Source organism: Aegilops tauschii, chromosome 2 (assembly GCF_002575655.3).
Source record: "Aegilops tauschii subsp. strangulata cultivar AL8/78 chromosome 2, Aet v6.0, whole genome shotgun sequence".
NCBI lineage: Eukaryota > Viridiplantae > Streptophyta > Magnoliopsida > Poales > Poaceae > Aegilops > Aegilops tauschii.
Genome location: NC_053036.3, coordinates 193,833,281 through 193,905,369, shown reverse-complemented (window position 1 = coordinate 193,905,369; position 72,089 = coordinate 193,833,281). Strand labels below are relative to the sequence as shown.

Here is a 72,089-nt window from a genome sequence, read left to right as displayed (position 1 = left end):
ACCCGGAATATGAACCGAGGTCATAAAAGACCGGCTCTCAATCATATCTTCGAGATAACCATAATAGCATACCTGTAAGCCTTCAAGTACACTTCCGGTTCATGTAACCGAAATAATGAGGTTGAGAACTCAACTCCGGTTCACCAGCACCTATAATGCTTATTATGTGCTATCAACATTATTAATCAAAGTTAAGCCGGTGGAGTAAGAACCACCCGTGCACACTTTTGATATGATCAAAAGAACTTGTTGCAAACCAAAAGATCAAAAACTTAGGGGCTTCTGATTCGAATACGACCAGAGAACCGTCCCAAAGGGGTTAAGCTAAGATTCGAATGCGATCATATAGCCCCCAGTGGCTTTGGCGTTGCCGATCAAGAGGGTACCGACAGCTATGTTCTCTTTGGTTCGAATACGACCTATGTTTGAACAGGAAGCCCCCAAATGACCTTGAGAGTTGTTTAACGACGCTGATTCGAATACGATCCATGTCGGTTCCCAAAGGGGATTGTGCTATGATTCAAATATTATCAAGAAAAACTCCCCAATGAGCTCGGCAATTTGCCAATCAAGTGGGTATCGACAGCTATGTTCTCTTTGGTTCGAATACGACCTATGTTTGAACAGGAAGCCCCCAAGTGATCATATTGTTAACGGCTAGATTCGAATACGATCATAAGCCGGATCAACCTCCAAGTGACCATGTAATGTTGTAATGGAAATAACAATAACACGTTTACCTTTGGAGGGAAAAAGGACAAAGGTCCTGCTTTATTATTTATCATAATATATACATGGCTATAGAAATATGTACATTATGAGAGCCGGTGGCTCAAGTGTAATAAGGCCGAAGCTGAGCTATGTTCCACGGCCGACGGGTTTCTTCCTCCGACTTACATGAATCTTTGTGCTCCCGAACATCGATAAGGTAGTATGACCCGTTGTGCAAGTTCTTGCTGACCACAAAGGGCCCTTCCCAAGGCGGGGATAACTTGTGTGCATCTGTTTGATCTTGGATAAGCCGGAGCACCAGATCACCTTCCTGGAATACCCTGGACTTAACCCGGCGGCTGTGATAGCGGCACAGGTCTTGTTGGTAAATCGCCGAGCGAGCTGCTGCCACATCACGTTGTTCGTCCAACAAGTCAAGAGCATCTTGACGCGCCTGCTCAATCCGCCTCAACATAAGCCGCCACTCGGGGCAAGTCATGACGGATGTCGCTAGGGAGGACCGCCTCCGCTCCATAAACCATGAAGAAAGGCGTGTAACCCGTAGACCTGTTAGGAGTAGTATTGATGCTCCATAACACGGAGGGTAACTCCTCCACCCAACAACCTGGCGTCCGTTGCAAAGGGACCAAAAGCCGGGGCTTGACGCCCTTCAAGATTTCCTGATTGGCTCTCTCAGCTTGACCATTGGATTGCGGGTGAGCCACTGATGAAACATCAAGCCGAATATGCTCTCGTTGACAAAACTCCTCCATGGCGCCTTTAGACAGATTGGTACCATTGTCAGTTATAATGCTGTGTGGAAAACCAAAGCGAAATATCACCCTTTTCATGAACTGAACCGTTGTGGCTGCGTCACACTTACTAACGGGCTCTGCCTCAACCCACTTTGTAAACTTGTCAACCGCCACCAAGAGGTGGGTCTTATTATCTTTGGATCGTTTGAAAGGCCCAACCACATCAAGCTCCCAGACCGCAAACGGCCAAGTGATTGGAATCATCCTCAACTCTTGAGCCGGCACGTGAGCACGTCTTGAAAACTTCTGACAACCGTCACATTTACTGACCAAGTCCACTGCATCAGCATGAGCCGTCAGCCAATAAAACCCATGACGAAAGGCCTTGGCCACAAGGGATTTTGAGCCAGCATGATGGCCACAATCCCCCTCGTGAATCTCACGTAAAATTTCTTGACCTTCCTCCGAGGAAACACAACGCTGAAAAGCTCCAGTGACACTGCGATGATGCAACTCACCATTGATAATTACCATTGACTTAGACCGCCGGGTTATTTGTCTGGCCAAAGTTTCAACTTCAGGCAACTCTCCCCGGGTCATGTAAGCCAAGTATGGCACTGTCCAATCTGGGATAGCGTGGAGAGCCGCTACCAATTGTGCTTCCGGGTCAGGAACAGCCAAGTCTTCCTCTGTAGGCAACTTGATAGAAGGATTATGGAGAATATCCAAGAAAGTATTAGGCGGCACCGGCTTTCGCTGAGAGCCTAACCGGCTTAATGCATCAGCCGCCTCGTTCTTTCTGTAATCGATGTGCTCTACCTGGTAACCCTGAAAATGTCCAGCAATGGCATCAACTTCACGGCGATAAGCCGCCATGAGGGGGTCCTTGGAATCCCACTTGCCTGATACTTGTTGGGCCACCAAATCTGAGTCACCAAAGCATCTTACCCGGCTTAAGCTCATCTCCTTAGCCATCCGAAGACCATGGAGCAAAGCCTCGTACTCAGCCGCATTGTTAGTACAGGGAAACATCAACCGTAGTACATAACAAAACTTGTCACCTCGAGGGGAAGCTAACACAACTCCAGCCCCCGAGCCCTCCAATTGCCTGGACCCGTCAAAGTGAATAGACCAGTATGTATTATCCGGTTTCTCTTCAGGCACCTGCAGCTCTGTCCAATCGTTGATGAAATCCACCAATGCTTGAGATTTGATAGCAGTGCGTGGCACGTATTTTAGACCATGAGGCCCAAGTTCTATAGCCCACTTAGCAACCCTTCCTGTGGCTTCTCTGTTTTGGATGATATCTCCTAGGGGGGCAGAACTGACCACAGTGATAGGGTGGCCCTGGAAATAATGCTTAAGCTTCTGGCTTGCCATGAACACACCATAAACAAGCTTCTGCCAATGTGGATACCGCTGTTTGGACTCAATGAGTACTTCGCTGACGTAGTAAACCGGCCGCTGAACCGGATACTCCTTACCCGCTTCCTTACGCTCCACCACCACAGCCACACTGACAACTCGTGTGTTAGCGGCTACATACAGCAATAAGGGCTCCTCGTCAACGGGAGCAGCAAGGACTGGTGGCTCAGCTAGCTGTCTTTTCAAATCCTCAAAAGCAGTATTAGCAGCATCATTCCAGATAAAGTCATCTGTTTTCTTCATCATCTGGTACAGTGGCATGGCCTTTTCGCCCAACCGGCTTATAAACCGGCTCAAAGCAGCGATGCGACCCGCCAGACGCTGGACGTCGTTTATGCACGCCGGCTTAGCCAGAGAGGTGATTGCCTTGATCTTTTCTGGGTTAGCTTCAATACCTCTATGAGAAACCAGAAAACCCAAGAGCTTGCCTGCAGGAACACCAAAAACACACTTGGCCGGGTTAAGCATCATCTTGTAGACCCGGAGATTATCAAAGGTCTCTCTCAGATCATCTATCAAGGTCACCTTCTCCCTGGATTTAACCACGATATCATCCACATAGGCATGAACATTGCGCCCAATCTGGTTATGAAGACAATTCTGCACGCAACGCTGGTAAGTCGCCTGTGCACTCTTGAGCCCAAAAGGCATAGACACATAGCAGAAGGCTCCAAAGGGAGTGATAAACGCCGTCTTCTCCTGGTCCTTAACTGCCATTTTGATCTGATGGTATCCAGAGTAAGCATCCAAAAAGCTTAAACGCTGGCAACCCGCCGTAGCATCAATAATTTTATCAATACGGGGGAGAGCAAAAGGATCAGCCGGACAAGCTTTGTTTAAATCCGTATAGTCCACACACATCCGCCAGGTGCCGTTCTTCTTAAGCACAAGCACCCAGTTAGCTAACCATTCTGGATGAAAAACTTCAACAATAAACCCGGCTGCCAAGAGTCGGGCTACCTCCTCACCAATGGCTTTCCGCCTCTCCTCATTAAACCGTCGGAGGAATTGCCTGACCGGCTTAAATTTCGGATCAATATTGAGAGTGTGCTCAGCGCGTTCTCTAGGTACACCTGGCATGTCAGAAGGTTTCCATGCAAAGATGTCCCTGTTCTCACGGATGAACTCGATGAGCGCGCCTTCCTATTTCGGATCCAGATTGGCACTGATGCTGAACTGCTGAGATGAGTCACCTGGAACAAAGTCAACAAGTTTAGTCTCATCAGCTGACTTAAATTTCATTACCGGCTCATGCTCCGTGGTTGGCTTTTTCAAAGACGTCATATCTGCCGGGTCAACATTGTCCTTGTAAAACTTCAACTCCTCTGCTGCACAAACAGATTCAGCGTAAGCCGCGTCACCTTCCTCACACTCCAAGGCTATCCTTCGGCTGCCATGAACCGTAATGGTCCCATTGTGACCCGGCATCTTGAGCTGCAGATACACATAACACGGCCGTGCCATGAACTTGGCGTAAGCCGGCCGCCCAAATAAGGCATGGTACGGGCTTCTTATCTTAACCACCTCAAAGGTTAGTTTTTCCGCCATCTAGTTGTACTCATCTCCAAAGGCTACTTCCAGCTCGATCTTACCGACTGGATATGCCGACTTGTCGGGCACCACGCCATGGAAAACAGTATTGGACTGGCTGAGGTTTTTATCAGTTAAACCCATACGACGGAAGGTCTCATAATAGAGGATGTTGATACTGCTGCCTCCGTCCATGAGCACTATAGTGAATTTATACCCCCCAACCTGAGGAGCCACCACCAAGGCCAGGTGACCCGGATTATCAACCCGGGGAGAATGATCTTCCCTACTCCACACAATAGGCTACTCAGACCATCTTAAATAGCATGGAACCGCCGGCTCAATAGCATTCACAGCCCTTTTATGGAGCTTCTGCTCTCGCTTGCACAGACTGGTAGTAAACACATGATACTTCCCGCCATTGAGCTGCTTTGGATTGGTCTGGTATCCCCCTGCTGCTGATGATGATGACCCTGGCCGGACTGCTGATTAAAGCCCCCTTGAAAATTCTGAGAATTGGAATTTGAGCCGCCGCCCGGGCCATGAAAGCCGTCGGCGCCTGAGCAGCCGCCCGGGCCATTGTTGCCATTGAAAGCATTGGAATTTTTAAAGGCCTTCATGATTGCGCAGTCCTTCCATAGATGAGTGGCCGGCTTTTCCCTAGAGTCATGCCTTGGACAGGGCTCATTCAACAACTGCTCAAGCGTCGGGCCTGACCCGCCGGCTCGGGGAGGTGGTCTCCCCTTACGTCAGTGGTTGTTACCCTGTGAATTGGCGTTGGCTACAAACTCCATACTGCCATCAGCTTTACGCTTGTTACCTCCCTGGTTCGTCGGGTTATGCCGGGGGCCCTTGCCATTGCCATTCCGTTTTCCCTTCCCTGTCCTTTCATCATCCGACGCGGGATCCTTGGTACTATCAGAGTCGGCGTACTTGACCAGAGCCACCATCAGCGTACCCATATCATTGCAATCGCGCTTGAGCCGCCCGAGCTTCATCTTCAGGGGCGCAAAACGACAATTCTGCTCCAACATTAAGACTGCAGAGCCGGCATCCATCTTATCAGATGAATGTATTATCTCTTTGACCCGGCGAACCCAATGGGTTGTAGACTCACCCTCCTGCTGCTTGCAGTTAGTCAAATCCACAATTGACATAGATTGCCTACATGTATCTTTGAAGTTTTGGATGAACCGGGCTTTTAGCTCCGCCCACGACCCGATAGAATTAGGCGGCAGTCCTTTCAACCAAATGCGGGCAGTTCCATCCAACATCATGGTGAAGTATTTGGCCATTGCCGCTTCGCTGACCTCCAGCAACTCCATAGCCATCTCGTAGCTCTCGATCCAGGCCCCGGGCTGTAAATCAGCCGTGTAATTAGGTACCTTCCTAGGTCCTTTGAAATCCTTGGGAAGACGTTCATTACGGAGAGCTGGCACCAGACAGGGGACACCTCCGGTCCTCGTAGGTATACCCGCTTCGATAGAAGCCGTCGGATAAACCGGGAGGGGCTGGTAAGCCGTCAACTGAGGCGCCTGCTCTGCCTCTTGCCGTGCTCTGTCTTGGTCTACCGCGTTAAAAGCTCCATTATGAACCGGGCCATGGCCAGGAGGCAAGTCACGGCGTCGGACGTTGCTTGAGCCGGTCGCTGAGACCATGTGTCTGCTATAACTTGGGCTCCGGCCTGGACGAGGGGTTGAATAAATCCTGTCCCGGCTATATGAATATGCCTCCTGTTGTGCCAGAGCCGTCTAAAGGAGTTCTCTGACCCAGCGGGTTTCGACCGCCGTTGGAGAGTCGCCCTCGATTGGGAGAGCCGCCAGTCGCGCCGCCGCGGCGACCATGTTTTCCAACGGGTTGGCATAATGACCCGGTGGTATTGGCACGTACTGAGGCGGGGTAGTGTTCACCCGGGGAGGCCCCATCACTTGGGGCTGAATTGGCGTTCCAGCCCCGGGCGCCGTGATCTCTGGCGGGTTACTGGGCCCTGCACCAGGCGTGTTGAAGAGGTTTCGAGGATCGTAAACCGGAGGGAGTCGAGATTGAGCCTTTTGATGCCTCCTTCTCATGATCTCATTGGATGCGTTCTGATCCATCGTGAGCCGGAAAGACTGCGCCTGAATCAGCTGAGTCTGGGCGTCGAGAGCCGCCCTCTCTGCAGCCATCCTGATCCCTTCCACCGCCAGATCCTCCTTGGCTTTTGCTAGATCCAGCTTTAACTGTGCCACCTCCGCGTCATGCTGAGCTTGATCCGCTGGGGCGACCGTAGCGATTAACAGGGCCGTCATCTTGTCTATGAGATCCATCAGCACCTGAGCCGGCGAGTGCACAGGGCTTCCTACCCCGGCGGCGGGGTTTTGAACAGGTTGTGCGCCGGCCATAAAGATTCCAACCCGGCTCGGCGGCTCAAAGGGGTCCGGAATACTGTCGCCATCGGAACAACCCCTGAGCCTGCCATCTTGAAGTTGGTACAACGAGTTGGTCTCCTCTGTGGATGACTCGCCGTCAGAGCGAGCGGCCGTCTCATCGCCAGACCCAGATCCTTCAGAGAGTCCTCCATGGACGCATCCCACGAAAGCACGCTTCAAGGCAGGCAGAGTCCGGACGGGTCGTGCACGCTGAGCCGTCTCGATGAGATCGACGCAGAGGTCCGGCTCAGGGCCCGGCTCACCAATCTTGCCAATGAAGACATGGATTCCGCCGAAGGGGACCCGGTACCCGTACTCGATTGAGCCGGCGTCGGGGCCCCAGTTTGCATCGTCGATGTAGAGCTTGCCGCGACGACTCTTGGTCATCTGACCCACAGCGTATCCCTTGAGCCCTTCGAAGCTGCCCTTCAAGAACTCAAATCCACCGTGCGCTGGCCCCATGGTGGGCGCCAACTGTCGTGGAATTGTCACGGCAGATGTCCTCGTGCAAGGACTTAGTCATGGAGCCATCGCAGCTCGGAAGCCTAAAGGGGTTAAACGGGACAAGGGACACGAGGATTATACTGGTTCGGCCCCTTACGGTGAAGGTAAAAGCCTACGTCCAGTTGAGGTGGTATTACTTAGGGTTTCGATGACCAGGAGCTAAACCGCTCTGCTTGGCTATCGATCTGATCTTACTTGTCCTGAACCGCCGCCGGGTCGTCCCTTTATATAGAGAGGTTGACGCCCAGCGGCTCTCAGAGTCCCAGCCGGCTTATAACAGTGTCCGGCTCGGACTCTTAACTACTCTTGCCTTACACTACAAGTCTTGCCATAACGGCGGTTTATCACTACGGGCCTTAAGCCGCCTCCGGGTCTTAAGCCCATTACTGACCCGCCATCGTCAAGCTTGGTACTGGGCTTCACGTGATGATCATTATGACGTAACCCGGCCCCTCCTGGGCGGGTGACTCTAATGGTTATATCCTCAATAGCCGTGACTTGCTAGCTGACCATGGCCCGGCGCATAATGGAGCCTTTAACGCGGTAGACCAAGACAGAGCACGTCAAGAGGCGGAGCAGGCGGCTCAGCTGACAGCTTACCAACCCCTCCCGGTTTATCCGATGGCTTCTATCGAGGCAGGCATAGCTACAAGGACCGGAGGTGTCCCTTGTCTGGTGTCGGCTCTCCGTAACGAACGTCTGCCCAAGGATTTCAAAGGACCTAGGAAGGTACCTAATTACACGGCTGATTTACAGCCCGGAGCATGGATTGAAAGCTACGAGATGGCTATGGAGTTGCTGGAGGTCAGCGAAGCGGCAATGGCCAAATACTTCACCATGATGTTGGATGGGACTGCCCGCACTTGGTTGAAGGGACTGCCACCTAATTCCATCGGATCATGGGCAGAGCTGAAAGCCCGGTTCATCCAAAACTTCAAAGATACATGTAGGAAATCTATGTCAATTGTGGATTTGACTAACTGCAAGCAGCAAGAGGGCGAGTCTACAACCCATTGGGTACATCGGGTCAAAGAAATAATACATTCGTCTGATAAGATGGATGCCGGCTCTGCGGTCTTGATGTTGGAGCAAAATTGTCGTTTTGCGCCCCTGAAGATGAAGCTTGGGCGGCTCAAGCGCGATTGCAATGATATGGGTACGCTAATGGCGGCTCTGGTCAAGTACGCCGACTCTGATAGTACCAAGGATCCCGCGTCTGATGAGGAAAAGACAGGGAAGGGAAAGAATAATGGCAACGGCAAGGGCCCTCAGCATAACCCGGCGAGTCAGGGAGGTAATAAGCGTAAGGCCGATGATGGTATGGAGTTTGTGGCCAACACCAACACGCAGGGTAACAATCACCGACGTAAGGGGAGACAGCCTCCCCGGTCCGGCGGGTCAGGCCCGACGCTTGAGCAATTGTTAAATGAGCCCTGCCCAAGGCATGGCTCTAGGGAGAAGCCGGCCACTCATCTATGGAAAGACTGCGCGATCATGAAAGCTTTCAAGAATTCGAACATGTTCATGGTAACAATGGGCAGGGCGGCGGCTCAGGTGGCGGCGGCTTTCATGGCCTGGGCGGCAGTTCAAATTCCAATTTTCAGAATTCTCAAGGTAATCACGGTGGTTTTAACCAGCAATCTGGCCAGGGTAATCAGCAGCAGCAGCAGGGGGCTTACCAGACCCATCCAAAGCAGCTCAATAGTGGACAGTATCATGTGTTTACTACCAGTTTGTGCAAGCGAGACCAGAAGCTTCATAAGAGGGCTGTGAACGCTGTTGAGCCGGCAGTTCCACGTTACTTGCGATGGTCTGAGCAGCCGATTGTATGGAGTAGGGAAAATCACCCTCCCTGGGTTGATAATCCAGGTCACCTGGCCTTGGTGGTGGCTCCTCAAGTTGGTGGGTATAAATTCACTAAGGTACTCATGGACGGAGGCAGTAGCATCAACATCCTCTATTATGAGACCTTCCGTCGTATGGGATTAACTGATAAAAACCTCAGCCAGTCCAATACTGTTTTCCATGGCGTGGTGCCCGACAAGTCGGCATATCCAGTCGGTAAGATCGAGCTGGAAGTAGCCTTTGGAGATGAGTACAACTAGATGGCGGAAAAACTAACCTTTGAGGTGGTTAAGATAAGAAGCCCGTACCATGCCTTATTTGGGCGGCCGGCTTACGCCAAGTTCATGGCACGGCCGTGTTACGTATATTTGCAGCTCAAGATGCCGGGTCACAATGGGACCATTACGGTTCATGGCAGCCGAAAGATAGCCTTGGAGTGCGAGGAAGGTGACGCTGCTTACGCTGAATCTGTTTGTGCGACAGAGGAATTAAAGTTTTAGATAATGTTGACCCGGCAGATATGACGTCTTTGAAAAAGCCGACCACAGAGCATGAGCCGGTAATGAAATTTAAGTCGGCCGTTGAGACTAAGCTTATTGACTTTGTGCCAGGCGACTCATCTAAGCAGTTCGGCATCAGTGCAATCTGGATCCTAAATAGGAAAGCGCGCTCATCGAGTTCATCCGTGAGAACCGGGACATCTTTGCATGGAAACCTTCCGACATGCCGGGTGTACCGAGAGAACTCGCTGAGCACACTCTTAATATTGATCCGAAATTTAAGCCAATCAAGCAATTTCTCCGGCGGTTTAATGAGGAGAGGCGGAAAGCCATTGGTGAGGAAGTAGCCCGGCTCTTGGCGGCCGGGTTCATCGTTGAAGTCTTTCATCCAGAATGGCTAGCTAACTGTCAGGACCCCGATTCTAAGTCACACCGATCTAGCCTGTAACACCTCATATCACATTGCGGCCTCACGCACGGTACTCCCACGGGTGTCGCCTTACCATGGCCCGGGACCGTTTGCGCCTTTTGGCTCACGTATATGACAATGTCGCTAGCATCCATATGACAGAGAACCCGGGCCGACATGGCTAGTCGTGAACCCAAGGCGGCACTAACGTATGGGGACAGGCATACATGAATCAACATCGAACGTGTCGGTCAGCAGCGTGTGAAGCCGGGCTGTAGCACTGGGCTAACAGGACTCCGGGAACCCGGGCTGTAGCAGGCTAGGCAGGACTCCGGATGTCACCGCGTGACATTTCCCCGAAGGGACAGACACAGGAACGATATGAATCACATGCCGGCCAGTCAAGTGTCCAGAGCAGTAGTGCTGGGCTAGCAGGACTCCGGTGAACCGGGCTGTAGCGGACTACTATGGCTCCAGGAGGCACTAGACTACATTTCCCCATAAGAGAGGCTGCCAAGGATAAACAACTAGATTGTCGGATCCCACACATACCAAGCATTTCAATCATACACACAATATGCTCGATATGTGCAAATACAACATGGCATCACAACAAAACTCTACAACTCAAAGTACTTTATTTAAAGGGCTCCAGAGAGCCTTACATAACTTGTTCATACAGATAGGGGTCACATGACCCGACACTCAAGTCATACAATCATACAAGCACATGCGGAAGCAACTTGTCTGGGTACAGACACTAGAAAGAAAGAAGGCTTGACGAAGCCTGTCTATCTACGTAGGCCCTTCACAAGCCTAGATCACCACCTGGGTGGCAAGTCACTCGTCGTCGTCGAGTTCTACATAGAACCCATCGGAAGGGGCGGTGCTGTCGTCTGAAAACAGTAATTGAAGCAACATGAGTACAAAGGTACTCAGCAAGTCTTACAACAGATCCTACTATACATGTTCATTCTCAAGAAGGTAGTGGAGTTATTGCAGCAAGCCAGCTTTGACTCTTGGCTAAGCTATCCTACGAGACACCACTTGTGAAATAGTTTTCGCACACGAGTCCACTAATCACCATTTCAATACTCCACCGTGGATCCTCCCTCGTCATCCCACGAGAGGGCCATCCGCGGTACTCACACTTATCTTGAGGCTTTTAATAGTATCCATTTACTTGTCTATGAACTGCATAAGAAGACCAAGTAGTCCTTTACCGCGGACGCGGCTATTCGAATAGTTTTATACCCTGCAGGGGTGTACTTCGTCACACACGCTCTCACCACTTACCACCGTTTACACAGTGTGTACTCGGCAACCTTCAAGCGGAAGCCCAGCGAGGGTGTCGGCCACAGCCTACCTAAACACTCGAGTCTCTAGTCCAGGTTTATCGCCTATTCAGGTTCCATCCATAGGGAGTCCGGCCGAGGTTTCCACATACGGCCCCGAACGATGTGTGCAGGGTTCCCGAGACACCAAACGGGCGACTCGATACACCGGGCCACGAGCCTACCGCATCATAGCCCACCCCTTGGTCAGCGCTGTCCACGGCCTCCAGCTTACTACAAACACCAGAAACTACGTGCAACTCCTGGACAGAGGACAAGGGTGATTAAGAAGCCGAGGGGGTCCATTGGTTTCGGGCCCAATGCGTGGTAGTAGCTGAATCTTAAATCACGCATACAGATCTCAGTTCTTAGGGACGGTCTCAATGAAACAACCCACCATGTACTCCTACATGGCCTCCCATCGATACCTTTACCAAATCGTATTCAACACCTCACTCTCATTACCAACACACGCTTTCACTCTAGTTCATCACCCTGATGAGCCAGACCTGACACGACTCTAAGCGTAGCAAGCATAGCATTGTAGGAACACAACATGGCTCAATCAACTCCTACACATGCTAGTGGGTTTCATCTAGTTACTGTGGCAATGACAGGTCATGCAAAGGAAAGTGGGTTCAACTACCGCAACACACAGCAGTTTGAATCGCGTTGTCTTAATGTAGTAAATGAGAGCAGAAGCGAGAAGATGGGTTTGTATCGAAATGATCAATGGGTTGCTTGCCTGACGGAGTGGTGGTGGGATACTGCCCTTCAGTTGGATACTCGTGAATATCCTCGGAGGCAGAACCTACCACAATGAACACATCGAAGCACAATCAACACCAAGCAAGTGCAACAATATGATGCATGCATGAGACATGGCAAAATGGATGTATTGGGCTAATGCAACTAAGACCGGATGGGTTTGGACTATTTTGAATCAAAGATTCAAATTCCAAGTTCATAAATGGCCCATGATAGTGCTTTATCTTGTTTTGCATTAAACAGTAGGTTAACTTGCTTAAACATGCATGAAACCAGTACAGATGGATAGAATGGATTTTTCTGATCATTTTTCATATATAAATCTTTTCATTCTGAGCTATAGATTATTTTCTATGATTTTTTGAAGTTTGTGATAATTTCTGGAATTTCCTGTATAAGAATAATTCCAGTAATTAAGTTACTTATTACGTCAGCAGTGTGTCATGATGACGTCAGCGGTCAACGGGGTCGTCCAGGTCAAACCTGACGTGTGGGTCCCCTGTGTCAATGTCACTGTTAGGTAATTAACTAATTAGGATTAACTTAAATCTAACCCAGGTTAATTAGCAGGCGGGCCCCACTTGTCAGTGACTCTGGGGGGTCAACCCATGGTCAAACCACGCTGACTCGCCGGCACGTCCAGACGCGGCGGTGGGGTGCGGGATCCGTGCTCCGGCGACCAAATGGGCGGCGGAGAGCACCTACGCGTAGCTGGGAGCAAGCCGCATCGACTGGTGGTGGTGGTGGAGCTCGGGGTCGCCGGAATCGACGCCGGCGACGAGCCGTGCGGCTGCCGGGGTACGGGTGTAGTCGAACCCGTCGCTAGAGAGCACGGCGAGGGGCGTGCGATGGTGCTACGGGCTCCTGGCGATGCAGTGGAGCTAACGGCCATGGTGATGCGACCGTTGGATGGCCGGAGCCTCGTCGGCGACGAGCTCGGCGGCGACGCGTGCAGGTGAGCTACGTGCAGTTGCTATGGAGCTCGAGAGGGAGAAAGGAGAGGATAGGAAGGTGGCCAGGCTCACGGTGGTTGCGACGGAGCGGACGGCGAGGCCGGGGGCGAACTGCTGTGGTGGTGACGGCGTAGGAGATCTTCGGCGATGGGCGGCGAAGGCGAGGTCGGAGCAGTGGCTTCGGGGCGAGCGAGCGCTCGGGGCTCGACCTGCTCGAAGGAGAAGGCGACGGCGGAGCTGCTGGACACGGTGGGGCGGCGCGAGGACGACGGTGGCTACGGCTACTCCGGCGAGGTGGCAGCGGCTGCGTCGGCCATGGTGGAGGAAGGCGAGGGAGAGGCGATGGGGGAGAAAGGGGGTGTCCAGGGGCTCGGGGGCGTGTCGTGGAGGTCGTCCAGCTCGTCCACGGGCGAGGCAGCAAGCAGGTGGCGTCGTGGCGAGCTCGCGCACGCCGGCGTCACCTCTCTTCCTGCTCTGGCGAGAGCAAGCAGCTGACTGGCCACGGGCCAGCACAGTGCTGGGCCGCCAGGTGGGCTGCCAGGTAAGTCCTTCTCTGCTTTCTGTTTTCTCTTTTTATTTATTTCTGTTCTGTGTTTTGAAATAGTAGAAATACTATTTCATTTAGGAAAATCCTGGAAATATTCAGAGGCACCTTTGAAATTATTCTCAACAGCCTAAAAATACCTTCAAGATTATTTGGGCATTTAAAAAATATTTATAGGATTTAAATTGCCCAAATGCAAATACTTATGGCTTGGTGAAAAATCCAGAATAGCCTCCAAAAATATGAAACCATTTTTGGCACGGGTTTTAGCCAGGACCAAAGATGGTGAACATTTATGGAGGGCATTTCAGGTTCATTGAAAAGGATTTTAGTAAACCCTAGTTGTGTTCAGGGGGTGCTGGGGGTTTCTGGCATCCCCATTTCAAGTTTCTGTGAAAAGTAGACATGATGCAACACTCTAATGCATGAACTAGCTAGGATGTGACACTAACCCGGTGCTTGTGCTCAAGAAGAACGGCACCTGGCGTATGTGTGTGGATTATACGGATTTAAACAATGCTTGTCCGGCTGATCCTTTTGCTCTCCCTCGTATTGATCAAATTATTGATGCTACGGTGGGTTGTGAGCGTTTAAGTTTTTTGGATGCTTACTCTGGATACCATCAGATCAAAATGGCAGTTAAGGACCAAGAGAAGACGGCGTTCATTACCCCTTTTGGAGCCTTCTGTTATGTGTCTATGCCGTTTGGGCTCAAGAGCGCCCAGGAGACTTACCAGCGGTGTGTACAGAATTGTCTTCATAATCAGATTGGGCGCAACGTTCATGCCTATGTGGATGATATTGTGGTAAAATCCAGAGAGAAGGAGACCTTGATAGACGATCTGAGGGAGACCTTTGGTAATCTCCGGGTCTACAAGATGATGCTTAATCCGGCCAAGTGTGTGTTTGGTGTTCCTGCAGGCAAGCTCTTGGGTTTTCTGGTTTCTCACAGAGGCATTGAAGCTAACCCGGAGAAGATCAAGGCAATCACCTCTCTGGCTAAGCCGGCGTGCATAAATGACGTCCAGCGTCTGGCGGGTCGCATCGCTGCTTTGAGTCGGTTTATAAGCCGGTTGGGCGAAAAGGCCATACCACTATATCAGATGATGAAGAAAACAGATGACTTTGTCTGGAGTGATGCTGCTAATGCTGCTTTTGAGGATTTGAAAAGACAGTTAGCTGAGCCGCCAGTTCTTGCTGCTCCTGTCGATAAGGAGCCCTTATTGTTGTATGTAGCCGCTAACACACGAGTCGTCAGTGTGGCCGTCGTGGTGGAGCGCAAGGAGGCGGGTAAGGAACATCCAGTTCAGCGGCCGGTTTACTACGTCAGCGAAGTACTCATTGAGTCCAAGCAACGGTATCCACATTGGCAGAAGCTTGTTTATGGGGTGTTCATGGCAAGCCGGAAGCTTAAGCAATATTTCCAGGGCCACCCTATCACTGTTGTTAGTTCTGCTCCTTTAGGAGATATCATCCAAAACAGAGAAGCCACAGGAAGAGTCGCTAAGTGGGCCATTGAACTTGGGCCTCATGGTCTAAAGTATGTGCCACGCACGGCTATCAAATCACAAGCATTGGTAGATTTCATCAACGATTGGACAGAGCTGTAGATGCCTGAAGAGAAACCGGATAATACATACTGGACTATTCACTTCGACGGGTCCAGGCAATTGGAGGGCTCGGGGGCTGGAGTTGTGTTAGCTTCCCCTCGAGGTGACAAATTTTGTTATGTACTACGGTTGATGTTTCCCTGTACTAACAATGCAGCTGAGTACGAGGCCTTGCTCCATGGTCTTCGGATGGCTAAGGAGATGAGCTTAAGCCGGGTAAGGTGCTTTGGCGACTCAGATTTGGTGGCCCAACAAGTATCAGGCAAGTGGGATTCCAAGGACCCCCTCATGGCGGCTTATCGCCGTGAAGTTGATGACATTGCCGGACATTTTCAGGGTTACCAAGTAGAGCACATTGACCGCAGAAAGAACGAGGCGGCTGATGCCTTAAGCCGGCTGGGCTCTCAGCGAAAGCCGGTGCCGCCTAATACTTTCTTGGATATTCTGCATAACCCTTCTGTCAAGTTACCTACAGAGGAAGACTTGGCTGTTCTAGACCCTGAAGCACAGTTGGTGGCGGCTCTTCATGTTATCCCAGATTGGACAGTGCCATACTTGGCTTACATGACCCGGGGAGAATTGCCTGAGGATGAAATTTTGGCCAGACAAATAACTCGGTGGTCTAAGTCAATGATAATTGCCAATGGCGAGTTGCATCATCGCAGTGTCACTGGGGCTTTTCAGCGTTGTGTTTCCCCTGAGGAAGGGCAAGAAATTTTACGAGAGATTCACGAGGGGGATTGTGGCCATCATGCCGGCTCAAAATCCCTTGTGGCCAAAGCTTTTCGTCACGGTTTTTATTGGCTGACGGCTCATGCTGATGCAGAGGATTTAGTCAATAAATGTGACGGTTGTCAGAAGTTCTCAAGACGTGCTCACGTGCCGGCTCAAGAGTTGAGGATGATTCCAATCACTAGGCCGTTTGCAGTCTGGGGGCTTGATATGGTTGGACCTTTCAAAAGGTCCAAAGATAAGAAGACCCACCTCTTGGTGGCGGTTGACAAGTTCACAAAGTGGGTTGAGGCAGAGCCAGTTAGTAAGTGTGATGCAGCCACGGCAGTTCAGTTCATGAAAAAGGTGATATTTCGCTTTGGTTTTCCACACAGCATTATAACTGACAATGGTACCAATCTGTCTAAAGGCGCCATGGAAGAATTTTGTCAACGAGAGCATATTCGACTTGATGTTTCATCAGTGGCTCACCCCCAATCCAATGGTCAAGTTGAGAGAGCCAATCAGGAAATCTTGAAAGGCATCAAGCCCCGGCTTTTGGTCCCCTTGCAGCGGACGCCGGGTTTTTGGGTGGAGGAGTTACCCTCCGTGATATGGAGCATCAATACTACTCCTAATAGGTCTACGGGTTATACGCCTTTCTTCATGGTTTATGGAGCCGAGGCGGTTCTCCCTAGCGACATCCGTCATGATTCGCCTCGTGTGGCGGCTTATGTTGAGACGGACAATGAACAAGCGCGTCAGGATGCTCTTGACTTGCTGGATGAACAACGTGATATAGCAGCAGCTCGCTCGGTGATTTACCAACAAGACCTGCGCCGCTATCACAGCCGCCGGGTTAAGTCCAGAACCCTTCAGGAAGGTGACTTGGTGCTCCGGCTCATCCAGGATCAAACAGATGCACACAAGTTATCCCCACCTTGGGAAGGGCCCTTTATGGTCAGCAAGAACTTGCACAACGGGTCATACTACCTCATCGATATTCGAGAGCACAAAGATTCACGTAAGTCGGAGGAGGAGACCCGCCGGCCATGGAATATAGCTCAGCTTCGGCCTTATTACACTTGAGCCACCGGCTCTCATAATGTACATACTTCCGTGACAATGTATATATTATGATAAATAATAAAGCAGGACCTCTGTCCTTTTTTCCCCTCAAAGGTAAATGTGTCATTGCTATTTCTATTATGATCTCACATGGTCACTTGGGGGCTGATCCGGCTTACGATCGTATTCGAATCTAGCCGCTAAAAATTATGATCACTAGGGGGCTTCCTGTTCAAACATAGGTCGTATTCGAACCAAAGAGAACATAGCTGTCGATACCCTTTTGATTGGCACACTGCCGAGCTCACTGGGGAGTTTCTTGATCATATTTGAATCATAGCTCAACCCCCTTTGGGAACCGACGTGGATCGTATTCGAATCAGCGTCGCTAAACAACTCTCAAGGTCATTTGGGGGCTTCCTGTTCAAACATAGGTCGTATTCGAACCAAAGAGAACATAGCTGTCGGTACCCTCTTGATCGGCAATGCCAAACCCACTGGGGGCTATATGATCGTATTTGAATCTTAGCTTAACCCCTTTGGGACGGTTCTCTGGTCGTATTTGAATCAGAAGCCTCCAAATTTTTGAAGTCTCTTTTTTGCAAGCAAGTTCTTTTGATCATATTTAAGGTATTTACGGGTGGTTTCTGTTCCACCGGCTTAACTTTGATCAATAAAGTTGATCGCACATAATAAGCATCATATTACAGAGTTGGGTTTTCACCCTCATTATTCGGGTTATATAAACCGGAAGTGTACTTGAAGAATCATAGATATGCTGTTATGGTTGTCTCAAAGATATAATTGAAGAACTGATTTATTATATTTTTTTATGCATACTCTGGGTTATATGTAAAATATATGACCCTCCATGCGGTAAGCCGCCAAGGGACTTGTGATTTGTTTTCTATGCAGGACAATTAAGGACAGCTCTTTAAACATAAGGAAAGCAGAGGATCAAGCATAACCCGGCAGAATATAAGAGGGCAGCTTAAACAGTGTTGAGCGCCACACACGTGCGCGATGGCACGACAAAATCAAGTGTTTTCCTATTCTAGTACATAACTCCCCGAGTCCGAATAATGAAGCATTGTTTCATCAAGACGTAAGCATGAGCCGCTTGAAGGGTTAAAGGTGTGTTGGGCCTGAGGCTTCCGGGTCATCCCTCTCCGCTCCTCCGGCTGTTTCCATGTCCTGGAAGGTTGATGATTTCCAGTCAATGCCACTCAAGGCTTCAAATTGAGCTTCATCATCAATTAACCCGGCCGGGTCAACTTCAGGGGCGAAGGTATGCTTACGAGTTGGAGGAATCAGGCTGATTGCTTCATAACGTGGTGTTGGGATCCTCTGATTCTCCACATCATAGTCCGGTTGATATTTGGTAAGATCTGTGTCATTACCAATCAGAGTGGCCACAGGGCGTATGCTCTTCACGCAAGCGGCGAAGTCCTTCTGGTCAAATGGGGTGCTGTCCTCCTTCAAACTGGGATACCCAAGGGTGATGTTGGCCGGGTCTAGCTCCGGTAGAAACGCCTTGGCACGGCTCAGAGCGGCTATGGCTCCGGCTCTTGCAGAAGCTCGTCTCAATTCTTGGAAGCGTTGAGGTAGCACGGCAAGCCGCCTTAACACATCCGCCAGATGAGTGGGAACTTCATTTGACAGAGCCACGACGGCTAAAGCACGTTGTGACCCGGTGTACAGTTGTTCCACCAGGGTATAAACAGCCTTCAGCTTTGTCAGCATGTTTTGATTGAGATTGGAACTCCGGGAGCCTGCATTACAAAGTCAGGTAAGTTTACTAGAAAAGATGTAAACTAGCTAACACTTACAGAGTAACTTACCAAAAATTGCGGAGACCATCTGAGATACATGGCATTTTAAGCCGGATAGCTCGGCGGTTGTTTCAGCAAGAGTGGCCTCAGCTTGTTCGGCCCGGCTGAGCAAAGCAGTCTTTTCATCCGCTAGGCTTTTCTCTCTGCTTAAAACTTCTTCTTCAGTTTCTCTTGTGCAGATACACTGAATTCAAACTTGGAGTTGGCCTTTTGGGTTTCATTTTCTTGAGTTCTCAGGCAGTTCTTTAAATCAGAGATTTCCGATTCAAATTGCTTAATGGCGGCCTGCATAAATTCCGGTTTACCGTTAGGGTTATCATAATGCAACATTAAGTCCCAAGCACTTTGCAAGCAAAGATACTTGGCACTTGGGGGCTAATGTATGTTAAAGAGCTCTATTTACAGTGGTGGTTCATGGAAATAAGTCCCAAGCACTTTGCAGGCAAAGATACTTGGCACTTGGGGGCTAATGCATAGCTGCTCAAATACTTGGTTAACACACGGTAAAGACCGGTTCAAATATGCTGTCTAAGCCGGTTTTTGGGCGTTACTGGATAAGCCGTTTTTTCTTACAGTGATTACTAAACTGGCGCTAAGTCTAGAACATATTTCATCATAAGTAATAGACTTGGGGGCTGACATGATAAGGATAACTATGGAGTAAGCAAGAGAGTCATACCTCAGATTTTTGTTGTATTTGTTTCACCATATCAATTTCCAGATCCCGGCTGTTGTGCACTTGATTCACATAGCCAGAGACAATGTCTCCAATGCTCAGATGAGCATAATCAGTGATGTCCAGCTTGGCCCTGTGGTGTTCCAGAAATTCTTCCTTGGCAGAGCACTTAGCCAGCACGGTAGGTCTTCCCGGTTCGACAAACTCAGTCCGGGTGATTTCAACGTCCGGATCATCTGGATGAGCCGGGCTGGGGATCTCTGGGTCCTCAGAACCTTCCATAACTTGTTCAATAGATGGAGCAGTGGCGGCATCAGGAGCTGGTGCAGCCGGCGGCTCATAAGCAGAAGCATCGGGAGCTGGTACAGCTGGCGGCTCACGAGCAGAAGCATCAGGAGCAGCCGTTCTGAGTTCTGGCTCAGCCAAGCTCGGCTCTTCGACCGGCTTACTTCTCTTTGTCCTCTTGCTGGGCTTTACTTGTACACTGAAAGTCAAAGGGTTAGTACAAAAACGAGTAAGATAAGCACAAAATAAACTGATCATCATTACCCGGGAGCGGTTTTGAAAGCCGGCATGCTGGACTGCATTGAGTCGCCGGAGGAAGGTGAAGTTTCCTGGTAGTTTGAGTTAGAAGAATTGAGTGGTTGACGAGTGAAGCCCGCCAAAGGGTGCAAGGAATATAAGTCGAAGATAACCTCAATCCGACGCTTCCTTGATGCATCGGGTAAGCCGGAGGAGAGGTCTGCATCTTTGCTGGTCCGGGTCTGCCTCCGACTCTCATGAATCTGTCGCTTCAAAAGAAATTAAGGATCTTGATAAGCTAAAGGATGTGAAAATCTTACTTTCTGGGTTACCCTTCGGATTTTCTGTCTCGGCAAAGGCTCGGAGTCGGAGGAAATTATAGTTACCTCTTCAATCACTTCATGACTCGCTCCGGTGTCCTCCTGCTGATAATTCGTGTCAATAAGATGGTTAAAAAGGAGCCTAAAGAGTCAAGAGCTACCTCTGACTCGGAGGTATCATCCAGATGAAGCAGGTCCGAGGCGCTAGGTTTATTCCCCTTCTTATGGGCAGCGGCTTTCCTGGCGGCTTTCTTGGCCTTTCTGGTTTTCTTTGCAGCAGCATGGTCATATTTGACTTTCCAAAATTTATCATTAGCCTGTAAAATACAACAAAGGTTTTTGAATTAAGACGAAATCGTTAGAATGGAAGGTGAGGTGTTCAGGTCAATGGTTTACCGCTGGAGCCGGGTTAGCCTTGCAGAAAGGACTTAAGCCTATTCTCCCGCAATCTGTTAGGCTCTCGTTCAGAAGAGACTTGGTCATGTCATCAATGATGTCCTCAGGTAAGTCGTCAGGACTGTGCCGAAGAGGATCATCCTTCTGGCCCGTGTAATCGCACATCAAGCCGGGGCGGCGGCTTAAAGGAATCACCCGCCAGGCAATCCAAATCCGGACCAAATTAATGCCGTTTAGGCCGTTCCCCAGAAGAGCTTTGATCTTGTTTATGGTGGGGGTAAGTGTTTGACGTTCAGCCGCAGATAATTTATCTGGTAAGGGGTGATTTGACTCCAGACGTAGGGCGCGGAAGCCGGGCAGAGGGTTCTCGTTAGCCGGAGAAGTGTCTTGGCAGTAGAACCATGTCTGGTTCCAATCTTTCGGGTGACTTGGCGGCTCAGCAGAAGGGAAGAGACAGTCTCTACGTCGCTGGATTGAGATTCCGCCAAGCTCCAAGCTGGGCCCATGGGCACATTCGTTTTGGCGGTTCAGATAGAATAACTCTCTAAAGAGTAGCAAGCTGGGTTCTTCTCCGAGGTACACCTCACAGAACACTTGGAAGTTGCAGATGTTTGACACGGAATTGGGTCCGATGTCTTGAGGTCGCAGGTCAAAAAAGTGCAGGACATCTCTGAAGAATTTTGAGTCGGGAGGAGCAAAGCCCCGGTTCATGTGATCAGTAAATATGACAACTTCCCCATCCTTGGGTTGAGGCCTCTCTTCTGACGGGCCAGGAGCACGATAGGACATGACCTCTTTCTTTGGCAGGTAACCCGTTTTCACGAAATTAGCTAAGATGCTATCAGTGACGTTGGATCTAACCCAGTTGCATGTGACGGGTGCTTTGGGAGCCTTGGGCGGCATTGTAAAGGATGGAAGCCTATGACAATATAAAATTTCCGGTTCAACTTTAAGCCGGCGAAAATATTTCAATTCATATTCAAGGTGGCGGCTTACGAAAGGGCCTAATGATATATGGCTAATTGTGTCAGATTGTTTAAACCGCCATGGGCATCATAAACAATTAAATTATTCAAATCTACTATGAGTAACCTGGACTATTCATTGAGCATTGCCTTTATAAGCCGGCGATGAGAGCCGTCATGGCTAACAGATGCAGTTTTTGCCTAAGTGTTGCACAAGCAAGTTTCACATACTGGAGTTATTATTTTGGATCAAACGGTCGTGCAGAAAAGAAAATTTTCTAGAACTAAATACTGGTACAGATGAGTTCATAAGCTCCAATGAGGTCTTTTTGCAAGCGAAAGGGATCTGCTAGTATTGAAAAAGAACGCGAAACAACTACCGTAGGAGTTCTGTACTGCTTTTCGGATCAAAAGAAACCGCGGTGGAAGAACTATGAAGAAACCAAGATGAACTACGAAGAATACGTAAGAAACGCGGAACCCTAATGCGGATCTGACGTTCGAGAAGAGGAAGACTTACAGTTACAGATTCACTGCGGAGAGTCGCCGCCGTTCTCTGGACTAGCTCAGGTTGATGCAGCGGCCGAGGCCGAAGAAGACGAGATGCGCGGCGGCGGCGGCGGCGGCGGCGGAGCTCGGGTTCTGAGGCGTCGAGAGGAGGAAGACGATGGAAAGGGAAGAATGAGAAAGGACCCGGTCGGGCCTATTTATAAGGGAAGGCTGATAAGTGGGCGCGAGAAACGAGGAGGCTGAAAGCATGATTATCCAGCTACAGAGGCGCCTCGGTTTTCGGGACGGTTATTAAGATAAGGATCCGTTGAGATACATTGGGCAGAACGTGCATTAATTGCGGATGACGTCACGGCGGGTTACCAACAATCCAGGAGATGACGTCATGGCGGGTTATAACCTTTGCGCAAACAGAAGCCAGAAGATTTTTTCTTAAGGTATTGAAGATTGACATGAACCGGTTCCAATCAATCTGGGGCCTAATGTTGGGGATATAGCTACTGGTGTAACCCGCCCAGGATGGGCCGGGTTACGTTGCGACAACTCATCATTCAGAAGCCCAAGGACAGGTTGAAGACGGCGGTTCAGTAAGGGCCTAAGGCCCATAGGTGACTTGAGGCCCGTAGTGATAAACCGCCATTATGGCATGACTTGTATTATAAGGCAAGAATAGTTAAGAGTCCGAGCCGGACACTGTTTATGAGCCGGCCGGGACTCTGAGAGCCGCTGGGCGTTAACCTCTCTATATAAAGGGACGACCCAGCGGCGGTTCAGGACAAGTAACATCAAATCGGTAGTCAGGCATAGCGGATTCTCTCCCTGGTCATCGAAACCCTAGTAATTCCACCTCAACTGGAGTAGGCTTTTACCTTCACCGTAAGGGGCCGAACCAGTATAACCCTCGTGTCCTTTGTCCCGCTTTAACCCCTTTAAGCTTCCTAGTTGCGATGGCTCCACGACTAAGTCCTTTCACAAGGGCATCTGCCGTGACTATTCCACGACACCCTTCCTTACCCATTAAGCTTTGCTAGTCTTGATACCCATGGTAATGGGATTGCTGAGTCCTCGTGGCTCACAGATTACTACAACACCAGTTGCAGGTCAGGTTTTGCGATGATCATGACGCGAGAGCGATGTTACTTGTTTTGGAGTTCTTCTTCTGCTTCTTCTTTGATCAGGGGATAGGTTCCAGGTCGGCAGCCTGGGCTAGCAGGGTGGATGTCGTTTGAGTTTCTGTTTGTGTTTCATCCGTAGTCGGATGTTGATCTTATGTATGATGTATTGATGTATTTTTGGGGCGTTTGTGCCTTTTGTATGTTTCCCCATCTTTTATGTAATGATATCCACCTTGCAAAAGCGTCTTCAAGATGCGCTTCTATCCTTGGTGGGACCTTCGAGTTCCTTTAGGATAGGGTCGCATCTTGAGCGTGACAGTAGGGTTCAATGAACAAGTTACAGAAGTGCCATCGCCACCGATCCTAGCCCGCGGCCTCTAGGCAGCCGCAACACTGGCAAACTGACTTCAAGCCACGCTTGGAGACCCAGTAAAACACATAATTCTCACTGCACAATCGTATGAGTTGTCATAAGAGCGCCCCTCAGCACACAAGTTTTGGACATGCTTGCAAAGCGGGGATGTTCAAATTATGGTCTTTGCCCTTTTTGCAAAAAGGAGCAACAGAGTGGACCACATCTTTTCTTCAAGTGCCGCTACACCATTCGGCTTTGGACGATGGTCATTGAGAAATTCCGACTACACCTCCTTGTGGTATGTGGATGTTCCCATCAAGAATTGACGGGCAAGTAGAACTAGCACAGGAGTCCCCAAAAGAAAGGTGGTGGCCTCGCTGACCATGCTCGTGACATGGACCATCTGGAACGAAAGAAATGCTCGGGTCTTCCAGCATAAGAGCACCCCACCGCCAATTTTGCTCACTACTATTGCTAACGAGGCAAATCTTTGGGTCACTACCGGAGCAAAGAAACTAGGTCTATTATTTTGTGTGAGTAATCTTTTATGCCGTGTAAGAGTGACTATATTGTAACAAACTCTTCTCTCTGCTTAATTAATATATGTGGCAAAATAGATATTAGGAAATGTGTGTGATGCTCCTCGTGATCGTAACCAATTAGTTTATTTCAACACATACAAGCGTGTGCGAAAATTTGAGCTATGCAATCGTGTGCATTATCACGACTTATCGCACACGCGTCAGTCGATGAACCGCGTGTAATAACACATAGTTCAGCCATTGCACATTTTATTTTCTGGCACGTACATACAGTTGGACGATAGGGTGTGCTATAGGTGTGCACTAGCGCCAATATGTCGTGTGCACATAGTCCACGTGCATAGACTTGGATGGTGGTCAGAGACGCTCCAATACCAGTTAGGCCATATACAATGGGAGATGCTTAGAGGGGTGCTTAGAAAAATAAACCGAGATTTTCTGAAGCACCGGTGCCTATTTTTACAGGAGAGACGCTTAGTTAAGCGTCTACCCTGTACAAATAAGCACCGGTGCTTAAGGAAAGTCTGGTTTATTTCTCTAAACACCTCTCTTAAGCACCTCCCATTGCACAAGGCCTTACCCATTTCAACGGCTTCATCCACAGATTTAAAGCCTACTTGGCTTGCTGCGAATCATGTCCAAAGGCACCTTTTGGGTCAAAGGTGGCATCGAATTCGCATTAGATGGAGACATTTTGGAGGAATTCATCTTCCATGTGAACTTTGTCAGTGGAAAATCCCGCAGCCGTATTCGAGTGCCGCATGCACGGGGTGAAGAAATCTTAAAAAGGCAGCGACAAAATCATCAACATAAGATCCGCAAAAAATAAAAACAAAAATCATCAATATAAGATGGAGAAAAGATAGGCGACTGCTGACACCCGAGTGGAAAAAATTTCCGTCCCAGAGACTAATGACGTAGGCAGCGGAGATGACGTGTCCGGCAGGGTAATGCAGGGTGGACCTCCATTGTGAGTCATGAGTAAGATCGCTATCGCAACAGAAGTTGCGGTTCAGTAGGCGGCCGATCAACTTTGACTCGAAAAGGAGGTACTCCATCACTCAATCCTTAGATCAGGGGCGTCACGTCTGGTTTGACGCACCCCATGATCCGTTTTGTATCCCACACCATGTGGACTTTGAGTAATAAATTTGGTTTAACCCCTAAAAAAAGGTACTCCATCCACTTGCGTGCATTGCATGCACCCGTGGATGGATAGTGGTAGTGAGTGGCAGTTGCGCGTCGTGGTCTCGCAGGTCAGGCTCAGCAGCAACTCCATCGGCCATCTTTGTCGTCGATCGAGGACTGTGTCGTGCCATGCCGAGGAAACCACGATTCCTCCGCGCTCCCCAACCCCCGCCGCCACAGCGATGCTTCTGGCCGTCATCGCCGTCGTCCTGCTCCTGCTACCGCCGGCCATGCCGTTCGAGGACTTGTTGTGCGATGGCAGCACCTACGCGCCCTACAGCACTTTCCAGGCGAGCCTCGACCTCGTCGCCGCGGCGCTCCCCGGCAACGCCTCCTCCATGCCGTCCGGCTTCGCCACCGCCGAGGCCGGCACGCCGCCCAACCGGGCCTACGCCATGGCGCTCTGCCGCGGCGACGTGAACGCCTCCACCTGCGCCGCCTGCGTGGCCGCCGCATTCCGTGCCGCCGGCGCGCAGGACAACTGCCCCAACAACACGGGCGCCACCATGTACGAGGACGTCTGCGTCCTTCGGTTCTCCACCGTGCAGTTCCTCGACTTCCTCAGGGCCGACCAGTGGCAGCCCGGAGAGCTTACGTACGGCCGGACTCTTTCATCATCACTTGTCCGTCTGACGCTCCTCTTGAATAATTCTCTCTTCTGTGTAAACTAATGTGGTTTCTATGGATCTGTAAACTGGTTCAAGTTTTCAAATTACCCCGGCGTCTCGGAATGTCAAGTCGGCACAGGGAGCATGGTTCAGCGCCGCCGCCACGTCCATCCTCACCGCGGTGGTCGACCACGCATTGGCCGTGGCGGGCAACTCGACGACCGCCAAGAAGTACTTCGCCACGGGGGTGCTGGACTTCGAGCCCAGGATTTACGGGCTCGCGCAGTGCCTCCCGGAGATGACGCCGTCGCAGTGCCGGAGCTGCCTTGGGACCCTCCTCGTGCAAACAACGCCCATGCTCAGCACCAAGCCCCGATGGATCATGGCTTTTGTGGCCTGGTGCAACCTGAGGTACAGCGTGCGGCCGTTCTACGAGGGTCGGTCGATGCTGCAGCTCCCGGCGCCACCACCGCCAGCAGTCGTGCCGCCATCTGTAACTCCAGAGTCTGGAGGAACAGGTAGCACCTACTACACACTTTCAATTCTTATTTTTATCTGCAGAACTGTTGCTATCATTGTTTGCTTAGCTCATACTACTTCATATTGTTACTTACTACTCCCTCCGTTCCTAAATATAAGTCTTTGTAGAGTTTTCACTATAAACCACATACGGATGTATATAGATACATTTTAAGTGTAGATTCATTCATTTTGCACCGTATGTAGTCCATCTAGTGAAATCTCTACAAAGACTTACATTTAGGAACGGAGGGAGTACAAGTTTAAGATCCTCGTTTGGTGTATGGTGTTGCAGGGAAGAAAAAGAGTGCAGAAGGAATCTCTGCGGGCATTGGTTGTTCTGTGGTCTTCCTATTTCTTCTTTCGGTTTTCGCTTTCGTTCGATTCAAGAGAAGGACTACTAAGCAATCAGAGGACGACCACCGTGAGTAGCATAACATCTAGCATGCTATATCAGTTTAAGGGCTGGAATTTGCAGTTCCTTGATGACATTCTTGTCATGCGACACCAGCATTCAAGAAAATTGTGGGAGCACAATGCATGATCTTTGATTTATCGGCGCTGCAAGAGGCAACTGAAAACTTCTCGGAAAAGAATAAGCTTGGAGAAGGTGGTTTTGGCATTGTGTACAAGGTGAGTAAATAAGCAAGACATAACCAGGTGGGTGATATCAGTATAACACCTTCTCTGAGGAAGACTCTGTTGCAGGGGATACTAGCAGATGGGCAGGAAATAGCAGTGAAGAAGCTTTTGGGAGGAACAGGGAGTGGTTTGCATCAACTGCACAATGAGGTGCAGCTATTGGCAGAGCTGCAGCATAAGAACCTTGTTAGATTACAGGGGTTTTGCTCGCATCGGGATGATACGCTGCTCGTTTATGAATATATCAAGAATGGGACCCTCGACAACTTTCTATTTGGTATTTTTCCTCTTCACTCACCTCTCTTGCTCTCGAGCTACAAATCATTGCACGGGTTTTATTTAGTTTATTTTTGCTTCTGAACACCATGTAATTTTTATGTGCGATGGATGAGAACATTTCACCATGCAGCAAAGCATAGCTATACACCCGAGTTTCACTGTTTAGAAACTCAGTACAAACTAGTACTTAATATGTCCTGTAGCATTTCCGGCACAATAAGTTACCACATCCAAGGTTGTTTATACGGTAAGCGAGTTAGTATTCGATGGAGAGGCCGGGGGTTCAACCCTTTTTGAGTTAGTATGATTGTTGTGCATTTACCTTGCACCACCTAATATTATGAATTTAACATTGTGCGCAATAGAAACTAACGAGGAAAATACACTGAGCTGGGAGCAACAGTACAACATCGTTCTTGGGATTGCCAAGGGAATATTGTACCTTCACGAGGATTCAAGCATGAGGATCATCCACCGGGACCTGAAACCTAACAACATTCTCGTTGACGACGGCATGGATCCGAAAATCGCAGACTTTGGACTTGCAAGGCTGCTAGGAGATGGTCATACTCATACTAAGACAGCTAGAGCTGTCGGAACACTGTAAGGCCATACCTATATACATTCACAGATCCACAAAACGGCAGATATCGAGCGTGTGCTTGCAAAGCCTAACTGCTCATCCTTTGCAGAGGTTACATGGCACCGGAGTACGCAATACACGGACGCGTGTCGCCCAAGATCGATATTTTCAGCTTCGGTGTCTTGGTCCTTGAAATTGTAACCAGGAGACGGAACAGCAGTTCTGACGATCGCGATGAAGTGAATCTTATTAGTGATGTAAGTGCTTATTTACTTCATTTTTGGTGCATCTGTACACTGCATACACTCGTGTAAATCATACTCCCTCCGTTCCAAATTACTTGTCGTGGTTTTAGTTCAAAATTTGAACTAAAACCACGACGAGTAATTTGGAACGGAGGGAGTATATGTCATGGCAACTGAAAGTACTGTCGGCACTAACAATCTAACAGGTGTGGAACTGCTGGACGAAAGGGACGGTATCGCAGATGATAGACCGATCGCTGGATGAACACGCTCGAAGCCAGGCATTACGATGTATCCACATCGGGTTGATGTGTGTCCAGTCGGACCCTGACGACAGGCCTTACATATCATCCGTCATTTTCATGTTAACCAGGGATAACACGGAGATTCAAGCACCTGCGCAACCTGCATTCTTCTTTGGGAGAGAAGCCGCTTTAACTTCTCCGGCATATGACCGATCTGATTTCATCCTGGGACAGGATGTCTCTGTGAATGCGGTTACAATTACTGAGCCGTATCCTAGGTAAGTAATAATGAACCGGTGTGATGTTGAGGCCAAAGAGGTGACTTGGCTATGGTTTCAGCGAGGGTTTTCAGAGATCTGGCCCTGGTTGTAGAATCCCTTTTGTTTAGGGTTGCTTCGATGTTTACTGGTTCAGTTACCCCATTATCTTGTTATATTTGATTTTATTTTGATCAAATATAAAAAATATTGAGTATAATCGCCTGGATCACTTTCTCTATCTGCCATTTGGTCAAGAAATAGTGCAATTTTGTTTTGATAAAGGGCACTTTTATTAACTCAAATGTAGCATCATGCATATACAAAACATAATAAGCAACACCCGGCCACTAAATAGTTAAGATGCACACAACGACACACCATCAATCCGACAGTAAAATAAAAGTGACATTATGCCTATGCCAAAGATGCAGGAGACGGTGGACCGATCAAGAGGTTATGCCTCCACCCATATTGAGCAAAAACCTGTGTGGCCACCCTCTACAACTGCATACACACCGTCATGAATAGAGGTTGGTACTCCGTAAGATATAGAGTAGACCACATATGAAGTCAGCGCGTACATGAAAAAATAATCTGAAAAGAGAAGAGTTTTTGTTATTAAAAGCAAATCATTTATGCGTAGCCAAATCGACCATAATAAGGAGTACTCTTCCATCCTTATTAGCGTTTTAAACACATTTGGAATTCCATCCAGCCAGTGGCCATAAATGTTGATGACACTTGTGGGAGGATACGAATTGGACGCTATTTGGATACCATATGAATTGGACGCTATTTGGATGACTGACCATGTAGAATGTGCATAGTAAAAAAAAGATGTGCTTGATTGTCTTCTTGTCTTGAGCACAAAAACTACACTACTTACTTCCTTGCCAATTGCGGCGAGCAAGGTTGTAGTTGGTTAGCACAACTCCCCTTCAAAGATTCCCCATGGAAAAAAAATCACTTGTAGTACATTCTTCGCTCTCCAATTCTTTTTTCTATTATCCATCGAAATCTCAAAGTGCATGAGTGCACAATACATAGAGTCAAATGCAAATGATCCAGATGTGGTGTGATTCCAACAGAAGATTTTGCCATGAAAAAAGGCGAGGGTCAACCAGATCCCGTATGAAGGAAATATTTAGTGGGGACGAGCTGAGCACCTGCGTAAAGAATATCGTTCTTGTCGCGAACAATGTGGTACAAAGTTGGATATTATTCCCGAAGACTTGCATTACCTAGCCACTTGTGCTACGAGAAACGAATCTCAGAGCGGTCCCTTATTGTGAACGATCCAAAGCAGAAGAAATAGATGGTATTTGCTGCCATTGGACCTGCCCAAAAGTGTGAATCTCCATGTTTCCAAAATGCCTAAGACACGAACTTTGGTCTAGGTACTTATTTCGCAGCAAGGTTTGCCAAACGTCATCCTCAATAAGTAGTTTGAAAAAAGTAAGACATCATTCTTCACTTGAAGGTCATGAATGCCTAGGCCACGTTGGTCTTTTGATCTTCAAACCACACTCCATTTTCCTACCCGGAACTTTTTATTTTCACTATCTCCATGCCAAAATAATTTGAAAATGAAGTAATGTAGTCTTTGAAGGATACCTTTTGGGAATTGGAAGAAGCATAATATTGAGAGAACCGTGTTTGTGAGGACAAAATTGATCAAGACCAATCGTTCTCTAGCTCGGAGCAACTTGCCTTTCCAACTACTCAACGGTATCTCTAAGTGCTCCTCTAATTGTTTCCACTCCGCATTAGTGTGGCGTCGATAATCTCCGGGATTTCCAAATATTTAATTGGGAATTATCTTTGTGCACAACTAAATAGATCAAGATATGTCGCAGCTACCTCACCAGCTTCTCCAAAGCAGAATAATTCACTTATATGGAAGTTAATTTTAAGGCCCAACATTTGCTCAAAAGCTGAAAGCAAGAACTTCAGGTTTCTAGCCTTGTCCAGGTCATGTTCCATAAAACGAATTGTATCATCGACATATTGCAAAATTGAGAGACCCCCGTCCAGAAAGTGTGGCATTACTCCAGCAATCCGACCGTCCTACTTAGCGCGATCAATCAGAATAGCCAACATGTCGGCCCCGATGCTGAACAATACTGGAGACGTGGTGTAACCCTACTGTAGACCTTTTTTCTCGAAGTAATGGCCAATGTCATCATTGAATTTGACAGCCATACTACCTACGTAACAAAATTTTGGATCCACTATCGCCATTTCATGGAGAAACCTTTCATTCCAAGGGCTTGTTGAAGGAACGATCATTTGACTTTACCATAAGCCTTTTCAAAGTCAATCTTGAATAGTACTGCACTCGTGTTGTTCGGATGCGTCTCATGAACGGTCTCATGTAGGATTACTACTCCATCGAGTATATTTCTTCCTTGCATGAAAGTCGTTCGAGATGGTCTAACAACATGGCCAGCGATAGAATTGAGCTTATTAGTAGCCACCTTAGTGAATATCTTGAAGCTGACATTAAGGAGGCATATGGGCCTATATTGATGGATCTGCTCAGCCTCCTTAATCTTGGGCAACAAAACAATCTCGCCAAATTTGAGACTTGATAGGTCAAGTTCCCTAGCATGAAGAGAATTGAACAACTTCAAAAGGTCAGACTTGATAACATCCTAGAAGTTCTGCTGGAATTCTGAGGGGGAGCCATCAGGGCTTGGATCTTTGTTATGTTCCATTCGGAACACAACATCTCTCACCTCCGCTTCAGAGAAAGATGTCGTGAGGATATCATCTCTTCTGCTGTGATTAGTGGGATATCATTTGTTCATGTCTCGTCTAGGGTGAAATTCCCTTTATCCGGCGCCCCGAACAAAGATTTGTAGTACGTCGTAATATAGAGTTTGAGCTTCGCCAATCCTTCAATCCGGCCCTCAGCATATTGAAGACTAAAAATACACTTCTTTTTATGCCGTCCATTGGTGATCAATTGAAAGTATCTAATTGTTGTCTCCCTCCAAGATGAAGTCGGATTTGGATCTTTGGTGCCATTTGATTCCATCTTCTCTGAAAAGTCATGCAATCTTCTCATTGAACTGGGTTTTTCAAATCAATATCCTGTTGAGACAAGATGCGAGTTTCTGTGATTTTCTCGATGTCGTCAATAATGGTAGAGGCGTTGTTTTTCTTTTTTATAGATACGCTGGTATGTTTTGCCCATCCAGATAGGAATTGCCTTATGTCCCTTATTTTAAAGTTCCATCGATCTGGTTTGGTGTACAACCAACTACATGTCTCTCCCATACCTTCTTGATTAATTTGGAGAAACCACATTGGATATTTTGAATATGTCTCTTAACAATATTTCATGTCAAAAAATATATGTGATGTGACAAATTTTGGTCATTAATATGGTTGCTAATCACTTTAACTATATGTAAGTTACCTGATTTTTTAATCTGAGTAATTTGATTTTCTAACCGTTGATTATTTTATTAAGATTCGTGTTGTCTCTTTTACTTGTGTTGTTTTTATGCTTCTTCGGTTGAATTTTTGACTTGCCCCTATTTGGGGTCAGTCAATTTTTATATTGGGCTTGAAGCCCGTTACACATTGCCTTTTTTCTGCTGTTTTCATATGTTTTTGCATTTTTTGTTTTGTTTTTAGTGGGTATTCTTTTTCTTTTTGGGTATTCTCGGGTTGTTGGGAGAGTGTAAATGTATATGCAAGTACGCTACAACATCGTGTATAAATAATAATAGAGTGCAAAACTGGCACTATTATATGCTTATCCTTTTCATATTATAAAAGTGCCATTTTACTGCAAATTTATGTGCAAGTTTTTAAAGATTTTTTTCGTACTTCTTAGAGCAACTCTAGCAAACCCCGCATTCGCCCCCGGCCCACAAAATAACCGCCAAAATGCGGGTACGGGCCGGAAAACCTGCCCAACCAGACCCCGCATCCCGCCCCGGCCCGCAAAAAAATTTGAGGGGCGCGGCAAAATCCCGACCCCAACCCGGGAAAACACGGGTTTCCCCCTCGCGGTTGCGGTGCCCTGCATCAGAGAGAAGCAGTTGGCGGGAGGGACATTTCAGCCCCGCGCGCTTTCCCCCTTCCTTCCGCCGCCGCCCGCCCTTGCTTCCGCCCGCCCGCCGCCGGTGATTCCGGCCATATCTGCGGGCGGAATCGCGCCGCGGGGCCGCCCCACACCCTCCCGTGCAGAGCCGCTGCACCGACCCCCCCGGATCCGGCGAGAAGAGCCGCCCCTCGTTGCCGCCGCCACCAAGGATCGACCACCGTCGAGCGCGCCCCCTCGTCGCCGCCCGGGATCACCCGCCACCGGTTCGTCCCTTTTTTGTGATTTTTGCAAGCTGTGTAGTTGATTGACGCGCCGGTATGCGTGTAGATGGAGTTGAGCCCGTGCGAGAAGTTCTTGCTCTCCGATTCGTCCGATTCAGACGACTCGGATGTTGAGACCATGCTTGCGACCTTTCGGCAGCAAATTAGTCATGGCGCTTGCCGTGTAGGAGCATGAAGACGAGCACCGGAAGAGGAGGCGGGGATCGACTGTCGGGCGTCTGTGCATTCCTCGGAATCGCCATCTTGGGAAAGAGATGTTGATGCAAGACTATTTCGCGGAGAATCCTACATATCCTCCGCACCTCTTCCGGAGAAGGTACCGAATGCGCCGATCCCTCTTTGTGAAACTTGTTCAAGCTTGCGAGGTAAATTGCCGGTATTTTACTCAAAGAAGGAATGCCGCAGGCTTAAAGGGATTTAGTGCATATCAAAAAATCTCCGCAGCTATGCGGGTGATTGCATATGGCGTTCCGGCTGACTATGCCGATGAGTATCTTCGCATTGGTGAAGATAGCACAATTGAGTCTGTGCGTAGATTTGCAAAAGTGATCGTCCGTGTCTTTGGTCCTGAGTATCTTCGGGCACCCAATGAAGATGACACAAAGAAATTGATGGCATCTAATGAGAGGAGAGGTTGGCCTGGCATGCTAGGTAGCATTGATTATATGCATTGGAATTGGAAAAAGTGCCCCAAGGCTTCGCAAGGAATGTATTGTGGCAAGTCTCGTGATGCAACAATTGTGCTAGAGGCCGTAGCATCCGAGGATTTATGGATTTGGCATTGCTTTTTTTGGTATGCCGGGCACTCTCAATGATATCAATGTGTTGCAACAGTCTCATTTGTTTGCTAGGCTTGCTAGTGGTGATGCTCCTGCTTGCAACTACACTATCAATGGACATGAATACACAAAGGGATACTATCTTGCAGATGGTATATACCCTCCTTGATGCACATATGTCAAGAGCATCAAAGAACCAAAAACAAAAACAAAAACAATGTGAATTTGCAAGGGTGCAAGAGGCAGCCTGAAAAAACATTGAAAAAGCATTCGGTGTTTTGCAATCTAGGTTTGCCATTGTCCGTGGTCCTGCTCGTTTTTGGGATAAGAAAACCTTGAAAAACATCATGACATGCTGTGTTATCCTGCACAATATGATTCTTGAAGATGAGAGAGAAATGAACTTAGAATTCTTTTACGACAATGTGGGTAGCCGTGTCAAACCAGTTAGAGACCCAAACCGCATTAGAGCTTTTCTTCAGACATACAAGGAGATTGAAAACGCAGACACACACTTTCAACTTCAGGAGGATCTCATTGAGCGCCATTGGCAAAGGGCTGGACAGTGACTAATTTTTGTATTCATTTGTATTTGTATTCATGACAAGTTTTGTATTGCATTATTTAAGTTTGCTACGGTGATTTGAATAATTATTTGTAATGCGGATGATTATTGTATTATGTTTGATTTGAATAATTCAGTTTGTTTTCGATTGTTGAATTATGTTGGATTTGATATTTGCGGGCCGATGATATGCAGGATGCAGCGGCGCAAAGAGCAGACCCCGCAAAGCCGACCCGTAAAAAGGTATATTCCGCGAATATACTTTTTTACGGATCCGTTTGGGGGGTGTGCATCTGTGCCAGCCCGAGCCAGCCCGCAAAAGCGGTTTTGCGCGAACTGCAAACGCGTTTTGCGGGCTGGCGGGATGCAGGGTCTGCTAGAGTTGCTCTTACAGGGTAAAACAAGTGTTGCTTATTCATTCTTCCTTAGAATACTTTATTTTTGCTTTTTTAGTTTTATTCGATTTTCTTCATTCTTCAATGGTAATACCAATGTCACTGGTTCATTACTTTTTTAGAAACATTTTCTGTTGCAAAAATTCCACCATTATATGCTTTTTCTTGCATATTATAGGAAAACCAATTTATATTTCAGTTGTTTGCAAATTTGTCATTGTTAGTGTTATGTTTTTTTTCATTTTGCTTTATTTTTAAAGGATATACCAGTGCCACTAATTCATTCTTCCTTATGAATGATCATTTTCTATTCTTTTGTGCATAAGTATACACGTAAATACTATATAATATGTGTGTAAATTATACTAGATTGCAAAAAAAAAATTCAGTGCCTGTCCAAGTTTTTTTCATTTTCATTTTTCTTAAAGGGTAATACCAATACTATTAATTCATTCTTTGTTAGAAAAATTAATTCTTTTATTTTGTTATAGTTTTTATTTCATTTTCTTTCTTTTTAAGGTTAATACCAATGCCACTAATTCATTCTTAAAGGGTAATATCAATGCCACTAATTCATTCTCTTTAGGAACCTTCATTATTTTAACTTTTTTGTTTATTCCATTTTCTTTCCCTTTTAAGGATAATACAAGTGCCTTGCATATTGTAAAAAGAGCAATTTGCGTGTAAATTGTGTGCATTTTTATTTCTTTTTTACTATTCATGTTTTTTGTTTTTTAATTCTTATTTTAGTATTGGTATAGGGGGGGGGGGGGGGGTATAAGAAAGCTAGAGAAAGTAGAAAGCGGCCGAGCCTTTGGATCTTGATAGGGTGGTGGAGAGTGATTTGACTTAATGCCCCAAAAATTCAGGCGCCTGTTTAAATAGTCGTATTTGTTTATTTTTCCTACTGTACGATCACGTGGCACTATTTAATCTTGTGAGATGCATTTCATTTTTGTTTTGTCGAGAGATAATTAACCTTTGATGTAAACACTAGGTATAATATAGACACACACACCCTCAAGTTTTATGCTATATATGCGTGTAAGTTGTATTGTCTTCTGAAATCACACTAATATACACTTGTGTTTTTATATGGAGAAACATTGCAATTTCTATGCAAATTGTGTCCAATTCTTCTTCACAATTTTTTCTTCCTTCTTTTAGGGTAATACCAACTCCCTTAATTCATTATTCGTTAGACACACTTTTGTGTTTGTCTTTTTTGTTTTGTATTTGCTTTAGTTTTTGTTTTTTCTTCATGAATGTTAGTTATAGTATGCAACTTATATCACTTATTGATGTGATTACAATTTATAGAATATTAGAATAAGGGACAGAGGGGAAGCTGTATTTAGATGAAGATGTGGGGCTACATGGTGGAGTAAAGGAAAGTGACGTGCCCTGAATTAAAATTCAGTAGCTTGAGCCATAGCTAGTGCCTTAACTTATCGTGTTTATTCAATGTTTGGTTAGATTAAGCGTTGTTTAAATTGCCCCTATAAATTTGAAGCAAATGAAAAAAAAAAGAGTGAATGTTGTGGAGGCTGCCATTTGGCATTTCCATGTTTGCGCACAAGCCTGGCAGCCTCCAAAACATTTTGAAGTGTGCTTGATATGGTGGATGGCGGCTCAAGTTTTGGTGACTCTGCAAGAGTTGCTCTAATATCAGCAGCAAAGATACCATAATGGCGTTATATAAGACGTAGACCGACGGATCACAAAGTACATGGGTTTATTCGCCTAGTTTTACAGCAGAAAACTGGCTATATACTTCTTTGATACGAAGTAGTTTTTTTTCTTTGAGACACACTGATACGAAGTAGTAGAGCGTTGAGTTCATTATTCCAAGCTAATAGCCTAGCCTTTGGTCTTTGCTACCAGTTGTCGGTTCATGTCTTCAGGCCCTTGACCGCAGCACGCAGTTTCCGATCTCTGCAAACAAATGAATAAACACTAATTAAATAAGAGAACAAATTGCATTGTTCAGTCCAAATACGAGAATGAATTAAATAACAGCCCATGCGAAGAGGAAATGAACTCATATTTGCAGAAACGTCATGTTAGTAGTATAAGTTTTGAGCGTCATGAACTCACTTGGTGCCTGATGAACAACGGAGCCGGCTCCGCCAAAATGGCATGAGCTGCCAGACCGCCCGTTGCGCTGGTAGTAGTCGTTGAATGCGTAAGACGCGTGCGCAACCTTTGTGTCAGGATCAAAGCACCGCGCGCCGGGCTGGATGGCGCTGCAGTCCGCCCCATGGCCACACGCCCAGTCCAGCGCCGCCTGGAGCCGAGCGTCCCCGACCGCCGCGTTCGCCACGCACCAGCTCGCTGCCTTGGGGTCGCAGGTGCCTATCACCGCATGCATGCAAACAAACGAGTGCCCAGTGCAGTGAGATCATCAGGTATTGGACGGACAACAACTTAATTGACTGCTAGGAGAAGGAGCGGAGGCGGAAGCTCACCTGCTGGTTGCCGGTAGACAATGGAAGCGGCGCCGGAGAAGTCGCACGTCCCGCTGGCCCGGCCCTTGCGCTGGTAGTAGTCGTTGAAGGCGTAGGTGGCGTGCGCCACCTTGGTGTCGGGCTCGTAGCATGGCTTCCCGGGCTGGATGGCGCTGCAGTCTGCCCCGTGGCCGCACGCCCAGTCCAGCGCCGCCTGGAGGCGTGCGTCCCCGACCGCTGCGTTCGCCTCGCACCAGCTGCTGGACTTGTCGCCGGCCCCGAAGTCGACCTGATACACCGGCTGGCCGTTCGGGTAGAACAGGCCGTAGTTTTGCTCCTCCACAGTCGGCTTCTCGTTCTCGTTGAAAAGTTCGAAGATGTATACGGAGATGTCGAATTCAGGGCGGTGCGGGGTGCCGGCGCCGGAGAGCGCAAGTTTGATGAGGTTATTGGTGTAGGCCTGGGCGTCCGCCTTTGTGAAGCCCAGGCTCTGTGGGCAGTAGGCGCACCCTCCCGGGCTCGACTCCCCGCCTATTGCGGGCACCTTGGGCTTCGGGCCACGCCTTCCCCTGAGCATTCTCATCTTCTTAGTGTGGTTCCTGGAGCTGGAGGAGCCCAGCCTCTCCATCGCATAATACACAGCGTCGAGCTGGGCTTCATATAGGCTATAGTAGGTGAGGCCGGCCCGACTGTCGACCACGCCGCCGTTGGGGCGGAAGGTCACGTAGTTAATGTCCATGGCGCCATTGGACGACGAATACGCGTAGTACGGGTAGATGTTGACCATGAGGTACGAGCCTGTCTGCGCCAAGAAGTCAATCATGGGACTCATCACCGACTGCGCGATGTCGTCCTTGAACTCACCTTCGGATGGCGGGAACGACACCTTCAGCGCATCCAACGCAATCGGGGTCGTCACCTTCACGGCGTCGGCCAGGCCCAGGCCAGCCAGCGCCGCCTGGACATTCCTCATGGCCGGGACGAGGTGCGACGTATGCTCGTTTGCCTGCTTGAAGACCTCGTTCCCTACCGTGACGCCACGGATATCCGTGGCAGGGTAGTAGGGCAACAGGTTGTTGTTGGCCCACTGGATGGCCCAGTCTGGGTCCCCGGCCGCGGACGGGAGCATCTCGTTGGGTACCGCCACCACCATCTTTATGCCGCTGTTCTTCATCGCGTCCAGCACGCCCTGGTCGGTGTCGTACACCCTCACCGACGTGATGCCATTCTTCTTCAGCAGCTGCACCACCGACGCTGGGTCCATCAGGTTGTTCCCGTTCCTGCCGTAGCACACGCCCACCTCGCCTGCCTCTGCAAAGAAACGTCGCCGCTGTTACAAAACTGCACCTACCTACAGTATTCCTCAAGACACCAACCTCAAGTCTATTTGATTAATTACCTGAACGCGAGAAGAGGAGCAGTGGCAATCCGGCGCAGAGTAGGACGAGTCTCAGGCGAGTGAGTTCCATGCTGTTCTATTGCGTATCAGAGTGCCTGGACGAGCACAAGGGGTACATGTATTTATAGCCGGCGGCAACAGGGTCAGGATGGAGGATCGTCAGTGGAGGGTGGCACACCCTCACATTGCCTCCAGTGGAGAGGCTTAAATGGCCGCCAGCAGGGGATAATGTGAATTAGTTCGCTTTAGCTATACCCAAGCCGTCTGAATTTTAAATTTGGGTCAGTCGAGATGCTGCTTTGAGATTCATGTCCATTCTTTTGGTTCGGTTGTTTTCTCTGTTAGGCTTTGTCTAATCGACTAACCCCAATTTTGGGTCAGTCGAATTGCTTGTTGGGCTCGCTCGCGTCGCCTGTTAGCCTCCCAATGCCCTTTAGTCGGCAGAGCCCAGCCCGCGTTGCGGAAGTGGACCGTCTACTCCTCTCTCGCGAGTTATATATTCTCTCCTCTCCTTTTTTTCAGGAATACGCAAAAGCCTTGTGTATCATTGCATTGATAGGTAGGGTGAAGTTTAGTACAAGTTGTTACAATAGCTTACGGCGTGTTGAGCATGTGCACATGGATGGCAATGTGTCGGCAGCCGCGGCGCACAGGTAGGTGTGGGTGCACCAGCCACATAGGCCCTAGTCTACGTCTCTTGCAGTATGAGTGCTAGTCCTGTGGCACCCACGCGTGCCCAAAGTATTGCCTCCTCCCGGATGCCGTTTACGGCTCGGCTCACAGAAGGGTGGTCCCCGTCGAAGGTGCAACCGTTACGGTGCTTCAAAAGCCACCATGGCAATGGAGGCGAGCCTGCGTCGAAGGCAGCACGGTGCGGTAAGATGGCCGAGGACAACCAGGTAATGAACTCGTCGTCCTGGCTAGGGATCATGGCAGTGGAGCGGCACCAAGACATCACCTCGTGCCATACCTGGCGGGAGAAGGAGCAGCCCGCGAGGAGGTGTTGCATCATCTCGGGTTCTTCATCCTAGAGAAGACAGGTAGGCTCGTGAGGTAGGTCATGTTGCGCAAGGCGGTCAGCCGTCCAGCATCGTCGGAGCAGGGCCAGCCAGATGAAGAATTTGATGCGCATGGGTGCCCAAGATCGCCAAGTGATGCGCCAATGGGGATCCTCCGTGGATCCAATGAATATGGATTGGCAGCATGAGCTCGAGGTGCAGGAGCAAGAGCTAGTCCATCGCCAGGATATCTAGTCTGGCTCGGCGGAGAGTGTCACATGTCGCAATCGCTGCCATAGGGACACATATTGGATGGCCATCTCTGTGCCCAAAGCACCCTGGATGTCCGCTATCCAAGCGCGGTCATGCAGGCGCGTCTTGCGCCGCCGCTTGGCAACCCTGGCATAAACTAGTGACGCGATCACGATGATGTATTGTCCATCTAGCAGTGGTCCTCCCAGAATTTGCAGGTGCGCCCGTTGCCGATTGACCAGGAGGTGGAGGACCGAAAGATGGCCTGGACTTTGAGGCAACGGGGGATGTGCAAGTGTTGCCATGGCCGTGAGGCGTCTGTCCTCTATAGCCACAACCAACGAGTGCGGAGGAAGACACCCACACGCTGGAGGTCGGGGATGCCAATGCCCCCAAGGCGATAGGCCGGCAGACGCAGCGCCAACTGACGAGGCAGTGGCCGCTACTCGCGTCTTTACGCCCGTACCAGAGGAAGCTGCGGAGGAGGCAGTTGATTTGCTTGAGGATGGGGGTTTGATGGCCATCGCAATAAGCTTGTGCGTGGGCATCAAGGATAGCACATGCTGGCAGAACGCCAGCCGGTCTCCGAGCAACATCATGGATGCCCACCATGGTGAGAGCCTGCACTCTAGCTTGTCAAGGATTGTCTCCAAGGCAGCGGCACTGATCTTGGGGACTGAGAGCGGCAGGCCGAGGTATGTCGTTGGGAAATCCTTGAGCCGACACGCAAAGTTGGAGGTGATCGCGTCACGGTCATCGGGTGTGCATTGCATGGGGTAGGCCACATACTTGACGAAGTTGCACTACTACAGGATGTTACTAACGCGACACATGAATCAGAGACCCTTCGACGAAACCATGTACGATGCATGAATCGCAAATGGTATCATAATAAAACCGTCACCAATAAGACATGACATGGAGGACTTCGCTTGTGTGGATATTGGATCCTGCCTGGCCATTGAGTGAGCCAATTGTGTTGTTTTCGCGAGATGCTGGTCATATCCTCTATTCTCGCTGGTCTGCACTTTCCTAGGTAATCCTTCGACGGTAGCCACAAGATGGGTGGTGGGTGGGAGCAAAATTTTGCCTCTGAATCTGATCTGACATTGGTACCAAGGGTAGTTTCTCTGGGACTTGATATGATATCCATCCGGGGTTCTTATGTGGGGCCAGATATGCTATTTGGTTCCCAGATTGAGTCATCGGGCTCAAGCTCCAAGCCTAATCCGACGAGTGTAGCTTTCGTTCCAAGCTCGACCTGACATCGGTGTTTGAACGTATGCGACTCGTTGCTCCTTGATCTGATCTAACATCTTTAGCGAGGGAGCGGCAGGGTATTCCAATTCGTTGGGTCTGACATCCCGATGGTGGGTTGGAGTCTCGATCCATCCTAGTTGGCTGATTGAATTGGCGAGGGGTCGTTCCGGTGCCAGGTCGTGCCAGCATTACTCTGATCGCCGGTCACGAACCGACTACTCAGAGGGACCTGTATGCACAACTAATGATGGAGTCAAATCCAGCAGATCTCGTGTAGGGGTTCCAAATTCATAGCCTTAGTACGATGGTAACAGAGACACAGAGTTTTACACAGATTCTTACTCTATTAGCATTACTCAACATGACATCTCTCTGACGGGCGAAGATATATAAGCACCTTTCATGCATGCAAAAAGGAAATTAATGATAGGGTATTAGCATGGGTGTGCGAAAATACAAAGGTGAACATGGTTGCACGCGCACCCACATGAATAGCAAATTCAAAAAAAATACTAGGAAATTTGAAAAAAGTCTAAAATATTGGACGTCGATAACTGCCACACGTGTGGCATCTAGGGGGTATCTGCCGCACGCCCCGTGTGGCATCGACACAGGCCCGCCCGCCCGAGCACGTCCGGGCGCACCCCGCCACAAACCGCACGTTCGGTGTGCGGCGCGATCGCCCGCATGAGCACGTCCGGGCGAGCGACCACGCGGCCCGCACGACCCGTCTCGGCCGTCGCCCCTCCCCGCCCGCGAGCCACACGCCCCGCGTGGCAGTAACCACACGTCCCGCCGCGATTGCTATGGTCCGGCCCTCTTCCATGTACGTGTAACTGCAGTTGCCATGTCGCTGAACTGCAGTTGCCATGTCGCTGAATTATAGTTGCCATGCCGGACAACTACAGTTGCCATGGTTGCTCAACTGCAGTTGCCATCTCAGGTCAAGTGCCGGATGCCATTTTTGGGCAACTGCAGCTGTTGCCATGTATGGTCTGGTCTACTACAGTTGCCATGATTTGAAAACTTTAGGAGTTGCCACCTACTAACACTAGACAGTTGCCATGTAGCACTACGAAACATGGCAAAAAAACATGTTCGGGTAAAGAGAGAGTTGCCATCTGCTTACAAGCACACTAGGGCAATTGCCATGTACCCTGCAAAAACACATGGCAACTGATAGCTTTTGGTGTGTGGGAGAGGAGACGGGCATGTGGACTACGGTGGTATCTTTAGGAGTTGCCACATACTAACACTAGACAGTTGCCATGTAGCGCTACAAAAATAGACGTGGCAACAATAACATGTTCGGGATAAAAAAGAGTTGCCATCTGCTTACAATCACGAATAGGGCAGCTGCCTTGTAACCTGCAAAAAACATGGCAAATGGGCAGTCGTGGGAGATGGGGACAGAAGTCGTGCGGGCGCGACGGCAGTTCCACCGCACGCCCCGAGTCGCAACCGCTGACCTCGGAAGGAAAACAGCGTGCAGGCGAACTCCCTCACACGCCACACACGCGAATTGTCCTACGTGGCACACAAAATCAGCTCTCGCGTGCCAAGATTCGTGCAAAAGGCACTGGGTGGCGATCGAGGCGTGTGGGCGAGTTGGCTAACGCCCACACGTGTGGGCGTTAGTGTTTTCGAAAATATTTTGGTAACAAACTTGATCGACCATTCTACTCATGTGTGAAGTTTCATGAAGTATCCGTGCTATTCTTGCAAAAAAAATACAATTGGGACTTTACTATTCATTAAACAACGTTTTTTAATATAGCTTTGGTCTTGTCATTTTTGGCTAGAACAACAAGGACGTAATTTGTTTGTGAACATTCATTCATGGGTATATCGGTTGACCAAGTATGTTACAAAACAAAATTCAGATTTTTTTGTTTTTTTTGTAGTAATTTTTTAATTTACTATTCATACTCATACAGGGTGCGCGTGGAACCATGACCAAATCGGCGTCCCATGGTGTGGAATTATATTCTACTAGTTGTTACTTGACCTGTCTAGCTCGGTTCATTCGACACGAGCTGATACAACTATTCGAAAAGTAGCATTAAGCAAGGGTGTGGCACTGCATTTTGTATGTATTATCCACATGATCATGCCGTTGTCGTTGGTTCTGTGCCAACCGAGCATTGGATGCAAGTGGGCATGTATGTGTTTGGCCGGGCTGCGAGATGCGGGCACGAGTGTGAGCCATTGTGCGCAGCGCACAGGACAACGAAAGGACAAGTCGTTTTCCTGCCCAAGTCCGACTCGGCAATACCGCAACGGCAGTCGTTTTCTTCTTCTTCTTTTTTGCAGTCGTTTTCTTCTTGCATGCACTGCCAAACGAAACCTAATGTAGACCAAAAGATTAAGGTGGTTCGGGGGGCGTCACAGGGCCCTACACTGAAATCAGTGGGGAGAGTGCCATGTTTTTTTGAGGGGTGGGAGAGTGCCATGTGGGCGTCGCTTACTCCGCTGGTTGCACCTAGCCATCTTGAACGCTGGCCCACAAATTTGCTCCGGCATTCGTCCGCAGATAGGGACCAGTCCGCGGACATTAATGCGGGAGCCGGCCATCCAACGCTGTTCATATACATTTCAACCACTCTTTGAACTAACCTGACACAATTCATGCAAACGCGGTGTATTTTCATAGAAATCAAACGAAATTCATTACATTTTGGACATTTTTCATATAAATCGGACGAAATTCATTATATTTCTCGTATAAACCGGACTAACCCTACTCTAAACCTAATCTAAATGATCGCCAACACCCGTTCCCCATGTTCGGCCATGAGCCCCGAGAACTGAAGCTCCGGCTATTGCCTTCGCCTTCTCCAGTTTCGCGTCAGCGCTCTCCAACTCCGCCTCCGGAGCCCCGGGAAGTGAAGTTGTCTGCCTCCACGTGGCCGTCAAGCGGCTAATCGGCATTCGATGTTCAGCCCACTAAGCATGGCTTCAACGGGAGGGGGAGCGGTGGCCTTCTTGGGATCCAAGCAGTGGTGACCTACCGTGCACTAATCTTCCTCGCTACTGACGGCGCCCGCGGACGTGTCGGCTTCGTGGTCGTGGCGACGAGGTGTGGCCTTGGCGGAGCCGACGATGTCCTCCTCACTGTCGCTCTTGCCCAACACTTGGTCCGCCGCCTCGTCCATCTCCTCGTAGACGACCTCCTATTTTGCCTGATACTGGGGGTACCGCCAGCGGTTGAGGCGGATCTCATGGGCGGAGCAGCATGACTCGAGCAACGCCACCTGCTCCGCCACGTCAGCGTCCAGCGCGACCACCGTGCCATCGGTGAGCTGCTTCTCCGCCTGCTGGTGCTCCTCAATGAGCTGGAGATTTTAGGCCGCGTCGGTCTGTGTCTCCCGGAACTGCTCCTTCTACACCATATCCATGTAGTGGGCACGAGCCACACCAATGGTCATGCTGCAATGCACCGCGCGAGGGTGGAGCTGGTGACGAGGGTGGTGTCGGCTCGTCCGCTCTAGCCGGGAATCAATGCGGCATTGAAGCTGTGGAGCGGCACTGACCGTTTCAGGGAGGAAGCATGCGCGGGCGAGGGAGGGGGTTTGGGTGGGCCAGGGTGGTCAGACGCAGGCGTGCCAGCGGTCCGGATGCCCGCAAAGCCCCCTCCCCCTGATGGGGTTACCTACTAATGGTAGGCTCACGGGCCTGACATCTAAAGGCCCACATAGGGGCCCACATTATCATTGGAAGGTCCCTGGATCACAAGAGCATTCAGATGCGCACGGAGATCCACTCGGATACACCGACGACACTCGAACATCTACCCTCCAGTCATTCTCGACAGCGCCACTCGGACAGAGGAGGCGTAGGGGCGACGTGGGAACCCCAATGGTCGAGGACCTTTACATCGAACATCAAGTGTAGTTATAGCCGCAATTACCTGTAACTATCGTAGGTATGCTCATTCATCTCCCTTGTAACGTGGCTCTTGGTGGGACCGAATTGTTGGGATTTTGGCAGTGGTTAAGTCCAGAAGAACTCGGTGGCTCCGGATGAGCAGTTTCGGTGGGGCCGAGTTAGAAATTTAAGTTTGGACATATTTGGATAAAGAAAGTGGTTGAGGGTTTTGGAGCAATATCAATAAGCACTTTGAGCAAATAGATCATTAAGCAACACCTCATTCCCTTTTAATAGTATTGGCTTTCCTATGGACTCAATGTGATCTTGGATCACTTAAAAAAATGTAGAGTCTGCAGCTTTTGCCAATAATTTTTCTTAGCATTTGAGGGGTCCACATCTCTAGTTCATGCCATGTCAATCATTGAACATCCTGAAATATTTATCTTGAATGGACATTAGTTCAATGAGATATATGTTGTTATGAATGACCAAACTACCCGAGGATTAGTTGCACTTTCAATCTCCCCGTTTTTAATAATTGATGACAACATATATATTAAAGCTTTGACAAATAATTAAATGAATGAAATACATCGTCGCTTTGAGAAGTATGTGATAAGCAAGAGCTCCCCTTAAATTTATGCATTATTAAAAATTTACGTTCGAATGCAAATGCACGCATGGGTCACTCTTCCATGTCACATACAACTTGGTGGAGCGCACAAAATGATATGAGTGAAATAGTAAGCACGCATCACCAAAAGCATAAGTATATGATCATACATCAATATATATCTATACCTACTAATAAAGCAAGGTGCATTTCGCCAATTTTTTCATCTGTTCACCGTAGAAAAGAATTTTTTTCTATCCGAGGTGGTACTAAATCTTTATGCATTTATCTACTAGAAAAAGGATTTTCGTATATGTCTAAAAATAGAATGGCATTTAAAAAATGCTCCAAATTCAATAAATATTCTTTAAAAATAATGTTTTGTATAAAAGATACACTTTTTTAAAAAATCTTATGAATTTTCAACATATGTACCCATTTAAAAAAAATGTTCACAAAGTCAAATAGTGTTAATGTTTTTATAAAAAAAGTTGGTGTTTTCAGAAAATGTTTGTGAATTTTAAAAGATGTTTCCTTTCATATTTTGTTCGTGTTTTTACAAAAGTGTACATAATTTTCAAACAACTGTTCCAGATTTAAAAAATTGTTCATGTTTCCTAGAATATTCAGAAACTTCATACATTAAAATCCCCTCAATTGAAAGGATTGAAAGGAAAAGTAGATTGAATAACTCATGAGCCTTCTCTGGCGTACGATGACGTAACAAAACTCTTAAATGCCCTCGATGAATGAATGGAGAAATAACGGATTTATTCCTTCACACGTGATGAAATCGAGAAACTAAATGTTCCTTTTTTTCGTGTGCACATAAGATTTTGCTTACACATATAATTCTCACTGACTTTGAATGCATATTATTTTATCTCTCGTTGCAACACACGGGCATATGTGCTAGTAATGATAGAGAAGCATTGGGCACCATATGAAGCATAGTATGATCAATCACACAAGAGAAACATAGTATCTCACACACATAACAAACAAAGTACCACGAATCAAGCGGAAATAGTAGCAAGAACTCAAGAAAAAACCAACGACCAAAAGCGAGACACTCTCTCTCGAAGCCTAATGATCTATACAATTTCTCCACCTTTGGTAACAAGTACCAAAAAGTTTGAAAAGGTATAGAGCTATGCGTCTCTCTAGGCACGATCCTCAGCAGCTCCTGAAGGTGACTTCTAGCTGGTGCCTCCGGTGTGCATAGATGGTGTGGAGAGAGCCGCATCCATGAAGGCTTCGGCTGATGTCTGCTGGGCTGGTCGAGTAGATACTGGAGGTGGCACAGTAGCAGTAGCAGCAGGTGCAGAGTGTGTGGTCCTTGTGTCTGCAACTGGCACGGCTAAAGATCTAGGTGCCCTAGGCAATGTCTGCAACCACTCAGTTGTAGCTTGCTCATCTCCACTGTCCTCTATGGTAGCAGCTCTGGCTACGTCGACATCTTCCTTTAGCTTTGTCACAATTGACTGAACCTCGGTGATCTTTACATAAAGACCATATATCTTAGCTTTGACCACCCACTCTAAGCTTTCTTGGTTCTTGGAAATGTTAGTCGGACTTTTCTTAATCCTCAGTGTTGCTTCAAGCAGATATGTCATTTGATCACTCTTCGTCTTGAGGTTGGCTATGGGAGCATTGAGTGCTAATGCCTCTTGTGCTGCTTTTGCTGTTGGAACTACCTGGATCTCTTCTTGAGCTTGAGTAGATGAAGGATGTGAAGGGTCCATCACTACAATGTTGTCCTCAAACTCAGGCTGTAGTGGGAGATGCTCACGATCAAGTAGATGAGTGCTTGTTACAACCTTTGAGTTGACGAGCAACTGGATATGAGGAGCAAATCCACAAGATCTCTCTTGATCAGTTGCAGTTCTCTTGATTGTCTCTACTATGAGGCTCATAACTTTGAATTTCTGTGGAGTGTCAAATAGATGTAGCAAGTTGATGGAGTGGCCACGGATCATCTTGTCATCTCCAGACTTCGGCAATAGAGTGTGCCTCAAGATAGTGTTTGTGGTGGCCAAACCAGCAAGCAAATGCTTCACTGAACCAAGCTTATGACTTTCAACATCTTTGGCAGGAATTGGCTTGTACATGTTAGCCATCGAGTTGTGGTCCATCTTGGGCTTCCCATACACATCAATGTCATTCTCATCTTCCTTAGGAGCACAAAGCAGTTCAACCCACTCAAAGATTTTTGACTAGTATTTGGAACCCTCAGTCATCCATGCAATCCTTCCATCTGGATAGAAATGAGTTGTGGAATAGAATTGCATTATCATCTCATCATTCCATTTGGCGAGCTTCTTCCCAACGAATGCATCAACTCCTGCAAGTTTGAAACTCTCATGAACATGGGGAAAGTGATCCTCATTGGCATCAATATACTTCCAGTCCACCCATTTCATGTCACTGACAATTGGCTTCTTGTCAAGCAACACAGTCTCATAGAAATCATGTTGCTCTAGTGTGTGAAAGCGATAGTCACAAGCAGTCCTCGTCCTGACAGAATAAGGATCAGTCATTCTCCACTCACGCAGACCTTTGTCCTTTTTGAGCATCATGTTCTCGGCTACTGGATGGGAGTTCTCATGGTTTGGAATCTTAGGCTTTAGCTTCCTAAGCACTAGTGGCTCATCATCAATCTCAACCTCAGGCACTTTGTTAGAATAAAACGCTAATGCAAGATCATAGACGACACACCGAGGCACGATATTTGTTAACGAGGTTCACCGATATGGCTACATCCCCGGGGCATGACTACGGGTGCTCCTCCCCAAGATACCGCAACACCGGCCGCCCGGGCGCCGGCACAAGCCGTCGGCTCCCCCGCGTACCTGTTGCTATCAAGTCGTCATCATGGGTTACAACGTGTGGTGCCCCTCCGTATATAAGAGGCCTAGGATACAAGTGTCCGACTCCTACACAACTCGTACCTAACCACACCAATTACAACTCCAAGTCCACGTAACCCCTTGCGTACATAATATTCGACACAAATATAACAAACTCCACCTTGGTGAATATTCTTCACCATTTAGAAGACGTCCATTCTCGAATCTCCATGTACTCCGGACTTGGGTTGTCTCCTTTGTAGCTTACGGAGAGCTACCCGACGGGTCAGACCCGCCGCCACCGTGAGACTCCACTGCTACTCTTGCAGCTCGACTCCCCATGGCTCCACCTGCAATAGTGCTCCCTTGCAACTTGTAAAGATGTGAAGACTTCCTCTCTCCTATCATCACAGTCACCCCATCTTCCATGATTTCCATGGTCTTCGTATCCCGATCACAACGGAATTCCATACCACCATCATGAAGAACACCAAGCGAAATTAGATTCCTCCTTAGCCCTGGCACATGCCTGACTCCCCGAAGCATCCGCTCAACTCCATCAAACATCTTGATTTTGATGTCACCTACTCTAGCAACACGATAACCTGTGTCATCGCCCACATAGGCTAAACCAAACTCACCAGACTTGCACGAAGAGAACCACTCCCTGTTGGGCGTCGCATGAAAAAAGAGCAAGCTGAATCCAACATCCATGCTTCAGCTTTTGTTGACCGCCTGTTTGATACAACGATGAAAGATCGTGGATGTCGCCTAGAGGGGGGTGAATAGGCGCTTTAAAATAATTACGGTTTAGGCTTGAACAAATGCGGAATAAACCTAGCGGTTAATTTGTCAAGCACAAAACCTACAACAACTAGGCTCACCTATGTGCACCAACAACTTATGAAGCAAGATAAACAACTAGGTGATAGCAAGATATATAACAAGAAACAATATGGCTATCACAAAGTAAAGTGCATAAGTAAAGGGCTCGGGTAAGAGATAACCGAGGCACGCGGAGACGATGATGTATCCCGAAGTTCACACCCTTGCGGATGCTAATCCCCGTTTGGAGCGGTGTGGAGGCACAATGCTCCCCAAGAAGCCACTAGGGCCACCGTAATCTCCTCACGCCCTCGCACAATGCAAGATGCCGTGATTCCACTAAGAGAGCCTTGAGGGCGGTCACCAAACCCGTACAAATGGCAACCCTTGGGGGCGGTCACCGAACCCGTACACTTTGGCAACCCTTGGGGGCGGTCACCGGAACCCGTCAAATTGCTCGGGGCGATCTCCACAACCTAATTGGAGACCCCGACGCTTGCCCGGAGCTTTACACCACAATGATTGAGCTCCGAACACCACCAACCGTCTAGGGCGCCCAAGCACCCAAGAGGAACAAGCTCAAGGGTACCAAGCACCCAAGAGTAATAAGCTTCTCAACTTGTAACTTCCATGTATCACCGTGGAGAACTCAAACCGATGCACCAAATGCAATGGCAAGGGCACACGGAGTGCCCAAGTCCTTCTCTCTCAAATCCCACCGAAGCAACTAATGCTAGGGAGGAAAATGAGAGGAAGAACAAGAAGGAGAACACCAAGAACTCCAAGATCTAGATCCAAGGGGTTCCCCTCACATAGAGGAGAAAGTGATTGGTGGAAATGTGGATCTAGATCTCCTCTCTCTTTTCCCTCAAAAACTAGCAAGAATCCATGGAGGGATTGAGAGTTAGCAAGCTCGAAGAAGGTCAACAATGGGGGAAGAACACGAGCTCAAAAGGATAAGGTTCATTGGGGAAGAAGACCTCCTTATATAGTGGGGGGAACAATCCAACCGTTACCCCCCACACCAGCCCCGCAGAGAGCGGTACTACCGCTTGGCCAGCGGTACTACCGCTCCCCCTCGCGGTACTGCCGCTGGGCCCAGGGCGGTACTACCGCAGTGCTCAGGGCGGTACTACCACATATGAGCGGTACTATGGCCCCCACTGCAGCGGCTAGTACCGTAAAACCCGACATGAAAAAAGACCCCTCGAATCGAGGCGGTACTAGCACGAGACCGCAGCGGTACTACGGCTGAGGGCTACCAGCAGTACTACCGCTCTGGAGCGGTACTACCGCTTGTAGCACCCAAGCGGTACTACCGCTCTGGCCCGCGGTACTACCGCTAGGAAACCAAAACTGCCATAACTTCTGCATATGAGCTCCGAATTGAGCAAACTCAAGCTTGTTGGATAGAGGAAGACGAGTAGCATCAAAACAGCGACAGGGGAGGTATGCCAACAAATAGAGGAGTGAAACCTCCAACCGAGAAGAACTGGCATAACCTCCAACATCGAAAACATCATAGAAGATGCGAGTGAACTCCGTTTTCGATGAACTCGAGCTTGTCATCAAGATGACCATAAGCTCCAAAACTTACAAAGAGAAGAACCAAACAAGAACCAATAAAGATGATGCAGGGATGCAATGGTTTGAGCTCTCTATGAACGATACGATCAAGCTACTCATCGAGAGCCCCCCTTGATAGTACGACAATCGATCCTATAACCCGGTCTCCCAACTACCATCATGAGACCGGTAAAATAGAAAACCTATCAAGAGCAAACCTTTGCCTTGCACATGGTCCACTTGAGCTAGATGATGACGATCTTGACTCCCTCAAGTTGGACCACCTTTCTTGGTTGCGTTGGCTCGATGAAGACTAGTTGATTTCTCCCCCATGCTCCACTATGGGTGAGCCACTCTTCCGCACATCTTCACAAGTCCATTGTCACCACAATGGACGGCAAGCTTCAAGCATTTGATCTCTTCATGATGCTTCACTTGAACTTGCACACCGCAACCTAACCCCACAAAGAACTCTCACGAAGATCATGGGTTAGTACACAAAGCGTAATTGACAATGCTTACCACACCATGGGATCGCTTGATCCCTCTCGGTACATCTTCTACGCTTTGTGAGTTGATCAAGTTGATTCACTCTTAACTTAGTCTTGATCAACCAACTCTCTTCATTTGGATGATGTCTTGAAGATATACATGAATGATCACACAATCTTCTTCTCCAAGACATGCTTGCAATAAGCTCAACTCTCACATGACCAATCTTTGGATAATTCCTTAATAACACCTTGGTCACCACATAAACTCCTTGAAACCAACACATGAACTTCAAGAAATGCCTATGGACAAATCCTTCAAATATAACTCAAGGCAACCATTAGTCCATAGATATTGTCATCAATTACCAAAACCAAACATGGGGGCACCGCATGTTCTTTCAAATGAGAACATCACTATCACTGTCCGAGCCATCACCATGAGTAGCCGCATTACCACTTGCCCCACCCTTCAGTTCTGGGCATTCCCTCTTTATATGTCCCCAGTCCTTGCACCTGTAGCACTGCACCTTTTTCTTATTTTTCTTCTTCGCCTCTTGTCCCTTCCTGAGCTGATAACCTTTAACTGCCAACCCCAAACCTTGAGTACTCTCCTCTGTAGCATTCTTTTGCTTCCTCAACTCATGCGCAAGCAACGCTGCAGTGACTTCCTCATTATTGACGGTTGTCTTTCCATGTGTCAATGTAATGACCAAATGCTCATAGGACGGTGGCAACGAAACAAGAAGTAGTGCCTTATCCTCATCATCAATCTTCACACCCAGACGCGCTAGATCCGTGACCAATTGATTAAAGGTGTTCACATGCTCCACAAGATCTGACCCCTCCTACATCTTCAGCCCATAGAACTTTTGCTTCAAATACAGCTTATTGGTCGCTGACTTGGACATATAACGATTTGCCAACTTGTCCCAAATTCAATTAGGAGAATCTTCGTCCATGACATGATACATGACCTGATCCGCAAGACAAAGCCGTATGGTAGCGGCCGCCTGCACTTGCATATCCTCCCACGCATCGTTGTCAACCTTGGCCGGCTTCGTCTCCTGCAAACCCTTCAAGATTCCCTGCTGCACCAGAATATCCTTGACTCTTGTCCGCCATAGACCGAAGATATCCGTGCCATCGAATTTCTCCACATCAAACTTGGTGAACCCCGACGCCATGCCGACCGCGATCTAATCGACCTGTTGCCGCCGGTCTTAACGCCCTAGTTTTCTTCTGCGACTTCCTCACGAAAAAGATCACCGATCCCGTATTCCTCGTCTGAAGCCACGCCGTAGTCCGCGATCTACCAAGAAATCTGACCCGCACAACACCCTATCTGCCCTTCAGAAATCACTGTGGCTGATCAAACTAGCTCTCGCCGGGAACTAGACCGCTCCACCTTTTTCCTGAACCTGCAGATTGATTTCTGTGCCTGTTCGCCTCGTCGCCCCCAGCCTTTCCTCTGTCCGCTGGGTCAGCTGGCATTCTTTTCCTTCCCTGACACGGAAACCGAGCCTGAACTGCCACGGCCTCACAAATTCCATGCAGCAGCCGTAGTTGAATCCAACACTAGCAATCACGCCTCTGCCGCATACAAAGATTTCCCTTTGCTTAATCCAACTATGCACTAGTCCGACAACAATCAGACCCACGTGCATGTACATGGAAACTCGCAAATCCAATCTGTAGACACATCACAACGTTGGCCTCTCCATTGCTAATCTTCTGGACTCGTGAACTACCACGCCTTTTGCGCACGCTGCCAACAGAGACCTGTTGCCGCACGCTACCGAAACACGCCAGGCGCGCGTACGTAGCATCAACACCGTAACTTTGCTTCTCTCGATCGGTTCATCTCGGGACAAATCCGCCACTAATCCGATGAAGCTTCACCTTGTTTCTTATCTTGGTTCTCGCCAGCGATTCAGTCACCTGCCCTGTCGCACGTAACCACCATACGCCAACCCTGCCGGAACCATCGCCACCTCGCGCATAATCCTTGCACGAGCCGTGCCATACCTTGGCCACCCGCGTCGCCGACACGATCCGTTCGCAGTGCCGCGTCGCCGCCCTTGTACATCACCGAGCGCATCGTCTTGATGCTCTCACACTCCGATCTATCCGGCTGTCCCCCCATGTCTGGTCGCCGGTCTGATCGCGAGCCGAATCCGTCGCCTCCACGACGTCTTCAACAGCCACTACGCCGGTCCGATTGCCACGTCTAGTCGATCCTTACCGACCGCAGCCCATTGAACGGTCCAGGCCTCCTGCCGGAAGTGTCCGACACCACCGACCGCATCCGCGATCGCCGCCATGCTCCACCTTGCGACAATCGGACGTTCCCTGGCACCCGTCGAGCATGATCCTCATACCTCCGAATGGTCTTCCACATAGCCTTCTAGCAACCTTGCTCTGATACCACTTGTTAGAATAAAACGCTAATGCAAGATCATAGACGACACACCGAGGCACGATATTTGTTAACGAGGTTCACCAATATGGCTACATCCCCGGGGCATGACTACGGGCGCTCCTCCCCAAGATACCGCAACACCGGCCGCCCGGGCGCCGGCACAAGCCGTCGGCTCCCCCGCGTACCTATTGCTATCAAGTCGTCATCATGGGTTACAACATGTGGTGCCCCTCCGTATATAAGAGGCCTAGGATACAAGTGTCCGACTCCTACACAACTCGTACCTAACCACACCAATTACAACTCCAAGTCCACGTAACCCCTTGCGTACATAATATTTGATACAAATATAACACACTGGGGCCTTGTTCTTCTCGCAGAGATGTTCCTCGTAGATATCTTGGGAGCTGGTGCCTTGGGCTTGGACTTGGGTTCGGAAGGAGCAGCAGACTTCATCGCATCTAACATGAGCTTCTGAGTCTTTGCTGGAGGTGCATCAGCAGTAGGTTCCTCCTCATCATCATCATCATGATCATCTTCTATCATGGAGGGTTTGCCAATGACACGAGCAGTTGTCTTCCTTGGCCTCTTCTTCTTCTTGCTAGCATCAATCTCTGCATCACTTGGCTCCTCAAGTGTGGAAGTCATGGTTTCTTAGGGAGCTAAGGCTTTGTCAGACTCTAAAAGAGGAACTTTCCTCATAGTTTTCATGTCCTTGGCACTTGGCCTGGTGCTGGCAGAGGTGCCATACTCTTTCCTTAGCACAACCCTTTTCTTAGATGTAGCCTCACTTGCCACAAAGTCTTTGTCTTCATCATCTGAATTCTTCTTTTTCCTAGTCCTTGTGGCAACCTTTGGCAGATTGCTAGGAGTGCTCCTGCTTCCTTCATCATAGCTCTCAAATGGACTAGATCCCTCACTAAGATCCACATTTTGCCCTGACATGTTCCGGCTATCACTGCCAGTTGACATATTACAAGCCGACCCTATGAATAGATAGGTATGGGAAGAGTAGATGAGTCATCACAAAAAGCAGATGATTTTTCAAAAAAATTGAGTTCAAATCTTAGTTCTAGGTTTTTCACAAAATGCATTTCAGATCTACCGAGTTGGTCATTTCGGTGATACTGAAGCAAGCACAGAACCAAACACACCATTTCGGTCAGACCGAGATGTGGTTGGATGTCTCCGAGTTGCTAGGGTTTGATATGTTCATTTTGCGTCATGCTTTTATGTTGATATTTATTGCATTATGGGCCGTTATTTCACATTATGGTAGAATACTTATGTTTTTTCTCTCTTATTTTACAAGATTTACATGAAGAGGGAGAATGCCAGCAGCTGGAATTCTGGACCAGAAAGCGAAGGAAATATTCCCTAGAGGCAATAATAAAGTTGTTTTTTATATTTCCTTATATCATGATAAATTTTTATTATTCATGCTAGAATTGTATTAACCAGAAACTTGATACATGTGTGGATACATAGACAAAACATAGTGTCCCTAGTATGCCTCTACTAGATTAGCTCGTTAATCAAAGATGGTTAAGTTTCCTAACCATAGACATGTGTTGTCATTTGATGAACGGGATCACATCATTAGGAGAATGATGTGATGGACAAGACCCATCTATTAGCTTAGCATAATGATCGTTAAGTTTTATTGGTATTGCTTTCTTCATGACTTATACATATCCCTTTGACTATGAGATTATGCAACTCCCGGATACCGGAGGAATACCTTGTGTGCTATCAAACGTCACAACGTAACTGGGTGGTTATAAAGATGATCTACACGTATCTCTGAAGGTGTTTGTTGGGTTGGCATAGATCGAGATTAGGATTTGTCACTCCGAGTATCGGAGAGGTATCTCTGGGCCCTCTCTGTAATGCACATCATGATAAGCCTTGCAAGCAATGTGACTAATGAGTTATTTGCGGGATGATGCATTACGGAATGAGTAAAGAGACTTGATGGTAACGAGATTGAACTAGGTATGAAGATACCGATGATCGAATCTCGGCAAGTAACATACCGATGACAAAGGGAATGACGTATGTTGTCATTACGGTTTGACCGATAAAGATCTTCATAGAATATGTGGGAACCAATATGAGCATCCAGGTTCCACTATTGGTTATTGACCGGAGAGGTGTCTCGGTCATGTCTACATAGTTCTCAAACCCGTAGGGTCCGCACGCTTAACGTTCGATCACAATTTGTATTATATGAGTTATGTGATTTGGTGACCGAATGTTGTTCGGAGTCCCGGATGAGATCACGGACATGACGAGGAGTCTGGAAATGGTCGAGAGGTAAAGATTGATATATTGGATGATAGTATTCGGACACCGGAAGTGTTTCGGAATGTATCGGGTACATATCGGAGTATCGGGGGGGGGGGGTTACCGGAACCCCCCGGGGGAAGATATGGGCCATAGGAGGGAGGCACACCAGCCCACATAGGGGTGGCGCGCCCCCCACAAGGGAGGAGTCCGAATTGGACTAGGGGAGGGGGCGGCGCCCCCCTTTCCTTCTCCCTCTCTCTTTCCTTCCCTCTTTTCCCCTCCGATAAAAGGAAGGGGGGCGAATCCTACTAGGAGCCTAAGTAGGACTCCTCCTACTTGGGGCGCGCCTAGGGCCGGCCTCCTCCCTCCCTCCCTCCTTTATATACGGGGGTGGAGCGTTGTCGGTTTCAAAACCGGCCGATCTCGGGTAGGGGGTGTCGAACTGTGTGTCTGAGGATCGAGGGTTACAAGGGACATGGGGACACGGTGTTTACCCGGGTTCGGGCCCTCTTAATGGAGGTAAAACCCACGTCCTACTTGATTGTATTTGATGAGTATAGGGGTTACAAGAGTTGATCTACCTCGAGATCGTAATGGCTAAACCCTAATTTCTAGCCTATGAGAATTCTAATTGCCTCTACGGACTAAACCCTCCAGTTTATATACACACCGGAGGGGCCTAGGGTTGTACAGAGTCGGTTTGTGGAAGAAGGAAATTACATATCCGGACATCAATCTTGTCATCCACGCATAGGAGAATCCTACCCGGACACGGGTGAAAGTCTTCTGCTTTGTATCTTCACGGCCCATCAGTCTGGCCCATATCGAATAGCCCGGACACCCGAGGACCTCCTAATGCAGGACTCCCTCAGTAGCCCCCGAACTGGCCTTCAAACGATGATGTAGTATCCGGCTTATGTCTTCGGCTTTTGCAAGGTTGGTTCTGCACTATATATTGGGCGGATAATAGTTCGGCCCTGGCTTCCTCGTTCCGCCTTTATGACTCCTTCCCTGTTGCCTCGATTTCCACACGCTGGGCGAATGTGAACGGTCCATATTTTTTTATCAAAAAAACAAAATGCCCAGCCACACAGGGATGGCGCCTATATAAAGAGGTCAGATCCCCCGAGTGCCATCCACATCGTGCAGAAAAACGCCAAGACTAGCCACGAAAAAGCTTCAAAACATGGCCAGCGCCCTAAGCTCTTCTTCGCGCCCCCATGGCCCTCAAGAGGGTGATTGGCAGAGCTGCTCAATGCCTCATCTTCAGTTGAGTCGACTCCAGATGCAGGGATATCTCCCCCTCGCAGATCTAGTCTCTGTACGAGCGGGATTGGCCTCGATTGGCAACGACGTGCTGGCTGAAAATTTTCCCAACCCCAATAAGGAGGATAGGGTGTGCTTCGTTCCATTCCTTTTACGGGGCTTAGGATTTCCAATCCATCCCTTTCTTAGGGGTCTATTGGAATTTTACAGCATCCAGCTACACAACCACACCCCAGGTTCGATTTTGCACATCTTAGGTTTCGTTGCCCTGTGCAAACTGTTCCTGGGCTGCGAGACCCATTTCAAACTATGGAGAAAGTTATTTTGCCTCATCCCCCGCCATCAAGGAGGTTCTATATTTGAAGTGGGCGGCGCCGAAGTATGGCGTATAGCCGGATCAGGCTACCCCATTGGAACTCCCAAAGAGATATATCCACAGTGGTCTTCGGAGTGGTTTTATATAGATGATGTCCCACTGCCGGGCCCAGTTCGGCGTGGCCTCCCTGAATTTTCCAGTGCTCCTCTAAAGAAACGCCTCAACTGGCGTCCCCTAAGTCCCAAGGAGGAAGATAGAGCAGAAATAAAAGGTTGGTCAGCAAGGTCAGATTATTAGCTCATACCGAGCTATCGATAATCGAAGTCATGGCCATTGCAATAAAAAGATGTATCCGGCCTCTCTAGTCCAGAGTAACTCCTTTATGGTGCTACAACGGGGAAGACGACGCATCTCGTTACAGACGCAAGGGTCCGGATACCCTAGCCGAACTGGCCATGATCTTGGCCGATCTGTATAAGGGTGAAAAAGAAGACTTCCTCCGCTTAAACTGCCGAGAAGGTTATTCCATGTACAACCCCATCGAATGGGTAAGATTTCGATTACCCGTGTTGCTTTACTGCTATCACGGCATACTAATCAAATTGTTCTTTGCTGTCATGAAACAGTCATGGAGGAAGATGATTGAGGACGTTCACTGTCCTGCCCCACAGCCAGAGGATCACAACCGCGACGAAGACCCTTGGATATATACATAGAGTTCAATGATGGAGTCTTTTATCAGGCGAGCCTTGACAACTCAGAAGTGGCTATCACAGTCGACTACCCCCACCCCTACTCCTTCTCCATTGTAAGTATTCAAAGAGCTTTCTCAAAAAGAAATCCCTTCTTGCACCTTTATCCATTATACTAAACCGTACTTCACAGGATCGGCATTCGGTAGGCCGCACCCCCTCGAGGGCGGCCCCTACGCAGGTAATCGTTCAAAACGAAAGGAGACCGACAGCGCCGTAGAGCCCCCACAGTCTTCAAAGACGTATGCCTGTTTGATGTGTGCCTTTGCACGAGTTCGGATTGTTAAAGTTCACTTCTATCTTTGATTCAGGAGGAGCACGCGGCAGACAGTGGGAAAACGCCCTGCTAGCCGAATGTCAGCCAATCCGGCACCGGACTCGTCGACTAGGACGAGGGCTGATGCAATGCCAGTCCCGCCCCCTCATGAGGATTCGGACAATGTATCTGTCATGAATTCCGAGGTGGAGAGCGTAATGAATCACCGTTGACTGAAAGAGGCCATGCGTGCTCCAGCCTTTTGTGAGCAGGAATTTACCGCACTCAGCTCGGTGGATGCATATATCCGAGCCGCTCGAGAAGAACTTGCTGGAGTTACTCAATTGTTCTCAAAGGATATACAGGTAAGAGTTTGTGCAATTTTAATAGACATATGCCGGTAGCCCCCCGAGACTTAAAGCGGTGAGGCCAACCGATTTAAGGATCGATATGACCTACATGTTTCTCAGGGAGAAGAATACCACGCTATCCGAGGAGCTGAAAACAAACCAGACACAGCTTAATGCCGTCGCCGCCGAACTTGCAGAAATGAAAAAGGCCGCAATGACCACTTCCGAGAAGAAGAAACATGAGGAGGAAAAAGACAAACAATCCGGAGAGATAGAGAGCTTAAAGGCTCAGTTATCGGCCGCTCGGAAAGAGAATGAGAAGCCGAAGGGCGGCATGTTCGGTATGCCTTTTAGAACCATCAGAGAGACTCATTGTAGTCCACAATTCGGAATGTCATAATTCTATTGCTGCAGGTCTATTAACTGTGTCGGATTCAGGGTTCCGCAGACCCTTGAGAGGTTCGAACTCTGGGGTGCGTGCGAAGAACTCGTCCTCCCCAGTCTGCCGGCTCACCGATCCCACGGCCTAGCTCAATGAATCTAATGGACAAGAGACACAACAGTTTATCTTGGTTCGGGCCACCTTGCGGTGTAATACCCTACTCTAGTTTTGTGGTGGATTGCCTCGAGGGGCTGAGGATGAACTAGTACAGTGGAGGAACAGCCTCAGGAGGTGAGGTGTTCTTGTGCTCGATGAGCTGGTGGGTGTGAGGTTAGTCCGAATCGATCCCCCCTCTATGGCGGTGGCTAAGTCCTATTTATAGTGACATTGGTCCTCTTCCCAAATGTAGGCGGGAAGGGATCCCACAACGGCCAAATTCAAAGGGGGACAGGGAGTACAAGCTATCCTGACAAAAGTAGTCTTCTCCTGAGCCTCTGGTGGTGACGCTGCGGTGGGCTCCGCGATGACCTCCGTCCTGCCATCCTGGCGGTCTTGGTCTGGTTGCACCGGAATGGAAACCTTTGCTTGATTCCTCGGGACCCCGTGCCTGCGCTTGCCTCCTTAGCGCCAAAGAGGAAACTGCGCCCGCTGGCGCCCGCCTGGCCTTGGTCGTCATGGCTCACATCATGTGAACCTCGCGAGGCGCAGCTTGCATTGATATCTCCACTCCTCGTGAGCCAGCCTGGGGTGGCCTCCCCCAGGGAGGTCTTGGTGTCGCCCGCCTCGCGAGGCTTGGCCCCTCGCGAGGGTCTTGGGTTTGTTGTTGTTGAAGCTGGGACGTACTGGGCCATTGACGGAGCCACGCCGTGGGCCGCAGGAAGGCAAGTCTGGGTACCCCCGTTCCCAGGACGCCGACTGTAACCCCCGGGCCCAAGGTGCGCTCGGACTTGGCTTCGAGGCGAAGCCAAGGGGCAAGTGCGAAGCGCCGCGGGCCCTAACCGCCTTTGGCCTCGGTTGACGTGTGGCGATTGATGGGGCGTGGGCATCTCCGCTTTCCCATGCTACCTCGGCAGCTGCTCCTGGCTGACAAAAAGGCTGGCGCCTGCTGCGAAGCCTTCATTGCCCTTCCTTCGTCTTGCTCCAGATCCCCTTCTCCTTCTGCTCAGAAAACCTCCAGATCCACCAATCTCATCCCAAATCAACGACCGATGGCCACCGATAAGACAGGATCCTCCGCCGCGGCCGGGCGTCAAGCCTCCTGGTTCGAGCCGGCCTTGAGCGTGTCCACCCTCGCCGAGGAGAAGCACCTCGCCACCACGCTCCAACTGACGGACGACAGCAGCAATGAGGGGGGAGAGACGACGCTCCAGGTCGGCTCTGCCAAGCCGAAAACCTTGGGCGGCACCTTCTACCCCTTCTTCCAGCACAACGTCCTTGCCGGGTTGGTTCCCCCTTTCTCCAAATTCTTCTACGCCGTCCTCCGCCATTACGGGCTCCACGCCCTCCATCTTCATCCCAACTCCATCCTCCTCCTGTCGATCTTTGCCTTTTACCGCGAGGCGTTCCTGGGGGTGATGCCCTCTGTTGCGCTCCTCTGCCACTTCCTCTATCTCCGGGTTAACGACAACCAGTGCTCGGGGTGCGCCAGCTTCATTGCTGCCAACGGCAACAATGCGATTTCTCGGACGGGGAAGAAGGTGGAGGTCTTCAGGAACAAGTGGATCTTGATGGACGCCAAGCGCACCCATGCCCGGCTGGAGCTGCCGACCTCACAGCCGAAGCCCCTGGAAGGATGGGCTCACGAGAAGCTTACCGATCCTAGGGTGGAGCCGTTGCTGGAGAAGATGGCAGCAGACCTGAAGACCGATGACCCGAAGGCGGAGAAGCTGACGGGGGCCATGATCGTCAAGGAATTCCTGACGCAGCACCTGGCTCCTCTCCAGGCACACTCGCGCCCCCTGTGGAGGTTCAAGGGCGCAGAAGATGACCTCCGGCTGCGCCCAAATGACTTGTCCAAGGAGGAGCTGGACAAGATCGTGCGCACCCTGCTCGGGAAGGATCAGGGCTACCCCCCGGACTCCCATCTTCCGCTTTACCGCCGCTAGGACGGGGAGAAGATCGTCGACGCCATGCCTGTCTTCGACGAGCGCGGGCTCGTACCTCTGGGGCCTTCGTCCTCCGGGCTCCCTGGTGCCGGTGTCCTCCGGCGAGTCCGACCAGGAGGAGAGGTCAGACTCGGAGGCGACCCTGGAGTGGGCAGGGAGACCTCTCCCCCGGGCCAGACCGATCTCCTCCGCACCCTGCCTGACGATGACGACGCTGGCGAGCACCCGGTCAGGGAGTCACCGCGCTCTGCCGGGGTCACCACGAGGTCCAGGGGCACCTCTCCGAAGAAGCTAAAGCTAGGGGTCCCGAAAAAGAGCAGATCAACGCTGATCCCCCGAGGTGATGCCTCCGTCTCGTCGCCCGCCGGCGCTGCTGCAGACCCGAGTGCCGCGCCCTTGCTTGCCCCTGGGGCTCGCGCGCCAGTGCCCATGCCTGCGAAGCCTGCGGGCATGGTGCTTCAGAAGAGGGCGAGGGATTACGCTGCCGTGGACCATTAAGTGTGCCGTCTTGGTCTTTGTTTCCTGCTCTTCTCGTACTGTCTTGATGCTTGTGAAGGAAATATGCCCTAGAGGCAAAAATAAAGTTGTTATTTATATTTCCTTATATCATGATAAATGTTTATTATTCATGCTAGAATTATATTAACCGGAAACTTGATACATGTGTGAATACATAGACAAAACAAAGTGTCCCTAGTATGCCTCTACTTGACTAGCTTGTTTATCAAAGATGCTTATGTTTCCTAGCCATAGACATGTGTTGCCATTTGATGAATGGGATCACATCATTAGAGAATGATGTGATGGACAAGACCCATCCGTTAGCTTAGCACTATGATCGTTTAGTTTATTGCTATTCCTTTCTTCATGACTTATACATGTTCCTCTGACTATGAGATTATGCAACTCCCGAATACCGGAGGAACACTTAGTGTGCTATCAAACGTCACAACGTAACTGGGTGATTATAAAGATGCTCTATAGATGTCTCCGATGGTGTTTGTTGAGTTGGCATAGATCGAGATTAGGATTTGTCACTCCGATTGTCGGAGAGGTATCTCTGGGCCCTCTCGGTAATGCACATCACAATAAGCCTTGCAAGCAATGTGACTAATGAGTTAGTTGCGGGATGATGCATTACAAAACGAGTAAAGAGACTTGCCGGTAACAAGATTGAACTAGGTATGGTGATACCGACGATCGAATCTCGGACAAGTAACATACCGATGACAAAGGGAACAACGCATGTTGTTATGCGGTTTGACCGATAAAGATCTTCGTAGAATATGTAGGAGCCAATATGAGCATCCAGGTTCCGCTATTGGTTATTGACCGGAGATGTGTCTCGGTCATGTCTACAAAGTTCTCGAACCCGTAGGGTCCGCACGCTTAACGTTCGATGACGATTTGTATTATGAGTTTATGTGATTTGATGTACCGAAGGTTGTTCGGAGTCTCGGATGAGATCACAGACATGACAAGGAGTCTCGAAATGGTCAAGAGGTAAAGATCGATATATTGGAAGGCTAAATTCGGACATCGGAAAGGTTCCGAGTGATTCGGGTATTTTTCAAAGTATCGGAGAGTTACGGGAATTCGCCCGAGGAAGTATTGGGCCTTAATGGGCCATACTGGAAAGGAGAGAAGGGCCTCAAGGGGTGGCCGCGCCCCCCCCCCATGGCAAGTCCGAATTGGACTAGGGAGGGGGCGAAGCCCCCCTTTCTTTCCTTCTTCCTCTCCTACTCCTTCCCTCTTTCCCCTCTTGGAAAAGGAAGGGGACTCCAACTAGGATTGGGAATCCTAGTTGGACTCCCCCTATAGGCGCGCCCCTCCTAGGCCAGCCTCCTCTTCCTCCCTCCTTTATATACGTGGGCAGGGGACACCCCAAAGAGACACCAAGCCTTCTCTTAGCCATGTGCGGTGCCCCCCTCCACAGTTACACACCTCGGTCATATCGTCGTAGTGCTTAGGCGAAGCCCTGCGCCGGTAACTTCATCATCACCGTCGCCACGCCATCGTGCTGACGGGACTCTCCTTCGGCCTCAACTGGATCAAGAGTTCAAGGGACATCATCGAGCTGAACGTGTGCTGATCGCGGAGGTGCCGTGCGTTCGGTACTTGGATCGGTTGGATCGCAAAGACGTTCGACTACATCAACCGCGTTACTAAACGCTTTCGCTTTCGGTCTACGAGGGTACGTAGACACACTCTTCCCGCTCGTTGCTATGCTTATCCTAGATAGATCTTGCGTGACCGTAGGCAATTTTTTTGAAATACTACGTTCCCCAACAGTGGCATCCGAGCCAGGTCTATGCGTAGATGTTATATGCACGAGTAGAACACAAAGAGTTGTGGGCGATAATAGTCATACTGCTTACCAGCACGTCATACTTTGATTCAGCGGTATTGTTGGATGAAGCGGCCCAGACCGACATTACATGACCGCGTTCATGAGACTGGTTCTATCGCCGTGCTTCGCACACCGGTGGCTAGTGGGTGTGTATTTCTCCAACTTTAGTTGAATCGAGTGTGACTATGCCCAGTCCTTGTTGAAGGTTAAAACATCACACTTGACGAAAAATCGTTGTGGTTTTGATGCGTAGGTAAGAACGGTTCTTGCTAAGCCCGTAGCAGCCACGTAATACTTGCAATAAGAAAGTAGAGGACGTCTAACTTGTTTTTGCTGGGCTTGCTGTGATGTGATATGGTCAAGACGTGATGATATATAAATTGTTGTATGAGATGATCATGTTTTGTAATAGTTGTCAGCAATTGGCAGGAGCCAGATGGTTGTCGCTTTATTGTATGAAATGCAATCGCCATGTAATTGCTTTGCTTTATCACTAAGCGGTAGCGATAGTCATAGAAGCAATAGTTGGCGAGACGACAACGATGCTTCGATGGAGATCAAGGTGTCAAGCCGGTGATGATGGTGATCATGACGGTGCTTTGGAGATGGAGATGAAAGGCACACGATGATGATGGCCATATCATATCACTTATATTGATTGCATGTGATGTTTATCTTTTATGCATCTTATTTTGCTTAGTACAGCGGTAGCATTATAATATGATCTCTCACTAAATTTCAAGGTACAAGTGTTCTCCCTGAGTATGCACCATTGCGACAGTTCGTCGTGCCGAGACACCACGTGATGATCGGGTGTGATAAGCTCTACGTTCACATACAACGGGTGCAAGCCAGTTTTGCACACGCAGAATACTCGGGTTAAACTTGACGAGCCTAGCATATGCAGATATGTCCTCGGAACACTCAGACCGAAAGGTCGAGTGTGAATCATATAGTAGATATGATCAACATAGAGATGTTCACCATTGAAAACTACTCCATCTCACGTGATGATCGGACATGGTTTAGTTGATATGGATCACGTGATCATTTAGATGACTAGAGAGATGTCTATCTAAGTGGGAGTTCTTAAGTAATATGATTAATTGAACTTTAATTTATCATGAATTTAGTCTTGATAGTATTTGCAAATTATGTTGTAGATCAATAGCTCGCGATGTAGCTCCCCGTTTATTTTTGATATGTTCCTAGAGAAAAATAAGTTGAAAGTTGTATAGTAGCAATGATGCAGACTAGGTCCATGATCTGAGGATTATCCTCATTGCTGCACAGAAGAATTATGTCCTTGATGCACCGCTAGTTGACAGAATTATTGCAAGAGCAGATGCAGACGTTATGAACGTTTGACAAGCTTGGTATGATGACTACTTGATAGTTTAGTGCACCATGCTTTATGGCTTAGAACCGGGACTTCAAAAATGTTTTGAAATATCGCAGAGCATATGAGATGTTCCAAGAGCTGAAATTGGTATTTCAGACTCATGCCCGAGTCGAGAGGTATGAGACCTCTGACAAGTACTTTGCCTACAAGATGGAAGAGAATAGCTCAACCAATGAGCATGTGCTCAGAACGTCTGAGTACTACAATCGCTTGAATCAAGCGGGAGTTAATCTTCCAAATAAGATAGTGATTGACAGAGTTCTCTAGTCACTATCACCAAGTTACTGGAACTTCGTGATGAACTATAATATGCAAGGGATGACGAAAACGATTCCCCGAGCTCTTCGCGATGCTGAAATCAGCGAAGGTAGAAATCAAGAAAAGTATCAAGTGTTGATGGTTGACAAGACCACTAGTTTCAAGTAAAAGGGCAAGGAAAAGAAAGGGAACTTCAAGAAGAATGACAAGCAAGTTGCCACTCCCATGAAGCCCAAAGCTAGACCCAAGCCTGAAACTGAGTGCTTCTTGTAACGACCCGGATTTGGTAAAATCCAAGTCTCTGTGCTTACTGTGCTATCCCTGGATCATAGCTAGCACACACAGTAACAAAAATGAATATCAGTAAGACATACATCATACTACTACAACGGTAGATCCAGATATATATATATATATATATATCATACCTTAGGCACAGCTCAAGCTGGCAGATAATACAGCGGAATTATACGTAGTCGCTAAGTTAGGCTCCATCAACGCCACTGGGCTCGTTGAGTGTAGACCATAACCCTATCGTCTCTTAATCTGTCGAGATCTGCACATGACAGGTGCAGATGAGTACGTGGAATGTACTCGCAAGTTGCAAAGGAAAGTATAACAGATTATATATGCAGGGTAAGTATTGGTAGCCAATTTTCTCCTATAGTAAATTTTGTAAACTTCTTTTGAAATAGAAATAGTTTTTAGTATAAATGGTAGGAGTGAGACACTTGGATATACGCACCGGTGCTCATTCTCCAAAAATAGTTTAAAACATACATAAGATTGAAGTGAAACACATTCACTGTGCTCATTCCTCAACTTTAACCCTTAAAACAGATTTTTAGAAAAGAGAGGGGAGATTCTTCTTCAGTCCAAGTCTTCAGTTGCTCAAAATTGCCCGTAACCGGGGGCACGGCTAATCGATTAGGTTAAACCCTCTGCAAAGATCGTGCACGTTCCCCACATGACACAACCAACCCCGTTTATCGTTACACACTTGGGTGTACGACTAGGAGGAGGTTGTGACGAAGCCTTTCCGTAACAGCCCCCTATACCACCAAGCCGCCTGCAACTTCGGCACGAAGGCCTCTCTCCGATGGCGGTCCTGGGGTAGGGTTTCCTGTTAGTACTAAGCTAAGCCAGAGCCCATAGTAGCATGCGGCTGTACTGGAAGCTACATCAAACTGTACTTGGAAGATCTCAGTCCCCTGGACGGCAATCCCCACCAAAAAACATGTGTGCAAGACCCCAGTCGGGCGCATTCACTGCAAGACCTCGATGGGCGCAATCACTTGTAGACGCTCCCGTCAATACCATTCCACCCAGGAAGTGGAAGTAAAATAGTATATAGTTTTGTTTTCCAAAAGTTTTCACAAAACGTTGCCCCAAAAGAGGCAAGTTTAAAGGTTTAAAACAATTTTGGTTTTCATCCCACCCATTTTGTGCAAGCGTGGCCAAGCATGGTTGCAAGTCTTGAACTATGGCTCTAGCTAGTAATAATACTTGTAAAACTATTATAAAACATGCATAGTATTAAAATATAAAGGAATATGCATAATATGAAAACATAGGTCAAAGCATGATCAATTTGCAACTTGCCTGAGTCTTAAGTTAATTCCCTACTTGTTATCGTCACTCCTTTACTTTACGATATATCTAGCGATGAAAGAAAATACTTCAACACACAACAATTCAAATAAAGATCCAAATAAAAGATTCAAATTAACAATACAAACACATTCTTAGGATTATTGTCATGTCGTGGCTATGGTTGAGATAAGAAGTTTCTTTGGATGGGAATGTGTCATAAATTTTATTCTAGGCTGGTCAAGTTGGTTCAAGGGAAGATCATGGTGTCAATATATAGAGTGATTGAGAGACAAGTTTTGACAACCAAATTTCCATAAAGAAACTATTTAGAATATTAGACTTGTGGTCGACTATGGGAATTGAAAGTTATGAGTTTAGGGAATTGAAACTAATAATTTACTAACTCCAAATTTGTCTGGTAGTAACATATGACCACAGAGATTTGTAGGGATCAATCTAAGAGATTTATCTAAGCATAAAATTTAATTGGTCGAAGATGTTAAATTATGAGTAAGGATCGTGATTTTATGGTGTAGAGGCTAAAACATGAACTAAGCATGGTTGAAAAATTAAGATATGGGTCCTAACAGATAGGTATGGTTCTAACGATCAAATTTTATATAATAAGCTTTTTGATATGAATTATAGATTAAAATATATGACAAAAAATATTCAATTTACCATTTAAATCAAAACTAAATTTTAGATTGCTCAAAAGTGAAATTTTATAATTTCATAAAAACTACAGGTTCCAAAGAATCCGTGGATATCTTATTTGTCGAAATCGGACATACGGTTTGGGAGATACGAATTTCCAAAGTTTGGATATTTTTCTATAAAAAGACTTACGGAATTTAGAGGAGGCTTGCCGGAGTTGGTCGCGGGAGTTGTGGAAGACGGTGCCCGACGTCAAGTAGCTGATGAACAGCGAAGAGGCCGACGAGGGGAGTCCGTTGGGAAATATTCCGGGCTTGGCCTCGTCCCGTGGCGGCGTGGAGCGGCCGCCGGAGCTGCAGAACTCCGGCGAGCAATTGCTCACAGAGGAGGGCGAGGTAGAGAGGGGTTTCCTCGGGAGGGGGTGAGGGCTGTGAGGTGCTCCTATGCGTACTATTTATAGGAGAGGGGGAGGTCAGAATTCGAGCAGATGGTGGTGCTTAATGGTGGCTGTTCCTCTGCCTTGTAATGGCCACTACGGGAGTCTCCATGGCGCACTGAGGAAGGCAAAGGGTCGAGGGAGGGCGCCGGTGACGATTCAGGTGGTCAGATGGTGCGGGGAGTGAAGGGAGAAGAAGCGTTGGGGTGCAGCCTAGCCATGGCTGTCTCTCTGTACGTGAATGGAGGAGGAAGAAGAAGGCTTCGCTAGTGGGCTGCTCGGTCAGTTGGGCCAGCCTGTAGGTTTAGTTTTTTTTAATACTTATATTGCACAGAAAACTTTAATAGACAAAAGAAAAAATGTTCACACGCACATAATTATAATTTTGTGCCTAATAAATATACTTTCCAATTTTAATAAAATTATCTGTGTGCACAAACTACAATTCATTCTTTATGGACATAATTAAATTACACACAAAAAAATATCAATTTTGAGTTTTGCAAATTCACAAAAGGTAATTGTACCATATTAAATATTTCCAAATATTTTTTTTGAAGAAGTCACATTATCTCCTCTCATTAAATTTTATTTGAATACTTTGGAAATATTTAAATGGCATTAAAATTCCATATAAGATCCAATTCCAATGAAACTCAAAAATTCAAAGAACCCCAAATGGAATATTAATCCACCACATTGAGAAAGTCATTTTATTCTCACTCATATATTTCAATGTGGTTTCAAAATATTCCAAACGAATAGAATGCCCTTTGAATTCTTGAATAAACTTTCCCAACCATATTTTTTTATTGGACCAAAATGTTATCCAATTTTTAACATGGTTTTTTTTAAAAAAAATTTAATCAAGGACTCAATTTTTTTTAATTCCCTATGAAAATCAGAGCAATTCAATCAATATTGACATTCCAAAATTTGGAAAATTTTGGGATGTTACACTTCTACTGCAAAGGAAATGGTCACTGGAAGCGGAAATACCCCAAATACTTGGTGGATAAAAAGGATGGCGAAGTGAACAAAAGTATATATGATATACATGTTATTGATGTGTACTTACTAGTGTTCATAGTAGCCCCTGTGTATTTGATACTGGTTCAGTTGCTATGATTAGTAACTTGAAATAGGAGTTACAAAATGAACAGAGGCTAGTTGAGGGCGAGGTGTCGATGTGTGTTGGAAGTAATTCCAAGGTTGATAAGATCACCATCGCACACTCCCTTTACCTTCGGGATTAGTGTTGAACCTAAAATAAATGTTATTTGGTGTTTGCGTTGAGCATAATATGATTGGATCATGTTTATTGCAATACGGTTATTCATTTAAGTCAAAGAATAATTGTTATTCTGTTTACATGAATAAAACCTTATGTGGTCATACACACAAGGTGAATGGTTTATTGAATCTCGATCGTAGTGATACACATATTCATAATATTGATGCCAAAAGATGCAAAGTTGATAATGATAGTGCAACATATTTGTGGCACTGCCGTTTAGGTCATATTGGTGTAAAGCGCATGAAGAAACTACATGCCGATGGGCTTTTGGAATCACTTGATTATTAATCACTTGATGCTTGCGAACCATGCCTCATGGGCAAGATGACTAAGACTCCGTTCTCCGGAACAATGGAGCGAGCCACTGACTTCTTGGAAATAATACATACCGATGTATGTGGTCCGATGAGTGTTGAGGCTCGCGGCTGGTATCATTATTTTCTAACCTTCACAGATGATTTGAGCAGATATGGGTATATCTACTTGATGAAACACAAGTCTGAAACATTTGAAAAGTTCAAAGAATATCAAAGTGGAGTGGAAAATCATCGTAACAAGAAAATAAAGTTTCTTCGATCTGATCGCGGAGTCAAATATTTGAGTTACGAGTTTGGCCTTCATTTAAAACTGTGAAATAGTTTCACAACTCACGCCACCTGGAACACCATAGCGTAATGGTGTGTCCGAACGTCGTAACCGTACTTTATTAGATATGGTGCGGTTTATGATGTCTCTTACCGATTTACCACTATCATTTTGGGGTTATGCATTAGAGATAGCTGCATTCACGTTAAATAGGGCACCATCTAAATCCGTTGAGACGACACCAAATGAACTGTAGTTTAGCAAGAAACCTAAGCTGTCGTATCTTAAAGTGTGGGGTTGTGATGCTTATGTGAAAAAGCTTCAACCTGATAAGCTCGAACCCAAATTGGAGAAATGCGTCTTCATAGGATACCCAAAGGAAACTGTTGGGTACACCTTCTATCACAGATCCAAAGGCAAGATATTCGTTGCTAAGAATGGATCCTTTCTAGAGAAGAAGTTTCTCTCGAAAGAAGTGAGTGGGAGGAAAGTATAACTTGATGAGGTAATTGTACCTTCTCCCAAATTGGAAAGTAGTTCATCACAGCAATCAGTTCCAGTGATGCCTACACCAATTAGTGAGAAAGTTAATGATGATGATCATGAAACTTCAGATCAAGTTACTACCAAACCTTGTAGGTCAAACAGAATATGTTCCACACCAGAGTGGTACGGTAATCCTATTCTGGGAGTCATGTGACTAGACCATGATGAACCTACGAACTATGAGGAAGTGATGATGAGGCCAGATTCCGCGAAATGGTTTGAGGCCATGAAATCTGAGATGGGATCCATGTATGAGAACAAAGTATGGACTTCGATTGACTTACCCGATGATCAGTGAGCCATTAAGAATAAATGGATCTTCAAGAGGAAGACGGATGCTGATAGTAGTGTTACTATCTACAAAGCTCAAATTGTCGCAAAAGGTTTTCGAGAAGTTCAAGGTGTTATCTACGATGAGATTTTCTCACTCGTATCGATGCTTAGAGTCTGTCCGAATCATGTTAGCAATTGCCACATTTTATGAATTTGGCAAATGGATGTCAAAACTGCATTCCTTAATGGATATCTCAAAGAAGAGTTGTATATGATGCAAGCAGAAGTTTTTGTCGATCCTAAAGGTGCTAACAAAGTGTGCAAGCTCCAGCAACCCATTTATGAACTGGTGCAAGCCCCTCGGAGTTGGAATATACGCTTTGATAGTGTGATCAAAGCATATGGTTTTATACAGACTTGTAATGAAGCCTGTATTTACAAGAAAGTGAGTGGGAGCACTACAACCTTTCTGATAAGTATATGTGAATGACATATTCTTGATCGGAAATGATGTAGAATTTTCTGGAAAGCATAAAGGAGTGTTTGAAAGGAGTTTTTCAATGAAAGACCTCGGTGAAGTTGCTTACATATTGAGCATCAAGATCTATAGAGATAGATCAAGACACTTGATAAGATTTTTCAATGAATACATACCTTGATAAGATTTTGAAGTAGTTCAAAATGGAACAGTTAAAGAAGGAGTTCTTGCTTGTGTTGCAAGGTGTGAAGTTGAGTAAGACTCCAAGCCCGACCAAGGCAGGAGATAGAGAGAGAATGAAAGTCATTCCATATGCCTCAGCCATAGGTTCTATAAAGTATGCCATGCTATGTACCAGAACTATTGCATACCCAGCCCTGAGTTTGGCAAGGGAGTACAATAGTGATCTAGGAGTAGATCACTGGACATTGGTCAAAAATTATCCTTAGAGGACTAAGGAAATATTTCTCAGTTATGGAGGTGATAAAGAGTTCGTCGTAAAGAGTTACGTCGATGCAAGCTTTTACACCGATCCGGATGACTCTGAGT

General features: G+C 47.9%; 2 protein-coding genes across 2 annotated transcripts; one reads left to right on the top strand and one right to left on the bottom strand.

The window, feature by feature from the left end:
- Positions 1–25,539: 25,539 nt before the first annotated feature.
- On the top strand, positions 25,540–29,094 carry LOC109741127 (cysteine-rich receptor-like protein kinase 6). Its single transcript, XM_020300204.4, has 8 exons — positions 25,540–26,091; positions 26,201–26,622; positions 26,919–27,047; positions 27,135–27,256; positions 27,332–27,542; positions 27,910–28,147; positions 28,237–28,384; positions 28,579–29,094. Exons 1-8 carry the CDS (start codon positions 25,679–25,681, stop codon positions 28,897–28,899), a joined length of 2,004 nt encoding a protein of 667 aa, XP_020155793.1. The 5' UTR covers positions 25,540–25,678; the 3' UTR covers positions 28,900–29,094.
- A 7,529-nt stretch (positions 29,095–36,623) lies between these two features.
- On the bottom strand, positions 36,624–38,962 carry LOC109741129 (glucan endo-1,3-beta-glucosidase). Its single transcript, XM_020300208.2, has 4 exons — positions 38,804–38,962; positions 37,426–38,715; positions 37,055–37,312; positions 36,624–36,892 (listed from the first exon to the last, which is right to left on the bottom strand). The coding sequence occupies exons 1-4, from the start codon at positions 38,871–38,873 to the stop codon at positions 36,858–36,860; spliced, it is 1,653 nt and encodes a 550-aa protein (XP_020155797.1). The 5' UTR covers positions 38,874–38,962; the 3' UTR covers positions 36,624–36,857.
- Positions 38,963–72,089: the final 33,127 nt, after the last annotated feature.

What these genes read in the sequence shown, in the direction of transcription:
- LOC109741127 (XM_020300204.4), top strand. Translation starts at nt 25,679, where the DNA reads ATGCTTCTGGCCGTCATCGCCGTCGTCCTGCTCCTGCTACCGCCGGCC. An exon ending in TCCAGAGTCTGGAGGAACAG is followed by an intron (nt 26,623 to 26,918) that starts GTAGCACCTACT and finishes ATGGTGTTGCAG; the next exon opens with GGAAGAAAAAGAGTGCAGAA. An exon ending in GCAATCAGAGGACGACCACC is followed by an intron (nt 27,048 to 27,134) that starts GTGAGTAGCATA and finishes ATGCGACACCAG; the next exon opens with CATTCAAGAAAATTGTGGGA.
- LOC109741129 (XM_020300208.2), bottom strand. Translation starts at nt 38,873, where the DNA reads ATGGAACTCACTCGCCTGAGACTCGTCCTACTCTGCGCCGGATTGCCA. An exon ending in GCTCCTCTTCTCGCGTTCAG is followed by an intron (nt 38,716 to 38,803) that starts GTAATTAATCAA and finishes GTTTCTTTGCAG; the next exon opens with AGGCAGGCGAGGTGGGCGTG. An exon ending in CGTTGTTCATCAGGCACCAA is followed by an intron (nt 36,893 to 37,054) that starts GTGAGTTCATGA and finishes ATTTGTTTGCAG; the next exon opens with AGATCGGAAACTGCGTGCTG.